Source organism: Citrus sinensis, chromosome 3 (genome assembly GCF_022201045.2).
Source record: "Citrus sinensis cultivar Valencia sweet orange chromosome 3, DVS_A1.0, whole genome shotgun sequence".
In the NCBI taxonomy this organism is placed as follows: domain Eukaryota; kingdom Viridiplantae; phylum Streptophyta; class Magnoliopsida; order Sapindales; family Rutaceae; genus Citrus; species Citrus sinensis.
Window position 1 is genome coordinate 17,135,554 of NC_068558.1, and position 72,089 is coordinate 17,207,642.

General features: G+C 34.0%; 1 protein-coding gene and 1 long non-coding RNA gene across 5 annotated transcripts; both read right to left on the reverse strand.

The window, feature by feature from the left end:
• Positions 1 to 9,823: 9,823 nt before the first annotated feature.
• Positions 9,824 to 12,990, reverse strand: LOC127901080 (uncharacterized). Its single transcript, XR_008053127.1, has 4 exons — positions 12,147 to 12,990; positions 11,889 to 11,949; positions 10,585 to 10,962; positions 9,824 to 10,469 (listed from the first exon to the last, which is right to left on the reverse strand). It is a non-coding gene; the product is annotated as an uncharacterized LOC127901080 (long non-coding RNA).
• Positions 12,991 to 30,261: 17,271 nt separating this feature from the next.
• Positions 30,262 to 56,874, reverse strand: LOC102609835 (receptor-like protein kinase FERONIA). 4 transcript variants are annotated; one of them, XM_052437355.1, is made up of 2 exons: positions 56,582 to 56,874; positions 30,262 to 32,843 (listed from the first exon to the last, which is right to left on the reverse strand). In XM_052437355.1, the coding sequence occupies exons 1-2, from the start codon at positions 56,872 to 56,874 to the stop codon at positions 30,437 to 30,439; spliced, it is 2,700 nt and encodes an 899-aa protein (XP_052293315.1). In that variant the 3' UTR covers positions 30,262 to 30,436. The 4 variants fall into 4 exon arrangements, with proteins under 4 accessions (XP_052293315.1, XP_052293316.1, XP_052293317.1 ...); XM_052437356.1 differs by having other exon boundaries at positions 30,262 to 32,609; positions 56,357 to 56,874; XM_052437357.1 differs by having other exon boundaries at positions 30,262 to 32,122; positions 55,879 to 56,874.
• Positions 56,875 to 72,089: the final 15,215 nt, after the last annotated feature.

Below are 72,089 nucleotides of genomic sequence, written 5' to 3' on the forward strand. Positions count from 1 at the left end.
TTAAGAGATTTAATATAGGACAAACATATAGTGTGACATGAATGAATTTTAAAAGGGATATTATCATTTTACCACTAAAGTTATTCTAATATATCATGTCAGTACCATACTTTACTGAAAAGTGTATTTTACCACTAAATGTTTGCGTTGTTATCAATTTACCACCTTTCCGTTAGAAAAACGTTAATGTTTAACAGAAAATGAGTTAAAAGTTGATTTTACTCCCAAGAGAATAAAAGATAATTTGAGAAAAAAGAAACAATGAATAAAAATAAGATTTAGAAAACAACTAAAAATAGTAATTAATAAAAAATAATGAATAACATGCAGAATTACGATAAACGGCAAAGAACAATTAATGAAAATTTAAGTTTCAAAATTAATATTATAACCTATGAAATTCAAGTATTAATCACAACTAAAAAATAATAACAATTTAAAATAATAATAACAATTAATAAGATTTAAAAAACAATTGAAAATTCTAATTAATAAAAATAATGAAGAATATGCAAAATTACAACAAATGACCAAAAAAATATTAAAAAATTTTGCTTTAAAATTATTATTATAATCTATGAAATTCAAGTATTAATTACAACTAAAAACAATAACAGTTTAATTAAAGAACAAAATTAATGAGAGAGAGGGGTCGATTTAGGGTTATCAATTTCCTAATTATTTCCCTTGAATTTTTTACTTTGTTTTATTGTTTATTTTTCACTTATAATGGAGTGTTTTGGCTTCAATAGGAAATATCTTTGATACTCTTATGACATTAGCAAAACATCAGTAAATTTTTAACTTTTATAACAGAAGGGTGGTAAATTGATAACAACGCAAACGTTTGGTGGTAAAATGCACCTTTCGACAAACTGTGGTATTGACATGATATGTCATAATAACTTTGGTGGTAAAATGATAATATCTCATTTTAAAATCTCTCCACATAGATATCCCTTAGGCAAAAGGCTCTATAAAAAGTGTCGATTTACGAGTTCACCGCAAATAGAGAAATAGGCAATACTTTTGAGTAATAATTAAAAAAACCATTTAAACCTAATTTAATGTAAAAGTACAAAATTTATTAGATAATTTGACACTTACCTTCCCTGAGCATCTTTATTAAAAGCATATTGAATAAGCTTCAAATGATTAAGAGTAACATGATCGTTCACCTGAAACGGAATTGCTTTGTACTTGAGATTTGCTTCCCGTGACACCTGATCGTAGGGTTAAAGTTGATATTGGCCTAGCCTACGATTCCTAATTCCTCTCATTGGCAGTACACTGACACTAGTAGATGTATGAGGTTCTTGTCTAAGGTCAACTAATTCATCTATATCCTATATAAAATTAATTTGAAATTAAAATCATTCATTATTGAATATGATTATGGAAATGAAGTTTACAAAATGAGATTTCTCTTACCTCATCTTGGAGAACAGGTGGTGGAATGGGGATATAACTTCCTACAAACTAGGAAGGTTCTTAAAGAATTTCACCTACTACCTCGCTTGTCCTAGTCCGGGCCATCAGTTATCGAGGTTTAATATGCACTCCACAAAGTCCTCGTTACTGGTCATAGGCATTTAGTTTTTCCCATCTGTGGTTGGTTGGGTTTTCCAATTGGACATGTAGGTTTTAAACTTTTGAAGGTCGGAGATGGCGATGGAACAAATGGTTATTTTTATGGTGCCCTAACATGATAGTTTGATTTCAATTCCTCCTCCAAAGACGTATTAACCTTTTTTATTCTCATATTAAATTATTTTATTTTGTGTTCAATTCTTTAGACTGACCTTGTAAGACCCTAAAGGCCATTTCCAGATTTACAACACTTAGCCTAGTATGTTTAGAATGAAAGATATGACTGCGGAGTTTAAAAAAATTTGCTTCTAAGACTTAAAATAATTTAGAACAATAATTATACATACCGACAATAGAAACACATGTAATTTGTTCTTAAAATTGTGAATACATGCATGAAAAAGACGAAGAATAATACAAATCTCACTACTTGTGGTGTCCTCAAACTCTTTTTACCATTTCAAGAATTGGCGAATCTTTTCCTTTGTCCATGCACTAACAAGACATATTGTTCTATTGATAGAAAAAGGATTATCCAGAATAGCAGTGAAGTAGAACAAAAGTTCATAACAATATCAATATTATGTCATATTATTTTTTCATATTGGTTCAAAGCTTAATCAAGTTAACAAGTTAATCGAAAATAAAATGTCTGGTCTAGTACATTGTGCTAAATACATCAGAGTACTAATTGTATTTAGACATGATATTTCAAGACCAAGTATCTATTTATCATCCTCTTTAGGATCAAACATATCTTTTTTAGGTTAAAGAGACCGAACTATTATAGGGGCACTCGATGGGTAAGTTTTACTTATGTTAAAACGTTTCAAAATTTTCTTAGTATAAGTTGACTAATGGATAAAGATGTCATTAGGTATATGTTTGGTTTACAGCTCGAGACAATACTTAATTTTCCCTAAATATTTTATTATTTGGAGCTCTTCAAGAGTTCTTATTAAATTCAAATCAACAGCATAAATTGCGACAATAACATTATTAGATTTTGATTGCTTTATAAAATATATGGATTATTTTAATCCATATAAAAAATTTATAATTTTATTGAATATAAATTACGATGCGATGATTGACAAGATTTCGACATTTTAAATTCTTCAGGGATTTATGTATATATATATATCAATGTGAGGTGACCCGTATAAATAAGCTATCACTACATCCATGAGAAGTATATCAAAATTTTCTGATGCTGCCAAACAAATTAAAATTGAAACGTAATTTGCACACAATTGGAGAATATTTCTCATTATAATTAATACTAGGTGTCTGTGAGAAGACTTGTGCAACAAGTCGAGCTTTATATTTTATGGATTCGTCATTTTCATTATGTTTTTGTATAAGCACCCATTTGTACTCAATAGGTTTGACACACTCAGGTGTTTGGACTGTAGTTTTAACTAATTCACATTTGATTAAGGAAGTCAACTCTGTTTGGATTGCTTCTTTTTCACTTAGGCCAATTATACCTCAGTCTACATTCACCCATGATTTGCAGATGATGATTATTTACAATGTCAACAACTACTATAAATGTAAACACATTATTGATGATAATTTCTTTATTTTCAACCACTTTGAGGGTTGTGTCATATCTTGGGTATGTGCCTCTTTAAGAGGTCAGTTTGTTTGGTCTCATTGAGGATCAAATGCTTATTCAATATGTTACTTGAGTATAATTAACAAAAATGTCATTGTTTTTTCATTCAAGTGCCTTTTCAAAGCTTTATTGTTCATAAAGAGTTTGTTTATTGTTAGGGTTTCTAGTCTTTTTGTAGACCATTTGCTCTTCTGAAGTAATTTATTCTTTTAAATTTTTAGTATTATTTATAGCATAACCCTGTTTAATCATTTTTCTTTTTCACAAAACATTATCTTTTGAACCAATTGGTCTACCACAGTTCTGGTGTGCCATAGACAATTCTTCAGCTACACTTTTCATTAATTGTTCTTTAGGTACAATAACCTAACTATGTACATTAGCATCTCGTATATATGATCTAGTTACTTTTGCCGAATCTATAAATGCATCTAGTAATTGTTTTGCAATTTGCTGCAAATGAACTATCATATGTACTTCATTTTCATTTTGATATGTGCGTGGATATAAATGAGATAGATCGATTACTTTCCACTGAAGATCATGCCTAACCTAACATATCTTTTCTTTCTCCTAATAGAGGAAAATATGTCTCATCAAAATAACAATCCAAAAACTGTGTGGTAAATATATCACCTATCAATAGTTCAAGATATCTAATAATAGATGGTAAGTCAAATCCCACATAAATTTCTAATTGTCGTTGGAGTCCCATTTTAATGCGTTGTGGGGGCGCAATCGACACTTGTATTACACAAACAAAAGTGCATAAATGGGATATATTTTGTTGATGCCCCAATACCAATTGTATTAGGGAATATTTATGATAAGTACATGTCACAACATGCAAAATGACATGTCCCCATATCAAAATGGGTAATTGACTTTGTAATAATAAAGTTCTGGCAATTACTTGTAGACATTTGATGAGAGATTCTGCTAATTCATTTTAAGTATATACATGTGGTGCTGGGTGTTCTATATCAATCCTAATTGATCAAATGTTTTAGAAGTAAACTAACCAGTGTTATCCAAATATGGTTTTGATTATCCAATCAAGACCATATTTGGATAATCTGAAAATTGTGCATGTAACTTGAGTATCTATGCAAGTAATTTTGTAAATGCAATGTTATGTGTAGATAATAAACAAACGTGTGACCATTATACAAATGCATCAATTAAAATCATAAAATAACGAAATTGACCACTTGGTGGATGAATAGGTCCATAAATATCTACTTGAATCCTTTGTAAAAATGACGGAACGCGTAGATAATAAATGCACGTGTGACCATCATACAGATGCATCAATTAAAATCATAAAATAACGAAATGGACCACTTGGTGGATGGATAGGTTCATAGATATCTCCTTGAATCATTTGTAAAAATGATGTAGATTCAAAATTATTTTTCTTGGGTGGTGGTCTAATTATCAGTTTTTGCTGTGAACTACAGTACAACTATTCTCGTTGGACAATAAAATTTTCAAATCTTTAATGGTTGTTATTTTTAGTAGATTTTGGGCCAATGAATGAAAACCACAAAAGCAAGCTAAGAATAATAAATTTGTTTTTATCAGGAAGCGGGATGCCTCGCTTGTTTGGGGTGTATGGGCTTTTTCGGCTTCAGGTGCGAGGGGCTTTCAAAAGTCGCCTTAAACTTGCAAAACAGCAAAAAAAGAGGTTAGAGGTGGAGTCGGAGGTGGGCGGTGACCACACTCTGATGCTTAAGTCAGAGTTGCATTTTCTTAGGTTGGAGAGCTTGCAAGCTCTTAGTAATGGAGGTTAAAGGTTGAAGAAACCTTAGCTTTTGTGATGTGTGTTATCTTATTGGCGTTCCTTGCTGTTATGTCAGGAATATTCTTATTTTGGTACATATGGTGGCTTGGGTGTTTCAAAAATATGTGTGGAGAGCAAGTTTGAGGCGTATTCACGTTCTAGGCATAGTGCAGTGGTCCAGCGTACCTCTGTACCTCTGTTTTAAATTGGCTTGAATACAGCTTTAATGCTTTATTGGAGAGAAAATACCGAAGCAGTCATCTTCATTTTCATCACCAAGAGAAATAAAAGGTTCTTCATCTCCTGAAGTGCTTGAAGAGGAAGTTGCAGCAGATGTCTCTGACCTTGTGGCGAGAAGTTGATGCATGGCATTGAAGTATTCATCTTCAGTATTGGCGCTGGCAAGGAGAGACTGGGCTTTGGTTTTTTGGCTCAAGAAAGCTTGGTGGACTTTGGATTGTTTAATGGTTGGTTGAAGAAATCCTTTGGCAGAGAGCCAATTTCGGACCAAAATGTCAATCAATTTTGACTGTTCGTCAAATTTTGACCACCATTTTACTTTAAAGGTTCTTTGAAGGATAATTTGGGCATCTTGAGTGTGATAATTGAGGTTCCATATCCAAACCCAAGGAAGAAAGAAGTTTGTACAAAAACAGAAGAAAAACGAAAATCTTTTTTCTGATTCGGAGGGAGTATAATGGGCTTTGAACAAATTTAAACAGTGGGTGGCATTTGGTGTAAGGATATTAGGAGTTGGGCCAAAATGGTTCCACCATTGTTTAAACCAATTAGGAAGACTTTGTACGGTTATTTTGGAATTAAAGAAAAATAACCATGAATGAGATTTTTTAGGGTTTTGTAAGAAGAATGTGTTGTACCAGGCTTGTTGATAATTCCAGTAGGAGAAAGTCAAACAATGTGGTAAACGCATTTGAAAATTGGAGGGAAATCTTTTTTGATTATGGAGTAGATCACCCTATTGTTTTGGGCTTAAAACTTTTAAAATTGTAGTCGTTGAATAGGCCGGCTCAGAATGGGAGTCACTGAGAAAAAAATGTTTGAATTTAACGGATTCAGTGGCTTCCAAAATACTTTAGTAGTAAGGCTGGGGTTTTGTTAAATCCCATAGTTTAAAAAATCAGCCTTTAGGAAAAAACTTTGTAAGAGTTTGAAATGGATCAGAATGGTAAAACCCTTCTTCAATAGTTAAAATGTTTTGGGAATGGATTTTATCAAACCAAACCGAAGTTTTTTGTGTTGGTTGTGAAAGAACGATCTGAGACGACGAACTTTCACCAGAAACAACAACATTTTGGGAAAAGGATTTTGAAATTTCTTTTGGGCTTTCTTTTTCAGAAATGTCCTTTGAGGACATTTGACTTTGGGAGAAGCTGCTTTGTAGAGCGAGCATAAGCTCGGGTGATTTGGAAATGGATTTCATCCATTGATTTACTTGTTCTTGGTTAGAGAGGGCTTTAGATTTTGCTTCTTCATCTTCGATCATGTCAATCCAAGATTTGATTGGCATGGCAGATGATAGTAATTTGTCTTTAGGAGGAGAAGAGTTGGAGTCTTTAGGAGTGGCTTTAGGTTCGGAATCTTTAGCAATGCCTTTTCCTTTGTCTCTTCTTTTTGGCGGCATTATCTGTTTTGAAGAAATTCCCGAGTTAGAAAATCAAGAATATAATTTGTATCTCCTTTAATATATTCAATATCAAAATAAAAAACACTTAAAATGGCTTACCAACGTGCAAAAATTTGTTTTGATGCAATGTTTTGAACATCTTTTTCTAAAACATGTTTTGCAGCTTTGCAATCTATTCTAAGTAAAATTTTTTGATTTAATAAGTCACTTTGAAATTTAGATATGCACAAGACAATGGAAAGAATTTCTTTTTTTATGGTTGAATAATTCTTTTGACATTCATTCCAATGTGCAGAAACATATTGAACTATTTGCTCTTTATCATTATCTTTTTGCTTTAGTATGCCTCCATAACCTAAATCTGATGCATCAGTTTCAACTATCTTAGGTAATGCAGGGTTTGCAAGAAATAAACATGGAATGTTTTTGACAGAATGCTTTATTAATCTAACAACTTTTGTATGTTCATCTGTCCAAGGAGAATGATTCTTTTTTAACCTATTATGCAAAGGCTTAGACATCCTATTAATGTTAGGACAGAAATGAAGAATATAATTTAAAGTTCCAAGAAATCTTTGTAATTGGGTTTTGTCAAGAATTTTATCAGGAAATTTATCTGCAAACAAAAGAGATCGCTCAATTGGAGTGATAGTTCCTTTAGAAATATGATGACCAAGGAATCTGACTTTTGTTTGAAATAAAGTAACTTTAGAACTAGAAATTGCCAATCCAGCCTTTCTGGTGACAAGGTAGAAAGTCTTTAAATGTTTGAAATGTTGATAAATTGAGTTCGAAAAAATCAACACGTCATCAATATAAACAATGCAAAAATCAGAATAAGGATTATAAATATCATTCATAATTCTTTGAAATTCTGAGGGTGCATTCTTTAGACCAAAGGGCATAACAGTCCATTCATACTGTCCAAATGGAACAGTAAAAGTAGTTTTGTAACGGTCTTTTGGATGAATTTGAATTTGCCAAAAATCAGACTTCATGTCAAATTTTGAAAAGATAAGAGCAGAACATAATTGTTGAAGCAAATCCTTTTTATTAGGTATGTGATACCTAATCCATTTTAAAGCTTTATTTAAAAGTTTATAATTTATTACAAGTCTTGGTATGCCTCTTTCAATTTCAGAATTTTTATTCACGTAAAAAACAGCACAAGACCACGGGGATCTGGACTTTACAATGAGTCCCTTTGACTCTAAATCCTTTATTTCATTTTTACAATGTTGTTCCAATTTCATATTCCATGGGATTTAACAAAACCCCAGCCTTACTACCAAAGTATTTTGGAAGCCACTGAATCCGTTAAATTCAAACATTTTTTTCTCAGTGACTCCCATTCTGAGTCGGCCTATTCAACGGCTACAATTTTAAAAGTTTTGAGCCCAAAATAATGGGGTGATCTACTCCATAATCAAAAAAGATTTCCCTCCAATTTTCAAATGCGTTTACCACATTGTTTGACTTTCTCCTACTGGGATTATCAACAAGCCTGGTACAACACATTCTTCTTACAAAACCCTAAAAAATCTCATTCATGATTATTTTTCTTTAATTCTAAAATAACCGTACAAAGCTTTCCTAATTGGTTTAAACAATGGTGAAACCATTTTGGCCTAACTCCTGATATCCTTACACCAAATGCCACCCACTGTTTAAATTTGTTCAAAACCCATTATACTCCCTCTGAATTAGAAAAAAGGTTTTCGTCTTTCTTCTGTTTTTGTACAAACTTCTTTCTTCCTTGGATTTGGATGTGGAACCTCAATTACCACACTCAAGATGCCCAAATTATCCTTCAAAGAACCTTTAAAGTAAAATGGTGGTCAAAATTTGACGAACAGTCAAAATTGACTGACATTTTGGTCCGAAATTGGCTCTCTGCCAAAGGATTTCTTCAACCAACCATTAAACAATCCAAAGCCCACCAAACTTTCTTGAGCCAAAAAACCAAAGCCCAGTCTCTCCTTGCCAGCGCCAAGACTGAAGATGAATACTTCAATGTCATGCATCAACTTCTCGCCACAAGGTCAGAGACATCTGCTGCAACTTCCTCTTCAAGCACTTCAGGAGATGAAGAACCTTTTATTTCTCTTGGTGATGAAAATGAAGATGACTGCTTCGGTATTTTCTCTCCAATAAAGCATTAAAGCTGTATTAAAGCCAATTTAAAACTTTACTTATTTGTATCTATGTACAAGTTTTGTACTTAAAAAAAAAGAAGGGATATTTATTTCCCATGTTCTTCTTCGAGTGGTCCTCTGGACACAAGTGAGAGCGCACATGTCTCTTCACCCGGGGTGTATTCTGTATTCTGTATTTTGTATTTTGTATAATGCTACAGCTCTGCTACAGTACAGAGTTCCAAAGATTACTGTGCACTCAAAACTCCGCTACAGTGAACAGTACAGAGTTCCAAAGATTACTATGCACTCAAAGCTCCGCTACAGTGAACAGTTTAAAAATCTTTTGTATTTAAACCGAGAGGAAGACTTAGACTCCTTAGGTTTTTCATTTTGAAAGTTTAGAACTTCTCTCTCTTCTTCTCTTCCTTCTCTCTAGAATTCTCTGTCCTCTCTCTCTCTCTCGAGATTAAAGAAAATCTTCTGTATTGAAGGAATTTTTCCTAAGTTCTTTGTTTTCAGACTATTTTTCGATTTTCCATTTATAAAGCTGTCAAATCAAAAGAAATAAATGTAAAGCATTTAAATTTTTCTGCAATTAAATTTCATGTACATTTAAATTTCCGTACTTTAAATTTCTGCAATTTACTTTTCTGTAATTTAATTTTATGTACATTTAAATTCTAGCAATTTATTTATTTTTAAAGCATACTCTGCAGACTGATCTCTATCAGATCTGCCATATAAATTGTACATTCCTCTGAGGTAAAGAGACCAGATCTCGATCCTCAGTTGTAAATATTCTCTTCTCCCTCCATTCATTCAGAGCACCATTTCTGGAAACCAGATCTGGTACTGTGTATGCACCCAAGCCTTTAGATGTATGATTGTTGCTAGGCTTGCTAAAGAATCTAATAAATATATGGTAAAGTGATTATAAAAATTGACTAACCGCGTTTAAAGAATTTAATTATTATCTGATAAAACAAAATTGATTTGGTATATCAACTGGAATACTTGAGGATGCGGGCTACTGGTCCAAAGCGCTATTAAAAATCTGCTCTAAAATAACTGAGCAGGAGCGATTCCTCAGATAACAACGCTAAGTACCATATCAAGTTTAAAACTTGCCAACCGCGATCCAATTTGTTTTATACAAAGCAATCAATAAAAAATTATCTTCGAAAACACATCCATCCTTCGATCTTATTTCCTTCTGGTATCATATATATATATACACTTCAACTCGTACAACATGAAGATTTTCTTCTCTTTTTTTTTTTATCCTGACTCTTTCTTTTTTTTGTGGCGATTACAGTCGTATCCTCTTAAATCATATTCCTTGGCGACTGAGACTTGCTGACTTGTCCACTCGTTTCTCTACTTGAGGTACCATCAACACCGGGTCTACACTCCAAACTTCCATAATGATGTGAGTAAAAGCTTTGTCGACCATCTCCTTCTGGTGAGATAATAACTTATCATGCATAGCCTCGACCTCATTCAAAGTCCTTGGATATGCGAATGTTTTTTCGAGTTAGGTCGTCCAACACCCCTTCAAGCCCTAATCTCCTCAGCAAGCTTTTTCTCCAAAGACTGGCTGAGTTTGAGCTCCCCCTTTAATTTCTCAACCTCTGCCTTTGCAGTCGAAATACCGCTAAAGTCTCAAAAACCATGGCTCAAGTAGGAGGCCACCTACAACAAAAAGAAAAGAAAGGGATGACATACAAAAAAAAAAAGATAAAGTGAAGAAAAAGGGGGGGGAGAGAGAGAGATAAAGACAAAAGGAAAAAGAGTGGGAAGCACTCACATCATGAACAGCCTTGAGCGCCCGACTGTAGCGCTCATTCAGATATAATTTATCCGCTTCAGCGGCCATATTTGTCTAAATGCACTCGGAGGTATGGAGAAAATTGTCAGTCAGATAAGATATCTTCTTGTTGGCCACTGAGTCAAGCTCTCCCTCTATGAGGTCTCCTAAGATCGTGAACAAGGAGCCAAGTTTTCTCTTACGAGTAGCTGGGGTACCTCGGGAACTGCTGAAAGAAGAATCATGCAACTTGCCCTTAGTGCTTGGAACGGCTGGAGGTCGGGTACCGTTTGTTGAGGTACCTAGGGTACTAGAGAAGCTACCACTCATATAGTTCAAAAAAGTATCGAAGTCCTCAGTGAACGAGTTAATACTTGTCTGACATCAGGCAAACAAAACAAAAAAAATGAGAAAGACAGGCTAGTAAAATGAAAATTACAATCATGACGGGCAAAAAGACATATTAAGAATTATAAGATATGGCAATTGAAAATATTTGCAGATGATGAGGGTACCCCACAAGACTAATGAAGGCAGGGTACCCCAACAACACCATGCAGCTGTACGTGTGTCGCCCCCCGAAGAAGATGAAAGACTCTTATCAATCAAGCCAGCTCTCACCAACCAGATCGTGCTTAAAACATCACTCACTTTTGTTATATCATCAGACTTAGAGTATTTGGGACGCTCACCTTTACGGGGTACCCTAAGGCAGACAGAGGAAGGTATGTTATATTTAACTCTAATCCTCTCTAGATCCTCAGGGGTAGCTTGTCTACCCCTTAGTGAATAAGGCCTATGAGATCTAGAGGGAGAGGCAGGGAGAGGTTTCAGAATATTGATAGGAGTGGGCGATTTGGTTCTGGAATCTTTGGCTCGGGTCTTTCTACGAGTTGGTTTGATTGGTTACTTTCCCTTAGGTTTAGATCTACTGGTGGGATTGGTTCGGGAAAACCTGGGACTATTTCTAGGGGACCCATCATCATCACTGATTGGCATAAAAGGGGTTGACTCAGAAGGTGGGGTATCCCCACCCAAATCTCTGACTACATTACGACCTTTTATCCCAACTCTTTTCTTCCCCATCTTGTTTTCCTAAAAATACAACACACAAATTAAAAAAGGAAATCTCAATATCAAAACATACAAGCCCCACAACTCCATACCCCATTCATCAAACGCAAACACCAACATCCACCAATCAAAGCACAGAGAAAAAATAATATTTTGCATGAAATCTAGAAAAATGCCATAATAATATTTTCCCAAAATAAAGGAGCCAAAAAATATATCAAAATTTATACCTGAACTTCGCCAAGTCAGCAAGTCTTAGTCGCCAAGAATTATGATTTAGGGAGGCTGTGACTGTAATCGCCCAAAAAAATAAAGAAAAGAGTCAGGATCCAAAAAAAAAAAATGAAGGAAATCCTCATATTGTACGAGTTAAAGTATATATATATATATACATATATAGTAATAATAATTATTATATTAATAATGTGTAAAAAAAAGCCACTGGAAAAAATAAAGAAAAAGGAAAAATAGAGGGAAAGATGGCTCACAAGACGACGCTGCCACGCCGTCCAGATCCCACCCAAGACCCGCTGTGATGGCCACCAAAAGTCGCAGGAATGGGAACTGACTGAGAAGAAAAAAGAAATAAAAAGAGAAAAAGAATAGAAAAAGGAAAAAGGAGAAAAGAAAGGGGAAGTAAAAAGAAAAAGGAGAAAAAGAAAAAGAAAGGAAAAAAGAAAAGGGAGAAAAGGAAAAAGAAAGGAAAAAGAATGGGGAGAAAAGGAAAAAGAGAAAGGAAGAATGAAGGTGGGCCGAGAGAAGGAAAAGAAAAAGAAGAAAAAGAGAAGAAAATAGAAGATGAAAGTCGAATGAGTAGAAAATAAAATTAAGGGAAAGCCAAAGAAGAAAAAGAAAGATAAAGAGGTGTTATAGAATGATTAATGGAGAGCGAGGAAAAAAGTTTTTAAAGATTTCAAAATGAAAGAGAAAATAAAGCAAAAAGTAAAAACATGCAAAAGGAAGATTGTCAGAAAATTTGACGTGAAGTCCGCAATTGAAAAGATGGGACTTGTTTCAAAATTCAAAAGCTTGAGTAAGAGATAGCATTAATGTCACACGGTGGATGTTGGTGTTTGCTTTTGATAGATGGGATTTAAGGCGACTTTTGAAAGTCCCTCGCACTTGGAGTCAAACATCCCACCATATCCACCACCATCTTAATCGTCCTCCACTCCACAAGAGGGCAAAACAGCCCATACACTCCGAACGAGCGAGGCACCCCGCTTCTCAATAAAAGCAAATTTATTATTCTTAGTTTGGTTTTGTGGTTTTCATTTATTGACCAAAAATCTGCTAAAAATAGTTGTCCATGAGAGTTTTCATAATTTTATGCTTCACTGTTGATATAGGGTGTAAAGACAGTTATGCCAAAATATAAAAGATTTTTGATCATATAACTTATTTTTTATGATTGTGTAACTTTTCATTGATTTTACTGTCGTATAATATAAGACAGATAAGAAAGCTGAAAGCTTTTTTAATATTTGTTTCTTTTCAGACATGTTAGAAGTAATGTATAGATATTTTACATTATTCTCATTCATTATCTTTATATGAAAATTATTGAGACAAATGTCTTTAAAACAAAGCGAATTTCTTTTTTATTTGACTGAATACAAAGCATTTTAAGTATCTAATTTCTATATTTTGGTAATATGATTATTGCTATTCTAATACCTTCAATAAGATCTACTAGACTTGATATTATATTTGCATTTGCTTTAGTTAAATTTAAATTTGAAAAATATCTCTAGTTTCAAGAATCGTATGTGTAGTTGCATCATTAGCCAAATATATTTCTCCTTCAAATATTTTATTGAAATTTATATCTTTAAAAAATGAAAAGGAAATACATATCAGATAACATGAAATAGAAGTTGAATTTTAATTATGATGAATATTTCCATCACTGGTCAAGTGATAAACATTAAGGTGTGTAACATCCACTGAATTCGAATCATCAACATAATTTCTTTCAACATCCTTTCCTTTTCATTATAGGGATTCTTAAAACATATCCACATGATGATGTGGAGTACGACATTGTCTCCAAAGATGACCACACATTTCATATCTATCACAAGTGTCTTATTGATTATTATATTGGACATATGTTTCCTCTTCATTTTTTTTTATGGTTTTTATAACCACCACGAGGTTGATAATAATGATTTTTGTTATGACCTCGACCTCGATAATAGCCACGACCACGGCCACGACTATGTCTACCACTGTGGTTATGCCTATGATGCTCATTTTTATAATTATCATCACAATCATATGGGACAGCATTTGCTTTAAAAGTTGTTTGTGTACTAGTAGGATGGACTTGATAATTTTTCGTTAATAATTATTCTTTTCTACTATAAGAAGACATGCAATTAAGTAAAAAATATTTTTTATACTGACGTGCTCTATATTGTTGTTGTAGAACCATATTGGAAGCATGGAATGTTGTAACTGTTTTTTTCCAACATATCCTAATCAATAATGTTTTCTCCACATAGTTTTAATTGTGAAGTAATTTTGTACAGTACATAATTATATTCATGTAATGACTTTAAAGTCTCGTAGCTTGAGGGCATTCTATTCACTACAAGCATTTGAGATAATTACTGACCTTAAATGATGTTATTTTTCGTACAAATTACTCCAGAGGACATATGAGTCCTTTATAGTGAAATATTATGTTTTCAATGCTTGGTGGAGATGGTGACAGAGAAAAATCATGGCCTTAAGTCAATCCTAAAGAGATGAGTTATTATTATTTTTTGTTGTGTCACTAAGGCTCATAACATCAAGGTGAATTTCAAAATCCAGAATTAAGGATAAATAATTTTCGTAACATATATCCAAGTTGTTAAATTTTAATTTTGTCAAGTAAAATATTATTACAAACAAATAAACAAAGATTAGCATAATGAATATTAATAAGAGTGTAAATAATTAGCCTTATTTGTAAGAGTGATTTTAAATAAATTTGGGGAAAATAAAGAGTAAGGGGATAGAATACTTCCTGTAGCAGAGTGAGATTATGCTAATAACGTGTTATAAATTTAAATGCAAAATCCTTTTCAATTGGTGCATCCCTCGGTATGGAATCAGCAATGAATTAAAACAATAAAATTTTTAGCAAAAGCAAGCATGAGGCAATTGATAAGTTTTTTTTTAGGAGAGAAATGAAATTGTAATATTATTAGCGGATGAAGAGCAATATATAGGCAATAATGGGAGGAGCACTTACATTTCTTAATAATATAAGAACATTAGTGGGGAGAGCACTTCTATTTGTTAATAATAGAAGAATGTAAATGGGTGGAGCACTTCCATTTGGTGGAATTCACATCGACAATCGGCAATTTACAAAATTGTCATAAATTTGAATGCAAAAACCTTTTCAATTGGTTCACCGCTCGGCACATATGTGGAATTGTCAATGAATTAAAACAATAAAAATTTCAACAGAAGCAAGGTTGAAGCAATTGATAAATTCTTTTTTCAAGAGAGAAATGAAATTTTTTTTAATTCATTAGTGATTCTAGGTGTTCCATAGGGTTTTGCCTTTGAATTTATACACGTTTTCGGCATAATCTTGCTCTGGGATAGGAAGTATTCTATCCCCCCCACTCTTTGTTTTCCATAGATTTAGTTTTACTCTTATAAGTAAGGGTAATTATTTATACTCTTATGAATATTTATTATATTAATCTTTGTTTATTTGTTTGTGATAATGTTTGACTTGATAAAATTGGATTTTAGTGCCTTGGATATAGAAAATTATTAATCTTGAATGCTGAAATTCATCTTGATGCTAGAGGCCTTGGTGACACAATAAATAATAATAATAATTCATCCTTTCAAGATCGAGTTAAGGTCATCATTTTTCTACGTCACCATCTCTACCAATTATTGAAAATAGAATATCTCATTATAAAATACTCATGTCTTATGGAGTAATTTAAAAGAAAGATAATTTACAGCCAGTAATCTTCCAAATGCTTGTAGTGAATAGAATGACCTCAGGTTACAAGTTAAGTTAGTACATGAATATAATTCAAAATTGTATAAAATTAATTTATAGTTAAAACTGTGTGAAGAAAATATTGTTGATGAGAAAATATTGGAAAAAATATTTACAATATTTCACACTTCCAATATGGTTCTACAAAAACAATATAGAATCTGTTAGTATACAAAATATTTTAACTTAATTGTATGCCTTCTTGTAATAGAAAAGAATAATGAATTATTAATGAAAAATCATCAAGTCCATTCTATTGGTACAAAACTAGTTTTTGAAGCAAAAGTGAATCCAAGGGGAATGTTGTAAATCTTGAATTGTGAATGTGGATTCCACCAAAAGGAAGTGTTTCCCCTATTGATGTTCTTCTATTATTAACAGATGGAAGTGCTCTCCCTATTAATGTTCCTATATTATTAAGATATGTAAGTGTTTCTCCCATTGATGTCTATATATAGTTCTTCCTCTACTAATAACGTTTTAATTTCATTTTTTTTTCTTGGAAACAAACTTATCAATTGCCTCAAGCGTGTTTCTGTTGAAATTTTATGTTGTTTTAATTCATTGTTGATTCCACATGTGTACCAAGGGTTGTACGATTTGAAAAGGTTTTTGCATTCAAATTTATAACACATTATTAGAACGACTGATGAATATATGATCACTTAATATTTGAGTCTATTAAAATTACTTCTTAATATTTAACATCAGTCATGTATTAATATAATAAAACATAAAAATTACTTCTTAATATTTAACATCAATCATGTATTAATTAGATAAAACAATTAAAATGATTTATGCTAATACATAATATGTGAGAAATAAATCTAACACATAATTAATAACCAAATTGGCAACGTACATGTATTTGCTCATAGTCGTTCATCTAGTCAATCTAATGCATTTTCGTTCTGCCTTTCACGAAACTTTATTATTTAATATTTTAGAATTCACATACAAAAGTTTCTTCTAGTTAAAGGAGTTGAAATAACATTGCCTTGTAACACCTTCAAAATCTTTCTTCGCAACAAGGTACACAATACTGGGTTTTATTTATTAACTAGAAAATAGAATCGCGCTTCACGCGGCTTTGAAAAAAGAATTTAGTATTATCCTTTTTTCTTACTTTACACTTGATGAAACTAATAAAAAAATATGAATTGATTTTTTTTAAGATAAGGCAGCCTTATAAAAAATTAAAAAAAAAGTTATTAGCCAGCAATACAAATAAAGAAACAACACAAGATAAAGAATAAAATGAGAGAATATATTATAGAGTGATTTTATTTGTTCCAATTGTGTGTGTACAAAATAAAAAGACGAGCTCTCCTTTTATAGTTACATAATCACTCCATGAAATTAATGAAAAATTATGGATCATAATTTCTTGTGAGACAGTAGGAGTTATAGGGAAGCTAAAGGTTGCTAATGGGAGATAATGAGGAGACTACGAGATATATGTTATGAACATCTATATTTATTTTAATAAATTCATAACACTCCCCCTTGGATGTTCATTACAAAGAATATAACTCATTAAAATCTTTACATAATTGTTATTGTGTAATAACAATCAAATTAATTATGAGAAGATGAAAAGTGAAATTTAAAAGAAAATTTCTCTATTTATTAGATAATAGAGAATATACAAAGATGATAAATGGTGATGTCACATCACCTCTTCAAGTCCCAGCTTTATATATATATATATATATATATATATATATATATATATATATATTATTATTATTCTCGAGTACATTTAGGCATTTTGGGTCCTTGTGTTTGTGACTATTTGTGCTTTTAAATTGATGCAATGTAAGATTTGTAATGATTTGGATTTGCATTAGGAGGTCATATGCATTTCATGGGATTCAATTTCATGGCAAGAAACAATCCTATGAGCTGATTATATATTTGTTGTTTACAAAATTACAAGGCATGAAGGTTTAGTTAAAGTATTTTAAGTAATTTTAGGGTATATACTGGAGTAGTAGTAAGCACATTTGACCAAAAGTGAATTATGTGCAAAGAGTATCTAAAAGCACTATCTCTAATGGTTAATTTACCATCAAGTGACACTTGTTTTGAATTTTTTTTAAAAAGGCGAAACATATTTTAAAAATAATCGATCAGGTGATAATTTATTAACTTTTATTATTAACTTCAACGAAAGTAGTCAATTAATTGCGAAATGATATTTATTAAAGTTAAATCTAATTCTAATTAACAAAGATTTTTTTTTGGTTAAATCAAACTATTTTTTTTATAAAAAAAAATTTCTTGTTGAATCAATCTGCTACTTTGACTCCACGAATTCACAGCTGCTATTGTGTTATGGCTGTAGAGAAGATAAAGCTTAGAAAAGACAAAGAAAAAAAGGAGAAACAAAAAAGAAAACGAACTATCGAACATGAAGAAAGAAGAAAAAGAGGGTAAAAATGAACTGAAGAAGATGAAGAAAAAAGGAGAAAAAGAATTAGAGAAGACAAAGGAAAGAGAGAAAGCGAAATGAAAAAAATAAATAAAATAAATAATTTTTTTTTCAATTTTACCCTTGGTCTATTAAAATTAATGGTAAAGTTAACGTATTATTACCTGATTAAGTATTTGTAGAACATATATCATCTTTATGAAAAATATCAAAATAAGTGTCACCTCAAGGCAATTATCCCCTTTTTTCATAACATGAAAGTTCTTACCGTACAACTAAAGGGTTGATATTGAAGAATTGATAAAAAATCAATTTTTGTATTAATTGCCTCTCCTTCTAACCATAATTAATGTCTATGAAAAGTCATCCCAAAAAAGAGAACGAATTAACTTGTGTGGACAAGCTAAAGCTACAATGTAGGGCATTGAGGCCCGAAATTTTTCCAATTTAAAAATGCAGCCGTTGGATTCAACTAAAATAAATCCAATAATTGAAAATTAAAAGAAAAAAAAAATGGGTAACCTTGTTAAACTAGTCTCAAGCATTTGAAATACCTAATTTTCTCTCTCACCCATAAAAATTGCATCTCTGGCCTCCCTCTCTCAAATCACTAATTTCTCTCTAATTTCTATCTTGGATTTGTTTACTAATCATATGAAATTGAAGCCATCATCTCGCTCACGGTGGAGAACAAGCTAAAGCCATCAATCCGTTGCTATCATCTTGAGCCGTTGAAGTTGAAAACATCTCCCTCTCATTCTCTTTCATTTTTAAGTTAAGGACAAGGTGAGGAAGAACTTTCTCTGTTGGATTTGTGTCATTGGTTTTCGTGGTGACTACTGAAAATGATATGTGAAACAATGGTGAATCAACAGTACAGGTGCAAAATCACAATGTTTTGCCTATTGAAATTTTGCGTTTTAATCGTTTAAGTCCAGAGCAAGTTTGGTTTTATACTTTTGTTGTCGATAAGTTCTCACATGTGACACACGTGAGTCATTTATTCTGACCATAAAAAAACTTTTGTCAAGTTTGTTAGGAAGAGTGGGAAATACATAAGAGGTAATACAAATAATTAATATTTGTATAAAATGTGTAATTAAATTTAATATGACCACTACTTGTATCATAGTTTTTTTTTTTTATACAATGGGGTTCTCAAAAAGAGCTAAGAAAGGACTAAATAGGGAAAACCACCCTATACATATCATGAAACCATAAAGGAAGAGAGCCGACCAAATTTTTCATAAAGTTAGCTGCAAAGTTTGCTTCTCGATAAATATGGATGATGGTAATATTCCAATTATGCTTGAACTCTTAGATGGATCGAATGAGAGGAGAAAATTTGTTCACCAAATCTAAACACTTAGTAATCATTTGAGTCATGTATAAACTATCTACTTCAACTTGCAGCCAAAGAATTTTGAATTGCCAAACAATGTTCAAGCCTTGATAGAGACCCAAACTATCCATACCTCTTAGTTGCACCATCCGTATTAAGCTTACACCAAGGCTAAATGGGAGGAGTCCAGCCAATCCATCTCCCAGTCTTCATAAACCCATGTTTAGAGGCAAATTGTTAATCTGTTGAATTTCCTTAGCCCTCGTAGTGACATTATTAACCAAAACTCCATTATTTCAAGTCACATGACTAAAACAAAATTGGTTCGCTAAAACCAGAGTCTCCAAATTACTACATTAAAGAAACACCTTCAGTATAAAACTTATCAATCAACTAAAAACTCTTCAGGTTTTGATTCATCCAATCTCGAAGATTAAGGTTATACAATTCATGGCGATGCGACACAGGAATGATTTGATATGGGCCTTGCCAGCTCCAAGCAAGGTTCCAAATCTGATCTTCTATATTATTTTCATAAGGGTTGTTAGCATGTCATGTGGATTTGATTGTAAAAATGCCTTTATCAGAAAAAGCCCAAAAGACTTGATCGTTACCTCTTTGATCCAAAAAAGGAGGGAAAGCATTTATTCTGATGATGATGTGATTAGGGAGAAGGTGCTTGAAATGGTCTAATCACTAGTTCCCATTACAATCAGTAAAGTTAGTAGTAACATTCTTAAGGATATTGTCAGGAACAATACCAATTGCATGAAAGAACAATGGTTTATCTTTTGTAACCCAACGATCCCACCAAAACTAATCCCTTCTACCACCTCCTATATTCCAGGAAACACCTAACAATATAACTTTCCCAACATTTCCTATACCTTTTCACAAGTGAAACCCATTTCATGTACATAAACTTGAAGGAAAATTATAGGAATCCACGCCATATTTAATTATCAATACTTGGGCACAAAGGCTCGAAAGAGAAGAAATAATGCCCTATCCCATCTTCATCAGCTAAGCTCGGTTCATCATACCAAGATTTTGAAGCCCAAACCACTACACAATTTTACCTAGCAAATTTTATCCCAATTAACCAGAGTCATTTTTGTTGATCTGTTACATCGCTTCAAATGAACTTTTTACAAGCATGCTTAACTTTTGACTTAACTCTTGGAAGGAGAATCGTCGTTTGCATGGCATAAATGGAGATTGCTTGAAGGAATGACTGAGAAGTGTAGTTCTTCCAACCAGGGAAAGATGAAAGGTCATCCAACTAAACATACTTTTTTCTACCTTGTCGATGATCTCTTGATAAGTACGCTTGGAGACTCGAGAGTGAAGGAGGGGCATACCAAGGTATTTACCAAGATTATTAGTGATAGAGTAACCGAGAACTCTTCTAATATTATTCTCCTCCTTAGCATTAATATTCTTTTATAAGAATACTTTGGTCTTGGTTCTATTAACCCTAGCCTTGGAACTTCTACAGAAAGTATCAAGGGCCGAATTGATTACTCTCGTCTACTCACAAGACGCCTTAGGTAGAAGCAAAAGATTATTAGTAAAAAAAGATTGGTGAGGGGGGTTCCATTACAAGTCAAGCAAATAGGTTTCTATTCCCCTGTGTCCACTGTATTACAAATACCGTGACCTAGCCTCTTAATACATCAAACAAAAATGTACGGCAAGAGGCGTCCCCTAACGAATTCCTTGAGAAGGAACAAATTCATTCGTCTGCTCTACATTTCAAAGCACGATCATTTTCAAAGTTGTTATGCATTCCATAATAATTTGTGCAAGATCTACTGGATGATTATTTCTCTCCGTGTTGCATGAATGAAACTTCAACTAAAACTGTCATAGACTTTCTCCAAGTCAACTTTAACCTGCCATGTTCCCCGTCTACCAGTTTTCCTCTGCATATAATGAATAATCTCCTGAGCTACAATAATATTTTCAATAATATGTCGGTTTGGTACAAAACTAGTTTGATGGGGCCAATGGGCTAAGGAATAATAGTTTTCAACCAATTTGCTACAATCTTAGTCACGGTTTTGTAAGCCACAGTACATAGGCTTATGGGACGATACATCCTAAGATTAATAGGATTATCGTTCTTGGAATCAGAACTAGCAAAGTTGAGTTAATCTCTTTCACGAAGCAACAAAAAGAGGGATCAACAATACTCCACTGAGATTGGTAAAAAATGGTATAAAGGCCATCAACTCCTGGAGCTTTTAACGGCTTCATGCTGAAAATAGAATTCTTGATTTTGGTATCATCAACAAGCCCTTGAAGAGTGTGAATCACAATCTCATCAATAATCGAAAAACATCCCATAAGAGGGTAAGTGTCTCTACTATCTTCACAAGTGTATAAAGATAAAAAGAAATGAACAACATGTTATTTAATTGTCTCATTATCAAATAATCACTATGCAGATTCATTTTGTATTATTGCAATACAATTTCTTTGTCTTCTAGCAATATTGTTTTGGTAGGACTAAGTAGTGTTTCGATCCCCGTGTAATAGCCAATCCTTGTGAGACTTCTTAAGCCACAAATTTATTCTTGAGACAAAACTTCTTCAAGCTCTTTTTTCAATTAAATCTTAAGATGAATAAGGCTCTCAGAATAGTGGTCTTCGAGCACTTTTTAGATAACCCCCCTTTGAATATAGAAAGCACCAGAGTTCCATGTATCAGCAACGAGATCAGTGAACTTATTATTGGTAAGCCACGTTGCAAGAAAACAAAAGGGCCTCTTACCTGACTTATTCTTCTCCTTCCTATTGAAATGAACTAACACATGTTTGTGATCAAAAGTAACTTTCGAGAGGTGCAACACTGTATTATTAGAAAAATTATCAAACCATTCCTCATTAGACACCGCCCTGTCTAGGCATTTAAAAAGAAACTTCGAGACTAGGTAAACCTTGGTTCATTAAAAGTAAAATCATAAATCTTTTTAGAATGAAACTAGTTGTGAAACAAACCACAAAATCTACTAGTATTTACAAAACCACTTTTCTTCTCTTAAGCATACAAGATAGAATTAAAATCACCACCCATTACCCAAGGGCCTTGAACCACGTTAGCAAAATTATCCAAATGTTCCCAAAGGTGCTTCCTAGTGATGGCCAATGGGCTGAACGACACGGGCATGGCATGTGTTCGCACAACACGGCACAACACTAGCACATTTTGGTGGGGCACACAACACGATACGACACGCATGTGGGCTGGGCCGCGCCTAGAATTTTAGGCACGCGGACCTTCAAAGCACGACATGCTTAAAGATGGGCTAAGCATGACACGATGAAAAAGACTGCAATAAGCACGTTTTATTTTTTAATGAAAGTAAACTTAAGATTTTATGATTTTACAAATAACTTGAAATTGAATTTTTTAAATTTATTTAATTCTTAGTTAAAAATATTGTAATTGATTTATATTTATAATTTATTAAATAAATAATTGATATCATGATTTTATAAATATGCATTAATATTATTGTGAATTATGATCTATGACTCTATAGAAGTTCAAGTTAATAATTAAATTAACCCTTAAGAAAAATTTATTGTTATTATTATTGTTGTTGTTGTTGCTGTTGTTAAGTATTAAAAAAAATTCTAATACTATAACGTCAAACATAGTAATTAATATTACATTCTCTTACTATTATTAGTTTATTATTATTAAATATGGACTTGAGTTTTGAATTTTGATTTTATTAAATGTGAAGAAAGGTATAAACCTAAAAAAATATATATAGACTTGAAAAAAGTACACCAATAGCTTGGCATGCACTCTTAAAAAATTTTTTCAAAAAAAAAATCTTATTGGGCTTTTCTTTTCAAGCACGACACGACACCAGCACGAGCATGCATGGACCTTACTTTGATGGGCCAGGTCGGCACGACACAACCCATTGGCCATCTCTAGTGCTTCCTGATAATGGGATAAGACTAGCGTAGATAGCAGTTATCCATGACACAAAGTTGTTATTCTTAAAAACTTTGAAGTGAATAAATTGTCTATGATTGGTAACAATTTTTATATTGAAAAAGTCCTTTCATAGGATCCAAATCCCCTTAGAGAAACCAGTAGCTTCAACTCTAGGGGATTTATCAAAGCTAATTCTTTTAATGAAATCATCTGCTTTATACCCACTGATTCCAGGCTCTAGTAGAACAACCATGACCGGCTTATAATTCTTGATAAGAGAACCAAAAAAGCGATAGAAGACTAACAATATCGCTCCCTTGACATTCCAAAACATAATTGATAAAGACATATAGATATGTACGATAAAAGTAAGAAACACCTTATAATTTCGGCCCTGAGGCCTTGATCTCCAAGTCCATAGCTGATTCATCCACAAGAGATATATCTCCATCAGAAGAACCAGACTCATCATTATCACTTTCTCCCATATAATCGTTATCCTTCCCATCATCATCCATGTCGCTAGTGATAATTAAGTGCCAGTATTAGAGGGATCATCGGCTAGTTTAGATGACTTATCATACTGCACACTAGTTAAATTGTCCTTAGCTTGGTCACTGGAAGAGGAAGCAGCAGAATTGTTATTGGTAGAGGCAACAATGGTGAAAGAGATAGCAGAGTGATGTGAAGGATTGAGGCTGGTTAGGACGATGGTGGGTACAGACTGGCTAGTCTAGTTTACATGGATGTTTGTTTTGTTATGTAAGGTGGGTGGGAGTTGTATGGGAGTAGCGTAAATAGCATCCGGTTGTTGGCAGTGTTGGGACCATAAATAAAAAAATCCGCACGTATGACAATGTTTAGGTTGGGGGTGGGATTCTTTTCAAGGTTCATTCTTTTTCAGGCTGGGTGAACTAAAGAATTTTACAACTTGTATTATAGTTTTTCAAAATAAATGTACATAAGTTATAACATTATTTACTTATTATATGACTGATATAATACTTTTAATGAATTCTAAAATTTCTCGAGCTTAACTTTTGGCATAACATCAAGGATAGATTTATGAAGTTAGAAAGAGAACCAGAAAGGGGTTTCTTCTTATAAATTATTCTTTCTAAAGTTTATAACAATAAAGAAATCGACGTGTTTTTAGTTGGAACTAAGCAACTAGGAGGCTGAACGATCAAAACCTGTGTGCACTTATCTTTTTATCTTAATCTGTTTCTTTGATTCTTATTACTCTTACTTCGATTCTTGTGAGCATCATCTTGGTCCTGGGGTGTTTAGTTTGTATTGTAAAAACATTATTCAAACCCAACATCAAAGAGAAAGGCCTTTTTTTTTGGGTTGTTGTTCCCTGATTTTTTTAAAATAAAAACAAAAGGCCCTTTTGATGCTTCAAACGCTAGGCCAAGTTCTATTAATTGTGGCGCTGCTGGGTGACCGAGGCTTCCTAGACAAACATAGACTAGAGAACCGATGTCTTGTAAATCAAGCCACTATAAACATTTGGTCCTGTGCACCAAATTTTATCCCCTCATACGTTTCGAAATTCTTTGCATAGGCTTTTCCAATTCCTCAAATGTTTTCACCTAACCCTAATATCTTTGTGAAATTCTTTCGTATCTCTAATGATCCCACATTGACAGCACTAGGTAGCTGAGCTAGATGTGGGAATTAACATAAAGTGGCCTTGTGCCAGACGTAAGAGCAGACAAATTGATGCAGAAGGTTTACAGAGGCCATATGGAAGCAGAGTTTCGTTTCTGCAAAGGAGAAGCTAATACGTCTTTAAGAATTTCAGGTTGAGTGTCTATCCTTTGTTACATACGACGTCATGAGGAAAAGTTCCTTATAACTCAGACTAATTGTCCTTTATTTTTTCTTCGTTGGTCTACTGCTCTAAATTGCTTGATACAGGTACGACTGAAGCGCTGTTGATAACTTATTTTGCAGAACATAATATATTGAATAATCTTTGGATTAATGCAAAAGAATTAGTTTTCTATCATACTGCTTTAAGCTGGACGCTATTTTAGAACATACGAAATAAATGACATGTTATATTTTGCCATTACATGATAGTTAAAGGAATTTCCTTTTTGAAAAAAAAAATCCCGGTGTAACTATACATTGCCAATAAGAACTGAAAATATTTTGGCTACAATTGTGATGACTCTGGAATCAGCGCTACAAATTCTTCGAAGTTGTAAAATATTCTTTGTATTATTATTAATCTAGCGCTAGACATGGTAGAATATTAAGTACATTCGACAAAACACTTATTAATAAAAGTCGATCACAAGTTAAAATTTGCAGTATGAGAATTATTGTAAATCAAGTATTTAATTATCAATAACAATTGATCCACCATTATAATTACAATTAAAATGATAATTACAATCACAATTAAAATAACGTTTACAATTACGATTATGATCACAATTACAACTGCAATTGTAATTCGTAATTATAATTATAACATTATATAGAAACTGCAGCTGTAATAATTATTGTAATTATAATTAGGAATACAATTGTCAATTTAATTACAATTCCAATTACAATATTTGTAATTGTAATTATTTTTGTAATTGTTATTTTATTTGTAATTGTCATTGTAAGAGTTGTTGTAATTAAAAATGTAATTGGTGAGCGTCATCTAGTTGAGATATTAAAATCTTTTGTATCGGAATTTCGAAACAAGAGGCCTGAGTTTGAATCGTGCTCACATGGGGTGAGAGGGGATTGGTTTGCCATTAGTTGAGATGTAAAATCTCTTGTGTTGAAAATAAAAGGATTGGAGGTTTGAATTTCGTTCACATGAATGGAGAGGAGATTGGGTTGTCATTAGGCTAAATAATAAAAAAATTATAACTGAAATTATTGTTGTTGTAATTAAATTATTATTTGCTACAAAATGACTATTAGCAAGTGATATAAGGTAGCTCACATTGTAAGAAAAAAATAAATCAGTTAGATTCCAAAAAAATATTAGAGGGTTACAAATGGTCCTACTTAAAATTTAGATTCTTTAAATAATGTATGATGAAGTATTGTGAAAGCTGCTTAACCAAAGCTTTTAACCAACACTCTCCAAATTATCCTCGATTAGAATGAACAAGATGCTTAAGAGATTATCTGAATTGCTAATAAAGAATCTATGTATGAACAAGATGATGACTAATTCAAAAAAGATCAAAGAATTAACCAACAAATCAAAGAATCATAAAACAAAGCTATTAACGTGGTTCAGTCAATTTGCATTGACCTACATCCACGAGGGAACAAGAACACCTCTCTCAAACAAGCTATAGCTCTCTCTCATGCTCTCGAGTTCTCTATCTCTCACACCGGAATTAGCTGTGTAAATAGTCTTAACGAACCCAGAAAACTTTTCCAGAAACGCACGTGTTTACCATGTGAATTAACGGCCTCATAACAACTTTTCCAAGTCACGTGCGTTGCACATGCTTCATTAAACTAAAAACGGCAAAGCTTCTTGTCGTTTAAACTAGCAAACTTAATGCACATCAAAACATAGATCTTGCATGTCGTTTTGCCTTAGTCATGGACATACCAAAAACGCAAATTACCTCTGTCGTTTTGATCTCTTTAATTTGCTTCATGGACATACCAACATATGACCTTTATGATAGAACCTTTCTAAACTATTTGAGCTTACTAATAAACCACTTATATGTCATAAGTTTATAATAACAAATTGATATATTATATATTATTAATTATAAATTACAACAATATGTGATAATAAAGATAAAATATAAATATGAGGCTTGGAAAGGTATAGTGTTCTTAAAAAAGATTCGCTACCTTCTCAGCGGTGCTTAGATTATATTGGTGCATGACTGCTTGACTTCTAGGATCATCGAATTTATATAATCTTAATAGTACAATCTTACAATTTTAGCAAACTTCAATTAAGTGTTTGAATTTTAGCACAAGCGCTAGAGAGAATTTGTTTTAGAGGGAGGAAAAATCACTTTGACTAAAGCATTAGAGAATGGAGGTCTCTCCAGAGATTTATAAGAGATGGGGTTTCCTCCAAAGCCCACAATAAGCGCTATGACTCACTTCTGGTTCCATCAGAAACTCTTCTGAGCCTGCAATTACGATGTTCATCATGTCAATGTTGTCTTTCAAAGACAGAGAGGCTGCTACTATCCACGTACTATTAATTATTTATAGGAAAATTATCATTGAATCACCTGTTTTTTGCCTTATATTCATCCAACCACCACAAAATTTTAACATATTTTTTACACCATATTATTTTTTAAATTTGTATCAATTAACCACTTTTGCACTGACACTGTTAAATAATTTAAACGAAATGATAATTTTACCCCTAAATAAATTAAAAGACCATTTTTATTTTATAAAACTTTGAAAATAAAAAATTATAATTATAAAAATACCCCTAAATTTAATAAAAATAAATCCCAAAATTAGAATTTTTATTTTTTTAAAAAAATATTTTAATAAAAAATTATAATTACAAAATTTTGGGATTTAATAAAAATTTCCTAAATTATTAAAATTTTGGGATTTATTTTTAAATAAATAAATTCAGTTATTTTTATTTAAATATTACAACATTATATTTTTTTAATAAGAATAATTATTAAAATTTTACAAAATCTACATTTAGTAAAAATCAACTGACCACCTCTATTTAGGATTTATTTTTTATAAAATTTAGGGGTATTTTTATAATTATAATTTTTTTATTTTTTAAATTTTTATAAAATAAAATGATCTTTTAATTTATTTAGGGGTAAAATTATCATTTTATTTAAATTATTTAACGGTGTTAGTACAAAAGTGGCTAATTGATAGAAATTTAAAAAGAAAAGTGGTGTAAAAAATATATTAAAATTTTGTGATGATTGAATAAACATAAGACAAAAGAGAGATGGTACAATAATAATTTTCCTTATTTATAAGCTGCTGAATAATAAAATTACTATTAGTGCTGAAGAGAAACCGACGAAGACAAAATGGTTGGTTCGTGGTCATGATCAATGGATTACGAAAGCATTTGTTTTCAACAGTAGACTTTTTTTTGTTCTTTATAGAGCTAATTATACTATAAGCTTTCCAATTCGACTAGAATTGGCTTAGCAAGCCTGTTTTAAAAAGTTTAATTTTAAGAGTCACAGACAAAATAATTTTGTAACGATTTCCAATTTTGTTCTTATCTTCATTGATTGTACTTTGAATGGAAATTCTTTCACACGTTCTCGCCTTTATTGTTTGTTTTGTCTCCATCCATGGATTTTCCTCCTTGGAAATGAATGATAACCAATATCCGGTGGCCCTTCAGATTTACAAAAAGACTTGCATATGCAATTGCTACGAATTAATTAATCGTTATATCTTCTTTTTTTATTTTAATTAAATGGTTTCATCACACAGCATTTAACTGAATTTAAGATTCTTCAATGGCCTAAAATAATTACATTTGTTTTTAAAACGATAATTCGAGTTGTACCCAATTATGATCTAGATGATTGTTGTAGAATCAGACAGAAAAGCTCTCATCATGATTAATTCTCTCCAAGGAAAAAAATTTAAAGAATATATAATTTAAAGTAAAACCCAACTAGATATCGAGAGACAAATTAATCTAAACAATATATGTATTCACCTCGTCACAAAACTAATTAATTAAAACTATCCTGTAATGTATGGAATATGGTCACCTATGGTATGCTACTCCCTCAATAGGACGCATAACTATCTAATAAGGTTATTTTGTTAATGGATGATAAGGTATGTACCATAACAGATCTATCTGTTATATATATATATATATATATATTATTAGTGCTTTTTCATTTGAAATGAATTTAGATCTATCGAAAGAAGATGTAAGCATTTAAAAACCAAAAATTAATTACTTAATTAATTTTTTTGAAAGTACTGTTCACTGTTACTCTTCTCGTTTATTGTTCATTCGCATAAAAAATATTAATTTTCCAAAAACACAATAAAATGAAGAAAATAAATGACACGGAGATTTTTACGTAGTTCAAATTAATCAATCCTACATCCACAAGGCCACGTCCAGATGAAAAGTAATTTATTAAGTTGAGATGTTACAACTTATGGATTTACCAAACTTAAGACTTTCACTTACAGTTTATCACTATACAGTTTACTCAACCGTAGAATAAATTTGTTTTTCTTGAATAATTGCTACCTCTCTTGATCCACGATCCTCAAGGCACTTCGCAAAGTGATCAATAGCAATTCTTCAATTCTTCAATGTCTAGTGATCCAAGATCCACATATCCTCTCCACAGAGATGAAAAGAAGATAAAAAAACAAATCAACACAACATTATATACCAAATCCGGATTCTCTAGGGAGGAGACAAAATTTTGCTTCTCTGCTTTATGCTCTGTGTTATGCGATCCAACTTTAATAGTGAAATACCTCTCTTTATATAGGCATTAGAGTTTCACCAAAATAGCAAATCTTAAAAGACTTGGATTCTTTCCAAATAAGAGTTTCTTTCCTCTTATAATTCCCATGAATCTGAATAGAATTAAATCTGATCTTCTTGCCTTACTTGTCTCCTAATAAATATCTAGAACATTTAATGACTTCCTATTTGAACAAATTTCTTGCTCTAAATAGATCTCATGCGCCAATTATAGATCCCACCATTAATTGACTTGTTAATAAAATTAGGAAACAAATATTTCTAATAAATTGGAATCTCACTAAATTAGGGAATTAATAAATTAATCCCTATTACAAGATATGCAATAAATAAACTTCCAATTTAACTAGACTTGTCATAAAATACCAACTTTATAAATAATGGACTTAACATCATTGATAAAAAGGGTAAGAATAGTATAACAAAGAATTAAACTCAGACACATTCTCAATTCAACTCAATTACAAACAAGATGCAAAAAAAGAAAAATCTAAGCTAGCACTTAAGGAGGCTAATATGATTTAGCAATATCTGATCATCATGTATCATCTCCCTTTCGGATTCAGGATCTCAGAGAACACAGCTCCAGTATACTTATCAGAACTTCCAGTAGAAAGACTTTGATCATCAGTAGCAGTAATAGTTGATATGGTAACCGTACTAATGGTTTTTGAATCTGAAAGTACATGTTCACCAACACCAGAGAACATGGAACCACTACCATCGGTTTCGTAGTTGTCCAAAATTTTTTCTTCCTCCTGATTCTCATCAATCTCCTTTGCAATTGCAATACTACTTTCCTGCAGCTGCAATGCGAACTCAAGTCCCCAAACCACATCGCTCATCGAGGGCCGTCTGATTCCTTCATCAATCAAGCAGCTCATCGCTACCTCAGCAAATTTGTTCAAACACTCTGGCTTTATCTTACCCTTCAAGAATGGATCAACAATCTGGTCAATTGTTCCATTTTGATAACATTGTTGCGCCCAAACGGCTAAACTCACTTGTTTCTTATCTGCTGTCCGAAGAATAGGTGGCCGAGCACACAATACTTCGAACAACACAACACCGAATGAGTAGACGTCAGATTTTTCAGTAAGCTGCTGAAGTCGGTAGTACTCAGGATCTAAGTATCCGACACTGCCCTTAACAACCGTACTCACATGAGTTTTGGACACCGAAGTTGGTCCAAATTTGGAGAGTCCGAAATCAGACACCTTGGCCACCCATTTCTCGTCCAACAAGATGTTGGTTGTCTTCACATCACGATGAATGATAACAGCATGGTTTGCCCCAGTATGCAAATAGTGAAGCCCACGAGCTGCACCAATGCAGATTTCAAGCCTTTGATTCCATGGAAGAGAGGGATTGTCGCTATGGTAGAGATGATCACGTAGAGTCCCACGAGCCATGAAATCGTATACAAGGATCATCTCCCTGCCATCGTTGCAATAGCCGATGAGAGAGACTAAGTGAAGATGCCGGAGCTGCGAGAGCATTCCTATCTCAGTTTGGAATTCCAGGGCGCCCTGTTGCGACTCTGGTTCCAGTCGTTTGATGGCGACAGGGGTAGTGCTGCCATTGATGAAGCCTTTGTAGACATTACCAAACCCTCCAACTCCAATCACGAGATCATTGTCGAAGTTGTTTGTAGCCGCTTGGATTTCAGATAGTGAAAATTGGGTACAAAGATCGGAAGGAAGGAATGAGCCGCGTGATGACTTGGTTGCCTTGATAGTCTTAGAAGAAAAAAAAGTCCCCAAAAGTGAAGTACCTGTACCGGAACCCGAGTCCTTGACTTTTCTTCCTCTCCAGAAAATTAACAACAATAGAAGAGATAGCACACCAAAGCCTGATATAACACCAGCAACGATCCCGATTACATTACTCTTCTTATTCGATTTTGTTGTTGGAGACACATCTAAATTAGGTGGGATCGTCCGACGTTCAGGATTAGGTCCGGCGAGATTCCCATTGTTGTCCACTTTAAAGATTTCAAGGCCGTTCAAGATAGCATCAGAGTATTTGGTCCTCCATCTGGGGGCAGGGTGCAGTTGAATAGAAAGATTCTGCTTAATATTTTCTTCATTTGGTTTTGGTCCTATCGTCACAGCATAATCTCTATATACGGCAACACTATTCGCACCAGTCCAGGCTATCACATCTGCTTGAACTTCAGCAGTTAAATTAGCAATGAAGATCTGGAACACCCTATCGCCCTCTTCAGTTACCTCTATCTGAAACTCACAAAAATGAAGCCTCAGAAAATATGTAAAGCCAGAATCCACTTCGAACTCCCAAGTGAGATTATACTTCTCGTTGATTTCCCTGTCCTGCCCCATCGTCCTGGCGGTTTTGTAGACCAGATCTGGAGCAGAGTAATTACGTTTCCAAGTGAGATGAATACTCTGTTTAACGGGAAGAGCACTTGGTCTGGCATCTGTCAAGTAGAGGTCGTCCATATACCAAGTTCGGTACATGCCGCCGGTGTCGTATGACGGTTCGATATGTTTCCCGCCGACGTTTATCCTGTATAAAGTCGCCAGAGCATTTCTGTTTAAGATACTGTATGGGTTGGCCTGGCCAACAAACCTGAACCCCCCGCCGGGATCGCCGGGATCATCGGCCGCGGTGTAATAGAAATTGAGGGGCATGGATACAATCTCAATTCCATTGATAAAAGCATATGAATCGTTGTAATCCGGACTTGGAGTGAAGGTTATGTTCAATAGCCTCTGATCGTCTTCGATGTTAATGCAGAATTCTTTGAAAAAGGGACTGCGGTCGTTGCCATATGCTGCTGCTGCAAGTGAAGCGCTAAAGTTTCTTAACAGAGTGAAAGAAGCTGCTTTAACAGAGAAGAAAGCTGCAGAGGTGTTGAACTCCGGTTTTGAACTTGGATAGAAATGTAGGCGGATGAACTTTTGACCGGCGGTGACGTTGAATATGTAGGTGAATTGCGAATGAGAAACGCGTGATTTAGAATATGGGACTTGCTTATTTTCAGTGACGGTTGTTGATTTGGGAGCGGATGCGTCTTCATGTGGGGAGTATTGAGAGTTAACATCTCCAACCCAAGTCTGGCCGGGAGTACTTGTGTTGCCCAACCAGCCACAAGCAAGAAATATGTTGCTTTCTACGAGAGGGTAATTAGAGTCACCGGTGACGACATCAGATAGATGATGGCAGGAGAAGAAGAAAAAGAAGAAGAAGAAGAAGAAGTGGAAGATTTTTCTGTATGTCTCCATTAATTTTTTGACAATTAATTAATAGGCAGGCTGCAGCTATAGCTTTGATTCTTCAGATAGCTAGACATTTAAAGTTAGCAAATTTTGTAGCAGTATGTCCGTCTCTGTCAGTTGGGGGCCACAGGCGCCATGGCGTTTCGGACATGACAATCAAAATGATGGAAAAATTAAGTCTTCGTCAACTTCTTAGTCTTTGCCCTTTGGCATCAGTCCAATCTACTATCACCCGTAAGGCACTTTCCATGGCTACTATTAATAGACTTGTTTTGAAATATCAACTTATATACAAACATACTCTGAAACTTCGTAGTAACCACAAATCAATCAATTGGATTCCACAATTAAATATACACTTAACAAATCTAGATTGGACTTGAACGTTAAATTAGTGTTCGGTCACTAAATTAAAAAATTATTTGTCCATAATTGGTTATTTTAGAAATACAACATGTTTAGCAGTTTATCGAAAGGTTGAACTAAATATATTAATGGTGCGTTTACTAATCAGTTATTAGAATATGCTAGAATCGAAATGAGCTGACTTTGAAATGGGCTAAAATCGAAATCAGGAATGAGAGTTTACTAATCAGTTATCGGAATAGGCTATAATCGAAATGAGCTTAAATTGAAATGGGTTAAAATCGGAATCAGGAATGAGAATTAAAATAAGTTATTTACTTCAGTTGTAGGAATTGGAATCGGAATGGAAATAAGATTTATTTTCATAGATGTGTTTATTTTGTCTTGAAATTGGAATGAACTATCATAATTTACTAAAATGCCATTTGTTAATTATTGTCAATTGACGAGGACAATAATAATAATAATAATAATAATAATAATAATATTATTATTATTATTATTATTGTAGTAGTAGTAATTATTATAATCATAATAATAATTATTATAAATTATATTATAATAATATTTTAGTAAATAATAATTATTATTATTATTATAATTAACAAAGGGCATATAATTCAGCTATGCCTAAGCAATGTCTCTCAATAATGTAGTGTCTAGTGTTTTAGATTAAACCTGAACCGTCTCATAACTAGGACAAGGATCTTCTCTCTTTCTCTCTCTCTCTCTCTCTCTCTCTTGTTTTTTTAGTTTATAGCCTCTCCTAGTTTAATGAATGGCTAAGAATGAGTTTAGAATTTAGATGTTGACAATCAAGTCAACTTTTTTCACTTTATTTATAATTAAGCCAACTCTTTTCATTAAATTTAAAAACACTAGAAAAGGCTAGGAGAAAAAAAAATATTAGAAAAAGAACCTAATCCCATAAGTTAAACTCAAACCATGCAGTACTTAGTTTTAAGGAGTGTAAATTTGAATTTTAATGTTCACAAACTTAAAAACCACGCAGCACTAGTGCAAAGCATGGTAAATGATAGCGCTCACTAAGCTTGAAAAACCCAATAAATCGTAAAAAAGAGCATATTGAGCACTAGGGATTGGAGCTTTTGGTGACTTGGCTCAAATGAAGCCAATTCTTTGTAAATGGAGAAATTATATATGTACAAGTTATAATAAGATTCAATTATATCAAAGCAGATTAGATAGGATAAGTTTGGAATATTTATAATTACAATTGACCTATATCTAGTAAGAGTGCAGATCATAATTATGAAACTCTACGACAAATGTACATATCTATTGAAATAGGGATCTAGATGGATTAAACATGCATCTCCTACTCCTCTCCTATAAAGAGGTTTTAATACATTTACAATCGGAGGCAACATGCCCGCTGCTAGAGTTATCACACCGGTATCGTCAGATTAGTAATTTTGTTTATGATTTTATCTAATAGCAATTTGTCGTTTTGTTTTTGGTTACAAATGGGCTCTTAAATAGTGCTAAATAGTAACTAGGTGGGGGTATGAAACCCCATACATATCATGCGTGAGAAAAGGAAGAACACCAACTTAAGGATAGTTGAGAATGTAAAGCCCCAAGGGGAGAGATAGGGCGTAGCTTGCAATAAAATCTGCCATAAAATTTACTTCGGGATAAACATGGATAACGGTGATATGCTAGTCATATCGCAGGAGATCCTTTATAGATCGAACTAACGGGATGTATTCATTAGGGGATCACAAATGATTACCAACCAGTTGAGTCACAGATAAGCTATCCAATTCCACATTCAACCAGCAAATACCTTTTTGCCAAACAACAAACAAATCTTGAAACAACCCCAAGAGTTCCGCAACAATAACAAAACTAGAACAAATATTTATGCAAAAGCCAACCAATCAAATATTTACGAAAAAGTCCTTCTATAGGATCCAAATCCCCCTAGAGAAACCAGTAGCTTCAACTCGAGGGGATTTATCAAAGCCAATTCTTTTAATGAAATCATTTACTTTATACCCACTGATTCTAGGCTCTAGTAAAACAACCATGACTGGCTTATAATTCTTGATAAGAGAACCAAAAGAGCGACAGAAGACTAGCGATGTCGCTCCCTGGACATTCCAAAACATGATTGATAAAGACATAAAGATATGTACGATAAAAGGAAGAAACACCTCACATTTTCAGCCTTGAGGCCTTGATCTCCAAGTCCATAGCTGATTCATTCACAAGACATATATCTCTATTAGAAGAACTAGACTCGTTATTAAAATTCTAATTATGCAACCCAAGAGGAGGGAGAATTGAGATTATAAAAATTATTCAATTTTAGAACAAAATTCAATGCAAATCTAAAATTAATTTAAAGCAATAATAAATAAATCAATCACAATATAAAAAGATAAGGGAAGAGAGATTCAAACACGGAGATTTTTACGTGGTTCGGCCAACTTGACCTACGTCCACGCCTCCAAGCTTTCCGGGCTTGAGGATTTCACTAAGTAAGCCTCCAATGCTTCAAATGCTTACACTTGACTTCAAAGGTGTCAATAAACCTTTACAACAAGAGATTATCCCCAATCTCTTAACCCAAGTGTATCCCAACACTTACAATCACTCAAAACAAAAATTATAAATTTTGTTCTTCACTCACACAATACTTAAGATTACAAATCAATGCTCAATATGTGAATAAATGAAGCAAGAATGAGTTTAAAGCTCTATGAAGGTTGTATTCTCGATTATAAGCTCAATGATAGTGTTGTGATCAACCTTTGTTTAAATTTGAATGAGCTTATTTATAGTTGGAGCTGAAAAATAGCCGTTACAGACGGTTTGCTCGTAAACAGATCGCCGTTAACCGTTAACAGTTAACCGTTTGTTCTGATCAAAGTTACCGTTGAGCCAAATTTCAAATTAACGGTTGACTATTTGTCATTACTCTTTTGCCGTTAAATTCCAAAGACCTGCAAAACAAACTCCAGCTATCCGTTCTTTACTAAAGAAAAACCAATACTACTCATGGCTTCCGGACTAATCCGTCTTGTTCCTTATATACAACATCCCGTAGAGGCACTTGAAAGTACCGCAGTATCTTAGAAATGATACTGCCATAAGGAAGCAAACGGTGGTTAACCGCAGGAGTAGTCAGCATATGGTGCATAATAATATACCCAAGGTTAATAGGATGCCCTGTAAGGGGACTGTCTCATAGCCCAACATCCAACCGTGTGACCTCATCCGAATGACCCTTCCTAGGTGTAATGATGTGCTGTAAAATAATATGAAGGATACGAACTTGGAAAGGTAACAATTGAGACCGAAAAGGTGAATTGCAAATGTCATTAATCAAGTCTCGACGACAAAAAATATTTCGGACACTGAGATGATGAGCGAAACTACTAAATGAGAGGGCTTCCCTGGATGTATAAATCATATGGCCATCATTAGAAATTCCTAGAATATTGTTCAAGAGCTCAACATCAAATTCACTAGGGACACCCCCAACATGAGTAACAATCTTATCTAACCGAGTTTCTGAAAGTTCCATATTTGAATAGAAAACTCGAATTAGATTAGGAAACACTTTGTCATCAAAATCTATAGAGGACTCCCAAGGACGTAGCATATTTCTAACACTTCTACTACAAACAACTAACTCTTTAAAATCTTCAATATCCACATAAAAAGGGTCAAGTACCTGTCGGCCCATGAAATGATCCTCGAAACGCTTGGCTAACGCATTTGTAGGAAAGTGAATTCTTTCGAATTGAGAGGGCTCTCGTGGAGGTATAGGAGTCCTAGGAGGAACTACTTTCCTTCTCCGAGTTCTCTGAGATGACTTAGCTATGGTGAAAGACAGAGAAAATGAGGGAATTTGAGAAAAGTGGGTTTAGAAGAAAATGAACCGACTATTGGGTCAAGAGTGAGTAGAGGATGTAATTTTGAGGCTCAATGTGGTCGAAAAAAGACAAGAATTAGGTCAAAAATGATGAAACTCGATCGGCTGTCCTTAGGGTTTTGATTTGGGATTTTTGAATTTTGAGCTCAATTTGAAGAATTGAATCTGTGAAAGCGATCTAATGATGATGGGAAATGGTTTTATCGATGTGATTTGGCAAGAAAATGAAGAAAAAATGGAGGATTAAAGACAGAGAGAGCTTCAGCTGTGCGTTAATGGCTGAAATGGTAAGAGGGAAAATGAAGAGGAAGAAAAAACCCTTGGAATAGTTTTATATTTCACAAAAATGGCGAGCCGTTTTCTATAAACGGTGAGGGAGTAAGTTCCAGAGAGCACTCAAAAGGGAACGGTTAAAAGTTAGTTGTTAACTATGAAAGGGTACTAGGATATAATGGCTGTCAATTACTCCATTACCGTTTGATACAAACAGTAAACCGTTTAAAACCAAAGAGCTCACTGGAATTTACCCTTTACCGTTTATTGTGAAACAATTATCCGTTTATTTTGTGTATAATTTCACACATTTGATTTAATATTTGGCCAACAAATAATACATTGTAAGATCATTTGATTGATTCAAAAATGTTTTAAAAGCCATTTTTAATGCATGATTCATGAACTAACATGTATTTAAATAATCAATTCATATAAACATTCAAAAATTTAAATGTAAACACATCACGCATATATCATACTTAAGCATTTCATAAATGTCATAAAATCATAAAATCATTAATTAATAAATTCAATAACATGAATAGAGATGTTAATGTGAAAATTTCATCATCCCAAGTTCATGCCGAATTTTCAAAAATTATTCTTCACCAAGAGATTTTGTAAAATTATCGGCAAGTTATTTTTTCGTAAAAATAAACTTTAATGCAATATCTTCCTTTTGAATATGATCTCTCAAGAAATGATGTCTAATTTCTATATTCTTAGTTCTAGAGTGTTGAATGAGATTCTTTGAAAGATTTATAGCACTAATATTATTACACTTACTGGGAATTTGTTCAAGGTTAATGCCATAGTCTCTAAGTGTTTATTTTATCCAAAGAGCTTGTGCACAACAACTCCCTGCAGCTATATATCCAGTCTCGGTAGTTGAAAGTGCAACAGAATTTTGTTTCTGGCTAAACTATGAAACAAGTGAGTGACCTAGTAGATGGCAAGTTCCACTATTGCTTTTCCTATCAACTTTATAACCGGTAAAATCAGCATCCGAATAGCATGTTAAGTCTATATGAGTTCCTCTAGGATACCAAAGGCCAAAATCTATGGTTCCACTCAAATAACGAAAAATTCTTTTTACAGCAAGCAAATGAGATTCCTTGGGACATGATTAAAATCTTGCACACAAACATACACTAAACATGATATCGGGTCTACTTGCGGTTAAGTAAAGTAAAGATCCGATTATACCTCGATACGTTTTGATATCCACTTCTTTGTCTTTTTCATCTTTGTCAAGCTTAGTTGTTGTGCTCATTGGAGTGCTTTTGGTCTTTGAGTCATCAATGTCAAATCGCTTGAGTAGATCTTTCACATACTTGGTTTGATTTATGAAAATTCCTTCTTTATTTTGTTTTATTTGCAGCCCAATGAAATACTTCAACTCTCCCATCATATTCATTTCAAATTCTTTACTCATACAAGATGAAAATTCTTTACACAACATAATATTATCAACTCATTTCAAATTCTTTACTCATTAGTAGAACCAAATATAATATTATCAACATAAATTTGAACAACAAGTATATCTTAGTTCTTATGCTTAACAAAGAGAGTGGTATCCGTTTTACCCATCGAGAAAACGTTATCTAGCAAGAAATTTCTAAACCTATCATACCATGCTTTAGGTACTTGCTTTAATCCATACAATGCTTTTGATAACTTATAAATATGATTTGGAAATTTTTCATTTTTAAAACCAGGGGGTTGTTTCACATACACTTCTTCCATAATATACCCATTTAAGAAAGCACTTTTGACATCCATTTGAAATAAAATAAAATATTTATAACATACAAATGCTAATAGCATCCTAATAGATTCTAGTCTAGCTACGGGTGCAAATGCTTCATTAAAAGCAATTCCTTCTTCTTGGTTGTATCCTTGAGCCACTAATTTAGTTTTATTCCTTACAACTACACCAGATTCATCCATCTTATTTCTAAATACCCAATTAGTACCTATGACGGATTGATGTTCCGGTTTAGGAACTAATTCCTATACATTGTTTCTCTCAAATTGATTCAACTTCTCTTGCATTGCCATAATCCAAGATTCATCATTTTCCGCATCCGTAAAGGATTTCGGTTCAATTTGAGAAATAAATGTAGCATGCTCACAAGTATTTTTGAATGATGATCTAGTGGTAACATCTTTTGAAGGATCTCCTAAAATTAAATCCTTAGGATGAGAAGTAACATACCTCCACTCCTTGGGGAGTGTTTGAGAAATACCTTCTTGTTCCTCCATATTTGTTTGCTCTTCTTGTCTATCCTCTCGATTTCAGGGTGTGCATCATTTTGGCTATCCCTTGATGAATCTTCTTGTAGATTTTCATCTGCATCATCATCAACAACAACTTTCTCCGAAGAAGAAGGGTTAGACTCATCAAATGTAACATGCATAGACTCTTCCACAACCATTGTTCTTTTATTATACGCTCTATAAGCTTTACTTGTATTTGAATAACCAAGAAAGATGCCAACATCAGATTTTGGATCAAATTTACTAAGATTTTCTTTTGTGTTTAAAATGAAACATTCGCATCCTAAAACTTTGAAATAATCAATGTTGTGTTTTCTATCTTTCCAAAGTTTATAGGGAGTTTTATTGAGATGAGGTCTAATTAACACCCAATTTAAAACATAACAACCGGTGTTGACAGCTTCGGCCCAAAAATATTTTGGTAAAGTATTTTCATTTAACATGGCCCTAGCTATTTCTTGAATAGACCTATTCTTTTTCTTAACAATTCTATTTTGTTGTGGAGTCCTAGGTGGTGAATATTAATGCTCAATGCCAAAATAATTACAAAAATTCTCAAATGCATGATTTTCAAATTCTCCACTATGATCACTTCTAATACACGTAATAGAATAATCTTTTTCATTTTGAACCTTTTTACAGAAAACTCTAAATGCTTCAAAGGCATCATCCTCATTAGCTAAGAACAATACCCATATATATCTAGAATAATCATTCACAATCACAAATGCATAATATTTGCCATTTAAACTAGCATATCTAGAAGGTCCAAATAAATCTATGTGAAGAAGTTGAAGTGGTTTTGAAGTAGAAATATGATTTTTGTTTTTTAAAGAAGTTTTGATTTGTTTTCCAAATTGACAAGCTCCACAAATTCTATCTTTTTGAAAACCGATTTTTGGAAGACTTTTAACTAAATCATTTTTAAAAATTTTTGAAATCAAATCCATACTTGCATGTCCTAGTCTTCTATGCCATAGCCAATCATCATCATGCAATGTCGAAAAGCATTTATCATGAGTAGATGCACACTATATCAATTGTGTAAACATTACCATATTTATTTTCTACAAATAAAATCTTGCCATCGCATATAACACATTTAGATTTATCAAAAACAACTTTATAACCTTTGTCACACAATTGACTAATACTAATCAAGTTGTGTTTCAAGTTTTCAACCAAACAAATGTTTTTAATAAGAATTGAGGAAACTTTACCGACATCACCAATTTCGAGAATTTTTTCCTTTTGAATTGTCTTAAAAGGAAACATCTCCACTGTTTTCGATTTTGGTGAAACTTGAAAACCATGCGCTGTTTCCAGTCGTACACCTTGAACAACCATTGTCCAAGTACCATTTATTTTTCTTCTTCTTCAAACCCTGCAGAGAAAATCTCAAGTCTTAGGTACCCAAACTTTTGGGTCCTTAAGTGTTAGCTATGGTTCTTTTTGGAACCCAAATACATTTCATACCATAATATTCATTTCTTTTCACATGACATCTACTTTTCATAAGACCATCTTGATTACAATAATGACAGACAACTTTATTGTTAATAGATGTACTCTTTACAAAAGTAGTGTTTATAATGCTTTTGTTTCAAATTTGGCTTATAACCTAGTCCTCCTTTATCAAACACATTTTTTTTAGTTAAGCATGTTATCCAACATCTTTTGCCCATTTGTAAATTTTCAAACAATTTCATTTAACTCTTTGCTCTTCTTCTTAAGTATTTCATTTTCAATTTTCAAGTCATCTATATGTGATTCTAAATGCTCATGTGAAGTGATAGGTTTCTCATTTGATAATACAACTCTATCATGCAATGTTTTATTCTCTAATTTTAGGCATGTAACTTTTGCACTTAGAAATTCATTTTCATTTTTGAACTCTACCATTTTCTTTTTAAGACATACATTTGTTTTTGCCAATTTTCATCCACTCATCATGCAACTCTTTAAAAGCATCATATAATTCATCATAAGTAGGATCATTTACCTAATTGAGATCATCATTATCTCTCATTGCCATGAGTGCAAGGTTTGACACTTCTTACGAATCTTCTTCATCACTTGATTCTTCATCGCTATCATTCCAAGTAGCAACTATGGCTTTCTTCTTGAGTTTATTGAGAAGTGAACATTTTGATCTTATATGACCAGACTTTTTGCATTCATAGTGTTGTGCAAATTTTAATGTGCTCGCAAGCGCACGAATCAATTGTAGTATAGATCAATGGTGACGAGTGTCGATCCCATGAGGAGGTGGATTTTAATTATATGTAGAATTAATTTTGTAAATGGGTGGTTGAAATTGTGGTGGAAGTGATTTAAATTATCCTACAATTGGAATTGAGATGGCGATAATAAATTCTAAAATTGGAATTGAAATGGCGAGAATAAATTGAAGCGAAATCTATTGAAATGACGTACTTGGGTATCTGGATCCGTATCAACATGCATCATGGGCTAAATAATCCTTATTAATGCCAATTAAATCATGAGGGGGGAATCCACACCTCATTAACCACGCTCTAATCAATATGGTGCTAAAGGCTTATCGTGCCAAATAATAATAACCTTGTACTAGAGGGCCGGTGAAACCAAGGCGATACTAGACAAGATTAGTATTATTTGTCGACGAGAAGTCAAAACATCCACAAAAACTAGAGGGGAAGAGAAAATAAATTTACCAAATAAAGCCCATGACACATGTTGAGACTTCACCTTCAACCCAAGCTTGAAAGAAAATTAGCTACTCATAATTGAACTAGGGGCAAAATGGAAATTTATTAAAATACATAGAAAATACAAGATGGAGAAGGAATTACAGAAAATGGATCCCAAAAATGGATTCAGAGATATCAAATTAGGGGGGGAGGCCCCCTTTTTATAGATACATGGAGTAAATCATGGCCATCGGATTAAAAACAGTTTGGACGCTTAGGATTGCGCCACGTCATCAGTCAACAGTACGCGGTTTGACCACGCGGATGAAGAGTAACACGGTTTGACCCGGATGAACAGTAACGCAGTTTGGTTGAAAATAATCCTGTGTGATGCATGTACCGTACGCGAGATTTTTCGTCCACTGATATGCTGCCACGTCACCATAAACAGTACATAAGAATTTTAGCCCAACAGGATCGTGACACCTCATCAGTCAATGCCACATCATCGATCCGTCTATGTGAACAGTGTCGTGAACAGTAACGTAGACAATACCATACACGTGAATAGTACCGTACATGTGAATAGTGCCAATTTTCCTTTTATGCTCCTCCTAAGGTTTTCGACCGTCCTGAGTTTAAAAGTGATGTCCGTTTTGCCGTCTGATCTTTCTTTTATTGTGAAATGACTATAATGCCCCTAAAATACATAAAATACTTAATTAAAATAAAACACATGTAATTAAATCACAAGAAGGTTAAATACATAAAAGTAAAGGTTGTTAGTAAGACTTGAAATGTAAAATGACGGTTTTCTCCTTTATAAATATGCATTTTCTAACACTCAACACATAGCATATGATTACCTCTTTCTTCTCCTTTTGATTCTTGAAGTTTCTAAATTTTCTTCGCTCACCAATTTTCTTGAAAAATTTTCTGAACCTCTTTGCTAGTATGGCCAACTCCTCATCATCTGGTTCACTCTCCCCATCACTCTCATATTTTGAAGCTTTGAGAGCAATGCATTTCTTCTTCTCCTCATGCCCTTTCTCTGCTGCTAAGTCTTCTTCATATGAAATAAGAGAGCCAATTAAATCATTAAGGGGTAAAGTATTTAAATTTTTGGCCTCTTCAATAGCAATTCTCTTAGGTTACGTTTGACACCCTGGATTGGATTGGACTAATTATTAGGATTGGATTAAATTAAGTTGGATTGGATTAAGCTGGATTATATTATGTGTTGTATTATGTTTGGTACAATATCGGATTGGACAATGTTAAATCATATTTAAATACAAAAAAATATTTATGAATATTTAAGAGTAATAATTAAAATTAATTTAAAAGTAATTAACAAGAGCATTAAATATGTAGTAAATTAGTTATTGGGTAGTCATAATTATAATAAACAAATATAAATTAATAAAACTATTTAATTATTTAATTAATTTTTATTAGATATTTTAGATATATTTTATTTTATCAAAAAGTTAGCAAATAATGTATATATAAAATCAATTATTTACTTGTATTATTAATTTTCATGATTATTTTTAATACTACATTGGTGATTATTAAATTTAATACAATCAATTATTATAACGAATTATTAAATAGTTAATTTTATTGGAGTAAAAGTACCAATTTAATTAGACTATAAAACAAAATAAAAAATAAATTCAAGTAAATCATGAATAAAATAAATAAATAAATTTTAGGTTTAATTAATTAAATTTTAGGTACCAAGTAAAAAATAGTGCTATTTATGAAAGAAATATGAATAAATCTTTTTCTCTTATCCTAATCCCATCTAAACCCACTTATAAATTGGGATTGTTAATCCCATGATTTAAGGACTAAATTTAAATTTAGTCCTTCCTAATCCAATCCAAGCAAATAGCCAAATATGGGATAAAATATTTAATCCCAAAATTAATCCAATCCCATGCTTAATCCTAACTCCCAAACATGACCTTAGGTCTCAATTCCTTTGGAAGTGACCTAATGATTTTTTTTTTTACTTTCTCACTAGTTGAGAAAGTTTTTCCTAGAGCTCATAGGGTGTTCACTATGTCCGTAAATCTAGTATACATAGAATACACACTTTCATTTTATTTCATTTGGAACAATTCATATTGTCGACGGTTAAGTCCTAACAAGAGAACCAAGCTCTGATACCAAATGAAATTCTAGTTATGCAACTCAAGAGGGGTGGTGAATTGGGATTCTAAAAATTATTCAATTCTAGAACAAAACTCAATGCAAATCTAAAACTAATTTAAAGAAATAACAAATAAATCAATCACAATATAAAAAGATAAGGGAAGAGAGATTCAAACACGAAAATTTTTATGTGGTTCGGCTAACCTCGCCTACGTCCACGCCTCCAAGCTTTCCGGGCTTGAGAATTTCACTAAGCAAGCCACCAAGGCTTCAAATGCTTACACTTGACTTCAAATGTGTCAATAAACCTTTACAACAAGAGATTATCCTCAATCTCTTAACCTAAGTATATCCCAACACTTACAATAACTCAAAAAAAATTATAAATATTGTTCTTCACTCACACAATACTTAAGATGGTTCACTATTTCAAATAAAATGGTTCACCGTTTATTTCCAGATTCACAGTTTTACCCAAAACATTGCAGAGAATCATTTTTCAATTGAAATTTGACAATTATTCATCTTTTATGAATATAATTGGAATGATTATATAGCTTTTGTTTATTAATGAATGGCTCCAACATTTTAATCAAAGTCATTTAAAGTTTGTTATTATCAAAGTCAATATTATGAACATATACATCTTAACAGTTGTCACTTTCTCCCATATAATCGTTATCCTTCCCATCATCATCCATTTCGCTAGTGATAGTTAAAGTACCAGTATCAGAGGGATCACCAGCTAGTTTAGATGACTTATCATGCCGCACACTAGTTAAATTGTCCTTAGCTTGGCCACTGGAGGAGGAAGTAGCGGAATTGTTATTGGTAGAGGCAACAATGGTGAAAAGAGATAGTAGAGTGGTATAAAGGATTGAGACTGTTTGGGACGACAGTGGGTACATGGTGGCTAGTCTGGTTTACATAGATGTTTGTTTTGCAATGTAAGTTGTATGGGAGTTGTACGAGAGTAGCGTCAATAGCATCCGGTTGGTTGGCAATGTTAGGGCCATGAATAAAAAAATCCGCACATATGACAATGCTTAGGTTGGAGGTGGAATTTTGATTTTTCTTTTTAATATGTTGATTTCTAAGGAAAAGTAGAATAGTGGTACTGTTGGAGGTTGGCACATTACAATTCATGGTAATTGGATACGACTTATTAATGCCATGATTTGGGTCTTCTTAATTGATGCTGGCAAGAATACCAAATCGTGATTCCTTGCCAAAAGATCCCCAGTGACCACGCTCAGAATCACGACCAAGTTCTCTTGCCTTATCAATATGGGGTTTCCCTTTCTTGGAAACCACCATCCATGGCCTAAGTTTAGGGATACTCTGGTTATCATCACTGGTTTTATTGACCATCTGCTTGCCGGAGATGTTCACATGTTGATTTAGCTCCCCTGGGTTACCATTTTCCTCTATGTGATTAGGGCAAGACTCTTTATTATGGTAATATTTTTCACACCGGAAACAAATATTAAGAAGACTTTCATACTCCACCTTCTGAGTTTTTCCATCCAACAAAAACTATGAAACAAGAGGTTTTTTAAGATCAATTTCAACCACAAATACGAGCAAAATTTCCTCTTATTGCTGACTCGATATTATAATCAATTCTGATAAGTGATCCAATTATCTAGTTGAGTATATGATGAATTTTTTATGATAATAATGTAGAGCCATGCCCAACAGGCAGATCCAAGCTATAATCGAATCAGTTTCCTCCTTAGAACTATCAAAGTGAGGGGTTCATAGTTGCACCGTTAAATAGTGGCCTAAAATTGTCCAAGGACCAAGAGTCAAAGCAAACTCGGCATCACCGTTTGATTTAAAGCGGACAACATAAAAATTATTCTCAAGGTCAATGATAGAGAAACCAAGGGTCGAACTCCAAGTTGCTTCCAGGCGATTGCAGAGAGCTCAATACCCTATGTGACGTCACAATAGCTTGACAACAACCGTATGATGCGAAGGCTTGATAAGTTGGTCGTGAAGCTTTTGGGAGAAAGAGATGAAGTGTAAATTATCAGCACATTAAATTACCACATTGTGTTAATAAAAAATCAAGTCATCATCATGGCCAATTAGATCTGCTTCAACTTCCCTTGTGATTCCATGAGTATATCCTTAAAGGAGATATGCTCAGGGTTGTCTCTAACCTCACGTTGAGGCCTAAATTTTGCTTTTTTGGTAGATCGATCATCATTCATTGGGTGAACTAAAGATTTTTACTACTTGTATCATAGTTTTTCAAAATAAATGTACACATATTATAGCATCATTTTCTTATTATATATTGAAAAGTAGAATTCATTTATTCATTCTATTAAGCTGTAAATATATCTTTCTATATGTATTCCTAAATTACAGTATACTTTGATTGCATAGCTTAATTATAGGGATCCTAGCTTAACTATAGGAACTAATGGTTGTGTATAACAAGTCAGTCGTATGTGTATATATACTCAATTAAATGTCAATAAAATTAATTCTGCCCATTCTACTTTTCGCTCATATTTACATTCTATCAGAGCAAGGACTCGCTGCACTTTAATCTCTCGTGTAGCATATCTCTTTCAGCCATCATGGCCCTTGAGGATATTCCTAAAACTAACAGTTCTTATCCACAAAAATCAGAGATTTCTGCAGATTCCTACAAGGCAGATCTCTCCAATCCTTTCTTTACTCACCATTCGCCAAGCCTACTCTTCAATCTCCCAAAAAGAGAAACTGCGCCTCCTCAGTTCAGCGCATACAAGCATCGATTCAAGCAGCAGCGCTGCCGCCATGACTGTACGCAGCAAGTTGATTCCTTCGGCAATAGGAAGAACCGAACAAACTTGCTCTCATGGGTTCCCAGATTCTCACGATTGAACATACTCTCAGGCGTAATAATTTGCAGGACCTCAAGATGGAGATCAGCGTCGATCTGGCTCTGGGAGAGGTAGGCCTTTGTGTGACCACTGTGGAAATTTCAGCCACTGGATCCAGAAAAGCTATAAGCTGCATGGATACCCACCAGGCCATCTTAAAGCTAAAATTAACTCAGGCCGAAATTCAAATCGGCATAAAGGCATTTCTGTGGCTAATCAATTTGGAGAGGTGTCAAACACAAATGAAGGCTCACTTACAATATCCGATGTTCAACTCAAGCAACTTTTGTCACTCTTGAATAATCAAAATGAAGGTTCTCACTTCAAAGAAAATGGGGTAACAAACCCAGGTTTGTTTAAGATTGCTTCCCGAAATTGGATTATTGATAGCGGGGCGACATATCATATTACTTCATCATCTAATTTATTGCATAAAGATAACAACTGCTCGTTACCGTCCATGTTGTTGCCTAGTGGAGAATGAGCAAATATTGTTGCAAAAGGGTCTTTACCTCTCAATTACGTCTATTATCTGCATGATGTGTTATCTGTGCGTACATTTAATGTTGATTTGATGTTAGTTAGTCATTTGACAAGAGGTTTGAGTTGTTCAGTGACGTTTTTCCCTTCTTGGTATATTTTGCAGGATCTGATTATGAAGAGTACAATTGGTTTAGGTAAATAATGAGATGGGCTATATTTTTTGGTGGCATTAGCGACAAAGCAATCTGTGACAAAACCTTCGTCACCAAACAACCGACCAACCTGCAACCTCACTATCTCATCCACCGACCTCTAGCATAATCGCTTAGGCCATGTATCATATTCTCGTTTAAGTTTTATTGCCGCCAAGAAATTTTTGAATTTTTTTGTTAAGTCTAATAATCCATGCCCCATATGTCCGTTGGCTAAGCAAAGTCGTTTTCCTTTCAATAACAATGTTATTTCTTCTACAAAATCTTATTGACACCCTTCCCTTACCGAAGCTTGTTATTTCCTCACTATTGTTGATGATTATACTCGTTCTACAAGGATTTTTTTTATGCGACACAAAAATGAAGCACAATCTCTTTTAAAAAGCTTCTTTAGCTATGTTTCCACTCAATTTAACCGTCACATTAAAACATTTCGAAGTGACAATGATGGAGAATTTATCTCACTTCGATCTTTCTTTCAAGATCATGGTGTTGTTTTCCAAACTTCATGCATTTACACGCCTCAACAAAACGAGGTTGTGGAACGCAAACATCATCATATCTTACAAGTAGCCCGAGCATTAAAGTTCCAAGCACAACTACTAACCCAATTTTGAGCTGAATGTGCACTCACTTTTGTACACATCATCAATAGGTTACCTTTACCTGTTATTTCTTTCAAAATTCCTTGCGAACTTCTCTATTCAAAACTGTCTTCCTTTCCCATCTCCGTGTTTTTGAGTCTTTGGCCTATGCCACTAATGTTCACACTTCTCACAAATTCGACTCTCGTGCTCATATTTGCATACGAAATTAATTCTGCCCATTCTACTTTTCTCTCATATTTGCATAATATAGTTGATATAATACCTTTGATATATTTTAAAATTTCTCGAGCCTAGCTTTTGGCATAACTTCAAGGATAGATTTGTGAATTTAGAAAGAGAATTAGAAAGGGGTTTCTTCTTGTAAATTATTCTTTCCAAAGTTTTTAACAATAAAGAAATCAATTTATTTTTAGTTGGAATTAAGCAATTAGGAGGTTGAACGATCAAAACCTGTGTGTACTCATCTTTATATTTTGATCTGTTTCTTTTATTATTCTTGCTTCGATTCTTGTGAGCGTCATCTTGATCTTGGGGTGTTTAATTTGTATTGTAAAAATATATTCAAACCCAACATAAAAGAGAAAGGCCTTTTTTTTTTTTTTGGTTGTTATTCCCAACTTTGTTTATAATCAAAATAAAAAGTCCTTTTGATGCTTCAAACGCTAGGCCAAGTTCTATTAATTGTAGCATTGTTGGGTGACCGAGGCTTCTTAGACAAACATAAACTAGAGAACCGACGTCTTGTAAATCATGCCACTATAAACATTTGGTCTTGTGCACCAAATTTTATCCCCTCATACGTTTCGAAATTCTTTGCATAGGCTTTTCCAATTCCTCAAATGTTTTCACCTAACCCTAATGTCTTTGTGAAATTATTTCGTATCTCTAATGATCCCACATTGACAGCACTAGGTAGCTGAGCTAGATGTGGGAATTAACATAAAGTGGCCTTGTATCAGATGGCTTCCCCCCCTTAATAATCCCCCCGGATGGACATTAGTCCTGACTTTTTGAAAGGAACCCATCAATTGAACTTAATTGGAGTCTTTGGACTGACCAGATTCTGGTCTCCTCAAACTTATCTGCTTGAGGTTATTAGGTTACCTCTTGGTGGAGAAGGCCTGCTCAAGGTCACCAAAATCACCTTTTGGTCGAGGTGGTCTACTCATGGTATTAAGAATTAGCCCCTGGTCAAGGTGGTTTGTTCGAGGTCATCAAGGTTACCATCTGGTCACTGTAATATACTCAATGTCACTAAATAATATCTTAGTTGAGATCATCAAAATTACCACCTGATTGAGGTCGTCTGCTCGAAGTCACTAGAATTTTCTCTTAGTAGCCTATCAACTATTTGCTCACTCTTTACCTCGATGAGATCATGATCATCCTATTTTATTCCCCAAACAATTGTTGTTGTAATTAAATTACTATTTGCTACAAAATGACTATTAGCAAGTGATGTAAGGTAGCTCACATTGTAAGAAAAAATAAACCAGTTAGATTCTCGAGAAATATTAGAGGGTTACAAGTGGTCTTACTTAAAATTTAGATTCTTTAAATAATGTATGATGAAGTATTGTGAAAGCTGCTTAACCAAAGCTTTTAACCAACACTCTCCAAGATCCTCGATTAGAATCAACAAGATGCTTAAGAGATTATATGAATTGCTAATAAAGAATCTATGTATGAACAAGATGATGACTAATTCAAAAAAGATCAAAGAATTAGCCAACAAATCAAAGAATCATAAAACAAAGCTATTAACGTGGTTCATGCAATTTGCATTGACCTACATTCATGAGGGACCAAGAACACCTTTCTCAAACAAGCTATCTCTCTCTCTATCTCTCACACTGGAATTAGCCGTATAAATAGTTTTAATGAACCCAGAAACTTTTCCAGAAACGCACGTGTTTACCATGTGAATTAACGGCCTCATAACAACTTTTACAAGTCACGTGCGCTGCACATGCTTCATAAAACTAAAAATGGCAAAGCTTCTGGTCGTTTAAGCTAGCAAACTTAATACACATCAAAACATAGATCTTGCATGTCGTTTTGCCTTCGTCATGGACATACCAAAAACACAAATCACCTCTGTCGTTTTGATCTCTTTAATTTGCTTCATGAACATATGACCTTTATGATAAAACCTTTCTAAGCTATTTGAGCTTACTAATAAACAACTTATATGTCATATGTTTATAACAACAAATTGATATAGTATATATTATTAATTATAAATTACAATAATATGTGATAATAAATATAAAAATATAAATATGACGCTTGGAAAGGTACAATGTTTTTAAAAAAGATTCGCCACCTTTTCAGCGGTGCTTAGGTTTTATTGGTGCCTATCTTCTAGGATTATTGAATTTAGATAATCTCAATAGCACAATCTTACAATTTTAGTGAACTTCAAATAAGTATTCAATTAAGTGTTTGAATTTTATCACAAGTGCTACAGAGAATTTGTTTTAGAGGGAGGAGGAAAAATCACTTTGACTAAAGCATTACCGAAACAAGGTCTCTCCAGAGATTTATAAGAGATGTGGTTTCCTCCAGAGCCCGCAATAAGCACCTATGACACTTCCCGTTCCAGCAGAAACTCTTCTGAGCTCGCAATTATGATGTTCATCATGTCGATGTTGTCTTTCAAAGACAGAGAGGCTGTTGTTGCCGACGTACTATAAATTATTTTTATGCTGCTGAATAAGAAAATTACTACTAGTACTGAAGAGAAACCGACGAAGACAAAATTGTTGGCTCGTGGTCATGATCAATGGATTAAATGATTTCTTTCTTAATCCTATATTCCCATGTATGTAGGGATGGCAATTGTACCCGTAAACCCGCAAACCCGCCCAAACCCACCCGCCAAAACCCGTCCGTTGCGGGTAATTTTACCCGTTGCGGGCGGGTTTAGTATTATAAATTAAAACCCGCACATGGATGCGGGTGGGTTTGGTATTAACCTTATATCCGGTGGATACCCGCATGGATATCCACCAAACCCGCAATATTTTTTTCAAATATTTTTAATTTAATTTTAATCTAAAAATGCATAAAGAAAATAATGTATTTAATCAAATTACCAAATAGCCAAATGCTCAAAGTTGTGTATGTGTGTATGTGGTCCATCTCCTATTCTAAAGTCATAACCTAAAGAAAACTAAAGACATTTTCCTTCGAATTAGTATTTGAAAATATTAATCTTAATTATTATTATAGGCATTGTGTTGGATGGGTGCTTATGGTGGTGAATGAAATGAATATCTTCTCTTGGAGCTTGTTTTAAATGATAATATGAAATGTAATTATTATTTTTAGATATTAGTTTGTGTTTTTTAAATGGATTTGTGTAATTTATACTTAAATTTGAGAATTTGTGTTGAATTGATGTGGAAATTTTAATTTTTCATTTACATAGTTTAAATATAATATTGAATATGTTATATGGAATTTGAGGTTATTATTATAAATTTATATATTAAACATATGTGATTTTAAATACAGAAACTCGCAAAAAATCCGCCGGATACCATTGCGGGTTTGGTAATTATTAAAACCTGCTGCGGGTGGGTTTTTTTAAAAAAATTAAAACCCGCTGCAAGTTGCTGGTGCGTTAGGTAATTTAAATTTTATGCGGGTTTGGGTTTGGTAATGGCAAACCCGCTGCGGGTAGTGCCCATTGCCATCCCTACATGTATGTATGAGTCGTCAGTTTCTGTAGAAGTACTAAAAAAATAACTTGCGTTAGAAAAAAATAATAAATAAAGAGATAATTAATGGATAATAAATGAATGGCTTAAAATTGTTTTTGTCCTTCAATTGACTAGCATCATAGCCTTCATTTTCGGTCAATAACCTTTATCAATAGTATAGAGAGAAATTTTAAAATATCTTTGAAGTATCATGTCATATATATATATATATATATAAAAGTAGATAATATTATAATATGTGCGTATTTATTTTTAAAGAATTAATATATAATGATTAATTATATAAAATTTAATATATATATATATATTCTAAAAAATGCAAATTAACTGCCGACCCATTCGATCAATCAAGTTGTAACTAGTTAGCTACATAGCTAGTGACATATGGTGGACCTCTCGATTGTCGCTGTGATGGCCATGATCAGCACAATTCACGCATAATGTTGTGGTGGGACATAATAACTGACTTGCTCAAGTCGTCGCGGGTGGCGGCGTTCAACTTTTCAAAGTCTCGTGCAGAAAACATACGAAAGCATTTGTTTTCAACAGTAGACTTTTTTTTTGTTCTTTATAGAGCTAATTATACCATAAGCTTTCCAATTGGACTAGAATTGCTTAGCAAGCCTGTTTTAAAAAGTTCAATTTTAAGATTCACCGGAAAAATAATTTTGTAACGATTTCCAATTTTGTTCTTATCTTCATTGATTGTACTTTGAATGGAAATTCTTTCACACGTTCTCGCCTTTATTGTTTGTTTTGTCTCCATCCATGGATTTTCCTCCTTGGAAATGAATGATAACCAATATCCGGTGGCCCTTCAGATTTACAAAGACTTGCATATGCAATTGCTACGAATTAATTAATCGTTATATCTTCTTTTTTTATTTTAATTAAATGGTTTCATCACACAGCATTTAACTGAATTTAAGATTCTTCAATGGCCTAAAATAATTACATTTGTTTTTAAAACGATAATTCGAGTTGTACCCAATTATGATCTAGATGATTGTTGTAGAATCAGACAGAAAAGCTCTCATCATGATTAATTCTCTCCAAGGAAAAAAATTTAAAGAATATATAATTTAAAGTAAAACCCAACTAGATATCGAGAGACAAATTAATCTAAACAATATATGTATTCAGCTTGTCACAAAACTAATTAATTAAAACTATCCTGTAATGTATGGCATATGGTCACCTTTGGTATGCAACTCCCTCAGTAGGACGCATAGCTATCTAAAAAGGTTATTTTGTTAATGGATGATAAGGTCTGTACCATAACAGAGCTATCTGTTATATATATATTATTACTTTATTAGTGCCTTTTCATTGATAAAAAGGGTAAGAATAGTATAACAAAGGATTAAACTCAGACACATTCTGAAGTCAACTCAATTACAAACAAGATGCAAAAAAAGAAAAATCTAAGCTAGCACTTAAGGAGGCTAATATGATTTAGCAATATCTGATCATCATGTATCATCTCCCTTTTGGATTCAGGATCTCGGAGAACACAGCTCCAGTATACTTATTAGAACTTCCAGTAGAAAGACTTTGATCATCAGTAGCAGTAGTAGTTGATATGGTAACCGTACTAATGGTTTTTGAATCTGAAAGTACATGTTCACCAACACCAGAGAACATGGAACAACTACCATCGGTTTCGTAGTTGTCCAAAATTTTTTCTTCCTCCTGATTCTCATCAATCTCCTTTGCAATTGCAATACTACTTTCCTGCAGCTGCAATGCGAACTCAAGTCCCCAAACCACATCGCTCATCGAGGGCCGTCTGATTCCTTCATCAATCAAGCAGCTCATCGCTACCTCAGCAAATTTGTTCAAACACTCTGGCTTTATCTTACCCTTCAAGAATGGATCAACAATCTGGTCAATTGTTCCATTTTGATAACATTGTTGCCCCCAAACGGCTAAACTCATTTGTTTCTTATCTGCTGTCCGAAGAATAGGTGGCCGAGCACACAATACTTCGAACAACACAACACCGAATGAGTAGACGTCAGATTTTTCAGTAAGCTGCTGAAGTCGGTAGTACTCAGGATCTAAGTATCCGACACTGCCCTTAACAACCGTACTCACATGAGTTTTGGACACCGAAGTTGGTCCAAATTTGGAGAGTCCGAAATCAGAAACCTTGGCCACCCATTTCTCGTCTAACAAGATGTTGGTTGTCTTCACATCACGATGAATGATAACAGCATGGTTTGCCCCAGTATGCAAATAGTGAAGCCCACGAGCTGCACCAATGCAGATTTCAAGCCTTTGATTCCATGGAAGAGAGGGATTGTCGCTATGGTAGAGATGATCACGTAGAGTCCCACGAGCCATGAAATCGTATACAAGGATCATCTCCCTGCCATCGTTGCAATAGCCGATGAGAGAGACTAAGTGAAGATGCCGGAGCTGCGAGAGCATTCCTATCTCAGTTTGGAATTCCAGGGCGCCCTGTTGCGACTCTGGTTCCAGTCGTTTGATGGCAACAGGGGTAGTGCTGCCATTGATGAAGCCTTTGTAGACATTACCAAACCCTCCAACTCCAATTACGAGATCATTGTCGAAGTTGTTTGTAGCCGCTTGGATTTCAGATAGAGAAAATTGGGTGCAAAGATCGGAAGGAAGGAATGAGCCGCGTGATGACTTGGTTGCCTTGATAGTCTTAGAAGAAAAAAAAGTCCCCAAAAGTGAAGTACCTGTACCGGAACCCGAGTCCTTGACTTTTCTTCCTCTCCAGAAAATTAACAACAATAGAAGAGATAGCACACCAAAGCCTGATATAACACCAGCAACGATCCCGATTACATTACTCTTCTTATTCGATTTTGTTGTTGGAGGCACATCTAAATTAGGTGGGATCGTCCGACGTTCAGGATTAGGTCCGGCGAGATTCCCATTGTTGTCCACTTTAAAGATTTCAAGGCCGTTCAAGATAGCATCAGAGTATTTGGTCCTCCATCTGGGGGCAGGGTGCAGTTGAATAGAAAGATTCTGCTTCATATTTTCTTCATTTGGTTTTGATCCTATCATCACAGCATAATCTCTATATACGGGAACACCATTCGCACCACTCCAAGCTATCACATCTGCTTGAACTTCAGCAGTTAAATTAGCAATGAAGATCTGGAACATCCTATCGCCCTCTTGAGTTACCTCTATTTGAAACTCACAAAAATGAAGCCTCAGAAAATATGTAAAGCCGGAATCCACTTCGAACTCCCAAGTGAGATTATAATTCTCGTTGATTTCCCTGTCCTGCCCCATCGTCCTGGCGGTGGTGTAGACCACATCTGGAGCAGAGTGATTACTTTTCCAAGTGAGATGAATACTCAGGTTAACGGGAAGAGCACTTGGTCTGGCATCTGTCAAGTAGGGGTCGTCCATATACCAAGTTCGGTACATGCCGCCGGTGTCGTATGACGGTGAGATTTGTTGCCCGCCGACGTTTATCCGGTATAAATTCGCCAGAGCATTTCTGTTTAAGATACTGTATGTGATGTCCTGGCCAACAAACTTGAACCCCCCGCTGGGATCATCTGCCGCGGTGTAATAGAAATTGAGGGGCATGGATACAATCTCAATTCCATTGATAAAAGCATATGAATCATTGTAATCCGGACTTGGAGTGAAGGTTATGTTCAATAGCCTCTGATCGTCTTCGATGTTAATGCAGAATTCTTTGAAAAAGGGATGGCCGTTGCCATCTGCTGTAAGTGAAGCGCTAAAGTTTCTTAACAGAGTGAAAGAAGCTGCTTTAACAGAGAAGAAAGCTGCAGAGGGGTTGAACCCTGGTTTTGAAATTGGATTGAAATGCAGGCGGATGAACTTTTGACCGGCGGTGACGTTGAATATGTAGGTGAATTGCGAATGAGAAACGCGTGATTTTGAATATGGGACTTGCTTATTTTCAGTGACGGTTGTTGATTTGGGAGCGGATGCGTCTTCATGTGGGGAGTATTGAGAGTTAACATCTCCAACCCAAGTCTGGCCGGGAGTACTCGTGTTGCCCAACCAGCCACAAGCAAGAAATATGTTGCTTTCTACTAGAGGGTAATTAGAGTCACCGGTGACGACAACAGCTAGATGATGGCAGGAGAAGAAGAAAAAGAAGAAGAAGAAGAAGTGGAAGATTTTTCTGTATGTCTCCATTAATTTTTTGACAATTAATCAATAGGCAGGCTGCAGCTATAGCTTTGATTCTTCAGATAGCTAGACATTTAAAGTTAGCAAATTTTGTAGCAATATGTCCGTCTCTGTCAGTTGGGGGCCACAGGCGCCATGGCGTTTCGGATATGACAATCAAAATGATGGAACAATTAAGTCTTCGTCAACTTCTTAGTCTTTGCCCTTTGGTATCAGTCCATTCTACCATCACCCGTAAGGCACTTTCCATGGCTACTATTACTAGACTTGTTTTGAAATATCAACTTATATACAAACATACTCTGAAACTTCGTAGTAACCACAAATCAATCAATTGGATTCCATAATTAAATATACACTTAACAAATCTAGATTGGACTTGAATGTTAAATTAGTGTTCGGTCACTAAATTAAAAAAATCTTTGTCCATAATTGGTTATTTTAGAAATACAACATGTTTAGTAGTTTGTGGAAAGGTTGAACTAATTATATTAATGGTGTGTTTACTAATCAGTCATCGGAATAGACTGGAATTAGAATGAACTGGAATCGAAATCATGAATGAGAATTAAAATAAGTTATTTATTTGAGTTATAGGTATTGGAATCAAAATGGAAATGAGATTTATTTCCATTGATGTGTTTATTTTATCTTGAAATTGAAATAGACTATCATAATTTACTAAAATTTCCTTTGTTAATTATTGTCAATTGATGATGATAATAATAATAATAATGAAATAAATAAAATTATAGTAGTAGTAGTAACTTATTATAATTATTATAAATTATACTATAATAATATTTTAGTAAATAATAATAATTATAATAATAATAATTATTATTATAAGCTTTAAGTTGTAAAAATAGCCTATCCAATTTCTATTGTTTCTATTCTATTGTAAGAAAATATCTTGGGCATTACACTTTTCTATTTTTTTTTGGCTTATATCATTGATAAATTTAATTTAAATGGAGATAAACTTGAAAATTCTAATTAACTATAGAATAGATAAGCCTGATTTACAACTCACATGTTCTCTCCTCTTATTATGCTCTTCATTAATTTTTGTATGTTTTTGTGACTTTATTTATATTAGGGATGGCAATCTCCCCGTACCCATCCCCGATATTTTGTGTATGTCCCCATCCTCTCCCCGTCCCCGTCAGAATTATTTAAGAGAATCTCCATCCCCTCCCCGAATAATAACAGGGGATCCCCGATGGTCCCCGATCCCCGAATAACTAATACAATTTTTTTGTTTTCGATTTTGAGTTAATCATATTAAAATAAAAAATTCAAATAAAAGTAAAGTTCGAAATATATCTTACATTAATATCCATTACAAAAGTCACATACATTAAATTAGTAAGTAACGCAGCATGCAAGGGATACAAACTATCATGAATAAATTAATAGTCTAATACAAAATTGTAACAAATAAAATCTAATTTAGATTCAAAATTAACTTTTCAATGGTGGCGTGGGCACTTTATAAATGTGGACTATTTCCTTTACAACACAATAGTTAAGTCGAAACAAATCAAGAGCAAATATTATATTAGATTAGATATTAAAATTGTGATTTACTGTGGGCAATTATAACATCTAAAAATAAATAAAAAATAGATTTAAGTTTAAAATATTTAATGCATATTAAAATTAAAACAAAAGTTTTGGGCTAATAGAATCTGTCCGATCTTTTTAATGTCCTAAATAAAAATTTAGAACTTTAATTAGTTAATTATGCCTAAAAGTTAAATAATATAAATATTTTGATATTTTTTATTTTTACCAATACTTATAATTTTATAATTCAAATTTTATAATTTATTTACTAGTAATTTTAAAAAATAAAAATTAAATTAAAAATTAAAATGGGGAAATGGGTAGGGGATGGGGATTCCACCTCATCCCCGTCCCCGAATAAGAAATTAGGTAAAAAAATTTTCCCGTCCCTTCCCCGAATAAGAAATTGGGTATGAAATTATCCCATACCCTCCCCGAATGGGGAAAATTCCCGAGGGTATCCGTTCCCGTGGGGATTTTTGCCATCCCTAATTTATATATATAGTGGAGAATCCAAATAGTATGATTAAAATAAAAAATCGATTAGAAGACAGATTGGTTTCCAAGTAGGCCAGAACAGGGAAAAAAAAAAAAACTTACCGATCATTATTTTACAGGTGAGTTCATGAAGAAAATAATTAGGAGTTGCTTTCTATTGACCACGGGACTTGCACAGCTGCTTGACTTGTACAATTATTGTTGTTGAATTTGCACGACCATCGTTATCATGTTAGAATTAGATTGGATTATATTTGTTTGTGTCTTTTATTTTGTATAGTATAAGATTAAATTGGATTATAAAAGTAATATGTTATTGGATATTAAAATCACCTATATATTTATTTAAAAGTGAGACTACTTACATTTAAAAAATTACTCTGAACACATTAATTTTAATAAAAGTATGTATTTAAAAAATAAATTAAATGCCTTTATATAAAGAACATATATTGATTCATTCACCTGCTCCCTCCCACCCACCTTAATTAATTATCCAGGCAACACCTGTCTCTGTCCAACGAGTCACTTATTCCAGTTAAAGTGGTATCCTTTTCTTTTGTGAGACTAGAACCATGTACTTTAATGTTCACATCGATGTTGCCCATACGCCAAACATATCATCAAGCTAACTTAGCTAATTATTACTCGAAATCACTAATTACATGAGGATGGAAACCTTGTCCATTTACGTTAATCTTTGTCCCTTATTATTATTTAAACTCGGGTAACAATAATGTGAAGTGCATATTTAATTATGACCAATTTAGCTATGCCTAATGTCATGGTCCAAGCCTCCACATGGCTTGGCCCATGGATAATTCTAGAGTTATGGAGACTTGTGTAGAGCATGTAGATATTTTCTCGTAGTTAATGTGTTTAGGTGGTAGTTGTGATAACTCTAAACACTCTCTAGATATTTCCTTGTACTCTATAAATAGTAGAGTGCGAATTTGACGTCTAAGGCCGCACGACATAGCGTGGGAACAAACCGGGCCGCAACACTAAGCAATGTTTTTCAATAACGTAGTGTCTAGTGTCATAGATTAAACTCGAACCGTCTCATAATTTGGACAAGGATCTTCTCTCTCTCTCTCTCTCTCTTGTTTTTTCAGTCTTATAGCCTCTCCTAGTTTAATGAATGGCTAAGAATGAGTTTAAAATTTTGATGTTGACAATCAAGTCAACTTTTTTTTTTCACTTTATTTATAATTAAACCAACTCTTTTCATTAAATTTAAAAAAACTAGAAAAGGTTAGGAGAAAAAAATATTAAAAAAAATCCTAATCCCATAAGTTAAACTCAAACCAAGCAGTACTTAGTTTTAAGGAGTGTAAATTTGAGTTTTGAATTTTAATGTTCACAAACTTAAAAACCATGCAGCACTAGTGCAAAACATGGCAAATGATAGCGCTCACTAAGCTTGAAAAGCCCAATAAATCGTAAAAAAGAGCATATTGAGCACTAGGGATTGGAGCTTTTGGTGACTTGGCTCAAATGAAGCCAGTTCTTTGTAAATGGAGAAATTACATTTGTACAAGTTGTAATAAGACTCAATTATATCAAAGCAGATTAGATAGGATAAGTTTGGAATATTTATAATTACAATTGACCTATATCTAGTAAGAGTGCAGATCATAATTATGAAACTCTACGACAAATGTACATATCTATTGAAATAGGGATCTAGATGAATTAAACATGCATCTCCTACTCCTCTCCTATAAAGAGGTTTTAATACATTTACAACCGGAGGCAACATGCCCACTGCTAGAGTTATCTCACCGGTATTGTCAGATTAGCAATTTTGTTTATGATTTTATCTAATGGCAATTTGTCGTTTTGTTTTTTGTTACAAAGGGGCTCTTAAATAGTGCTAAATAGTAACTTGTTGGGGGTATGAAACCCCATACATATCATGCGTGAGAAAAGGAAGAACACCAACTGAAGGATAGTTGAGAATGTGAAGACCCAAGGGGAGAGATAGGGCATAGCTTGCAATGAAATCTGCCATAAAATTTACTTCGCGATAAACATGAATAACCGTGATATGCTAGTCTTGTCGCAGGAGATCCTTTATAGATCGAAATAATAGGATGCATTCATTAGGGGAACACAAACGATTACCAACCAGTTGAGTCACACATAAGCTATCCAATTCCACATTCAACCAGCAAATACCTTTTTGCCAAACGACAAACAAATCTTGAAACAACCCTAAGAGTTCCGCAACAATAACAAAACAAGAACAAATATTTATGCAAAAGCCAACCAATCAATTCCCATTATGATCACAGATAAGTCCACGGTGTTAGATTCCCCAATTCTCTTAGCTGCACCATTCGTATTAAGCTCGCACCAAGGCTAGATGGGGGGCTTCGCGATCCACTTCTCGGACCTTCTGATTCTCGTACACATGGGGAAGTTATTTACTTCATGAATTTCCGCTACTCTCACAATGATACCATTCATCATGTAATCACTATCCACAGAGAGGTCATTCAAAAAAAAAAAAAAAATGGTTCCTCTAGTACCAAAGCCTCCAGATTGCAACGCAAAGAAACATCTCGAGCTAACATCTTTCTTGAAAATCCAATTATTCTTTAAATTCTTACACATCTAATCACGAAGGTCTAAAGAATAAAAAGCTTGTCAATTACACGTAGGCATGACATGTGATTAACACTTAAAAGTGTACATGTAATAGGATAAAATTATTAATTTTTCACATAAAGTGTTGATTAATGCGTTCATTATTCTTAAATTATCTTAACACTCCACAAATATATTTTTGTATTAAATTAATTCGTAACATATTAATTTTTATCTTGTAAATATTTTTCAAAAATAAAGATGGAATTGGAATTGAAAGTGGGAATAAAGAAGAACTGCTGGAACACAATTAAGGAGATGTAATTAATATAATAAAAAATTAAAAAAATGAAAAAAAAGGGTGAGCAACCATTCTCGTGATGGTCAAGTGGCCATCTTGCCACCTGACCATCACACCTCTCAATGTATATATATATTATAAAAATAAAATAAAATAAAATAATAATAAAAAATAAAAAATAAAAAGAGGATGGATCCCTTGCCTATAATAGGCAAGGGGATGTAAGCGGGAGCTGAAGTCAAGAGAGAGCTGAGAGTGAAGCTAATGAAATCTTTCTTTCTTTGTTTTTTTGTTTTTTGGTGTAATCAATTTTTTTATAATATATTTCAAAAGTTTGTCAAATAAAAAAAGAGTGTTTTGTTTTCTTTTAATATAAGTAGCTAATTTTATTAAGTTAAGGTGAATGGTGAAGCTCAAGGTTTTAAATTATTGAGTTAATTACTTTTTCAATTAAGTCTTAAAGTTTGTTTTATTTATTTATATTTTTCTTCCTTACTAGTTTCTTTTATGCCATTTTAAATTATAAATACAAATCTTTTCAGATTTATGTGGTATTTTGACATATTGTTGACACTTCAATATAGTTGTGGCACATTAGTACTTAGTCCCATATTTATCACACTAATGGTTAGTTAAAAATTAAATGACATAATAATTAACTGGTAAAAGAAATGCAAAATATAAAATTTAAGAGATTGTTATAACCATAATTTGAAATCTGAGAGTGAATCCCATAACCTTAGTATATTTTTAGATTGAGTTAGATTAATTTCTTTTCCCACATTAAATTTTCTTAATTTAATAAATTGACCACTAGATTTTAAATTCTTTATTGTTCGACCCCGGATTCACCGAGTTATATTATAATTAGACACTTTTATACTTGTGAGTAATAAAATTTTTGAGTCGTGTCAACATAATTCCAAAACCTCTTAACGGCCATGCAGTCACATAACACCTGCAAAGTATTCTCCAGAATGGCTCCACAACAATCACATCCACTCCCTGCTGGAATATGCCTTCTTAGCAACTCAACATTAAAGCATAATTTAGAGGAAAATACGGATACAATGTGGGCCTTGCCAATTCCAAGCCAAACTCCAAATCTGATCTTCCTTATTATGGCCATGACTAGAGATGGCATGGTAGGCTGATTGAACAATGAAACTACCCTTCTTGGACTCTGCCCAGAAAACTTGATCTTCACCCATATGATCCATTGGTGGCTGAAATGAAGCAAATTTTAGAATAATATTATTAGGTAATAAATGCTCGAAAGTAGCCTACTTCTTGCTATCAGACTCATCTGCAAAATCTATAACAACATTACACAGGATATTTTCAGGAATATCACTTGACTATTTTTCTATCCCCTATACTCTATCGAGTCCTCATAAGAGTATCATTCCAAACCCTCCCAATTGATCGCCATAAGTGAGGACCATATCTCGTAGGCAATATATGAGGCAAATTAGACGAATCCAAACGATACTTAACGATTACATCCTGAGGCCACAGGCTAGCTAGAGAGCAATCAGACCCTACCCTACTTTCATCAAGAGCGCTCTATTCATCATATCTAAATTCTTGAGACCTAGCCCACTGCAAACTTTAGGCTGGTAACTTTCATCAAGTGATTAGGTTAAGCTTATTTTTATTGTTGGCACCACTCCAAATTTACAAACCTCATTAATTTTGGCTTTAATCTCTGAAGGTATATTTGATGTCTACATGGCATAGATGGGAATGGCTTGCAAAACGGATTCAGCAAGTGTAATTATACAAGCTAAAGGAAAGTAGGACGTATTCCAATCGGAAAGCCTTCCTTCGAATTTATCAATGATATCCTGATAGGTTCGCTTGGGCACTGAAAGTGTAAAAAGGGCATACCAGGATATTTCTCAAAATTGTCATTCATTAAACAAGAATATTAGTAATTTTTCTAGTTTCCTCTATAATAACATTCTTTGAGGAAAAAACTTGGGTTTTCGACTTATTAACTTTTACCCTAAAGCTTGTACAAAACATATCTGGAACAGAATTCATAACTCTCTCTTGGTCATAGAAGGCCTCTACTAAAATAAGAAGATCATCGGCAAAGAACAGGTGTATGAAGGGGATACCACTGCTAGCTGGATCCGCTTCCAATCCTCCGTTCTCAAAGCATTCCTAATTCTATGCCTCGGCCTCTCAATACATAAAACAAAAATGTAAAGAGAAATAGGGCCCCCCTGTTTAATTCTCCTAATCAGTTTAAAATTCTCTATAAACTCTCCTTCCCACAAAACATCCATGCACGCAGTGGTGATGCATTCCGTGATAACACAAATGAGATCAGTAGGAGTGCTAGTTTTCAAAAGCTTACCATAGATAAAGCTTCAACTTAACTAGTCATAAGCTTTTTAAAAATCAACTTTAATCACCATTTGTCTTTGTTTGCTAGATTTTTTCCTCATTGTATGTGTAACTTCATGAGCCACTAAAATGTTCTCAATTATATATTTGCCAGAGACAAAGCTAGTCTGATGAGGGCCAATATGCTAAGGCAGAATAGCTTGTAAACGATTAGTGTAATGGTTTTATAAGCCATTGCACACGAACTAATGGGGCAGTACATCTTCAATTTTATTGGGTTTTCATTTTTTGGTATATGAACTAGCAAAGTATTATTAATATCCTCAAGGATTTTATTGTTGCAGAATATATCCTTGATAAATAGGCAGAAAGAAGGCCCCACAATGTTCCTTTGAGTCTAATAAAATATTGCATGAAGACTATCGACCCAGCCCAGAGCTTTTAATGACTTCATGCTAAAAATAGTATTTTTTATCTCAACTTCATCGACAGGCCTCTGGAGTATGAAAATCATGGAGTTATCAATTGTATAGATTAAACTTATTAGGGGATAGACTAAGCCTATGAGGGGATAAGGCCGAACATTGGTATCTTCTCTAGAACAAAGCCTGGAGAAGAATTGCACAACATGCTTTTTCATCGCCTCATTACCAAAAAGCCACCATCTGAATCATCTTTGATCACTATAATCCGGTTCCTTCTTCGTCTAGTAAGAGTTTTCTGATGAAAGAAAGAAGTGTTGCAGCCTCCATATAAATCCAGTCCTTATGAGACTTTTGGTGTATGAATATTTCCTTTTAAGAGAGGGCTTCTTCAAGTTATTTCTTTAAATTCAATTCTAGACGGATAAGACTTTTAGAATAGTCATTGTCTAGCACTCTTTAAAAACCCCCAACCAAGCCAATAGTTTTCTTTTCTATTGAAAATATTGCCAAAAAAAGTCCCTATTCCAAATAGTGACGTTACTAGTAAACTTGTAAACCACCTTAGAGTAAGGCTTACTCGGGTTCCAGGCAGAGGCAACAAAATTAATGAAGTCAATATTGGTCAGCCAAGTTCCTTGAAATTGAAAAAGCTTATCACTGTTCCTCCTCTTTTCACTCCTTTCAAGCCTCACCAATATGAGAAATTTTAGAATACATCTGTTGTACCATGTCACTAATACAATAAGTAAATAATGTCATAACATGTGTGTATTTATTTTATAAACTATCATGCAAGTGGTGGTTGTATTAAACTTAATTACACATGTCATGCATGCATTAATTGGTTGTATACAACAAATGTATTCCAGAATTTCTCCACCAATATAGATCTTTGATAAGAATTTACTTTTGGAAGATGCAGGATAGTATTCTCTAAGAATTTTTGAAGTCAAGCGACATTGCACAATGCTCAATCAAGCCTTTTATACAAATTACCTCGAGCACAGGTAAATATCTTGGACCCTAAAAATAAAGATCATGTAAACTGTATGTATGATGGTGAAACGACCCGCCCCGAACCCCAAGGCGTGTCTATCTAATCTCATCAAAACTACATTGATAATAATGTAATTCATAAGAATACTGCCCAAAATTTGGCAAAGCCTCCTTTATAAATATAACACTCTTAATCCGCAAATATGTAAAACAAAGACTCCCAAAATAATTCAACATACAATCAACTCCAATGTCCATCATCCTCAACCAAAATACTTTTTACCCAAGATATCTCCAGAGTATCAAAAGCTTTGATTATAACTAATATTAACATATATTAGTTCATTCTTAATCTCAAAAGAATAATACAACAAAAATTATACAATCCCCCCCCCCCAAAAAAAGAAAGATGATCACGATATCTTAACAAAAATCATCTAAATCTTTTAACACCATCACATGATCAAAATTAAAAATATCTACCGTCGCTAGGTCGATTTGGTATACTTATAACCTCTTGCGGGGGGAAAAATATAATAAAACGGGATGAATATAACACTCAGTGAGCTCAGTGAGCGGATAGTAGTTTTTGAAAATAAATTTTACTTTAAAAGAAAATAATCATGTCATTTTTAAACACGATTTCATCAAACCATATACGAGAAAACATTAACAAATAATTTAACATCTAAATCAGATTACTAACGTTGAAGAGCATATATAATATCACACGTAATAACCATGGAAATCATATCACAATATCATATAAAATACACAAATCTGAAATCATCACTAAACAAGTACCCAAGGGAATAATCTAGTCGTATCCGGACCTCAACAGACGTGCAAAGACGTATTATCTAGCTACTTTCATGCCCTAAAGCTACCCGGATACACAGGAAAATGCCATCTCATATCTCGTCATATATCTGGTCATATATCTCATCATATATGTGCATGCATAATCTAGTGCCCAAAAGACAAAATCACATAAGCACATGGCCCAAAGCCTCTGTGTGTACACAGACAGGCCCCAAAGGCCTGTATCTCATTTGTATCATTTGTATCTGTATCATTGTTATCATCATACCACATGCATATGACCCCAAAAGGCAGAAGCGACCAAACACACGGCCCAAATCTTTTATGTGTGTTCAGATGGGCCCCAAAGGCCTCATCATATCTGTGTCACTGTAACCGGGGAAGGGTATTGTCTAATGATTTTGTAAACAACCTTTCATACATATATACATAAACATAGAATTATATTGTAATTCTCATTTCCTTTTCATTAACATACTTTAAATCTATTTTCTTTTCTTTAAAATACTATCATGCATTACAAAAAAATCGATAAGGAAACCGATAATCACACACTTTTTAATAATACAACAATATGTAAATAAAACTCATTTCTAAGAAAACTTTAAATCAGAGCATTAAACATTTATTCGTAAACATGCTTTACTATACTTTAAAATCATAATATTATGAAAATAGGTTTTGTATATTCCATTCATAGTGACAATGTTCAAACTCGGTTATCATCCATGCCCGCGAACTTGCTCTTGCTCGCAGATCCTCCAAATTGCCCTCACTAGTCAATGGTGACTAGAATTCAAGCAACGGTGACCAGGAAGCTCAGGTTAGAAACTTTTGGCTGAGCTGAGTTTAATGCTACCGGCGGTGAGCTCCCACGTGTGGCAACAGTGTCTGAATCTAGCTCCATAGCCATGAAACTCCAACGGCTAAACAATGGTAAATCGATCGTTTCAGGTGACAAGACCAATCAGACAATGATAAGGGCAAGCTAAGTAGCGAAACCCAACTAATGGTGTAGTATAAGTTCAGCAAAATTGATGGTGATGGTGATGGGTTGAGCCGCAGTTCTTTTGAGCTTAATCGCCAACGTTCTTGTCGTTTTCTGGCAACAATGATGGCTGGGATATGACTGGCATCTCACAAGCTTTTGATTGGTACCAAGCTTGGTTGGTGTGGTGGCTGGAATCACGAGATTCGACAGGGCCATGTTCGTGGGTCAAGTCAGCTTTTTGGGTGGGTTTGACAGCTTCTCTCACTCTCACATGTGGTATTTCTTTCTCTCTCTCCTCCAAATCTTTTATTATTTATTTTTTTCTTAACCGACTTTCTTTTTTTTCACATATGTTATAATCCTCCCCACTTATAGAAATTTTGTCCTCGAAATTTACGTACCTGATAAGAAAAGATGAGGATCCTGAACTCGCATTCCCAGGTAGTCTCTTCCTTTGTGTGATTCCTCCACAGTACTTTTACTAGAGGAATGGTCTTAGAACATAGAACTTGATGTTTTCCTTCTAGTATCTCCACTGGTTTCTCTTCATAAGTAAAGTCTTTTTTTAAGTGAATAGGTTGCTTCGATAACACATGGCTCAGGTCAATATGTACTTCTAGAGCATTGAGACATGAAACACATTGTGGATTCTGGATAACTCGAGTGGTATAGCCAATTGATAAGCTAACAGACCGATACACTCAATGATCTCATATGGCCTAATGTAATGAAGGCTTAGCTTCCCATATTTCCCAAATCGAAGTACTCTTTCTAAAGAGATATCCGTATAAAAACTCTATCACCAACTTCTAATTAAAGTGCTCGCCTACACTTGTCCGCATAACTTTTCTGTCTATCTTGGCCCATCTTTAATCTATCTCAGATTAATTGTTTCTTATAGTTAGTATCCTGAACTAATTCTGGACTAAACAACCTCCACTTGCCAACCTTATCCCAATATACTAGAGTTCTGCATTTTCTACCATACAAAGCCTTATATGGTGCCATCTCGATACTAGCTTGATAACTGTTATTGTAAGCAAACTCCATCAGAGGTAAACAATTGTCCCAATTACCTTTAAACTCCATAACACAAGCCGCAACATATCTTCTAGGTTTGAATAGTACGCTCTGACTAACTATTGGTCTGTGGATGAAAGGCTATACTAAAGTTTAATTTGATGCCTAAAACATTTTGTAAGCTGGTCTAGAACTTAGAAGTGAACCAAGAATCTGTTTATGAGACAATGGACACAGGTGCTCCATGAAGTCGAATTATTTCAGCCACATAAATACTTTCTAACTTGTTCATCAAATATGTGCTTTTAAATGGTAAGAAGTGAGCTGACTTTATATGTCGATCGACAACCACCCAAATACTATCATGTCCCTTCTGAGTACGTGGAAGTCTCTCTATAAGATCTATGTGATGTGCTCCCACTTCCACTTAGGAATAGGAAGCGATTGAGAATACCCTGCAGGCCTCTGGTGTTTAGCCTTAACCTACTAACAGACTGAACATCAAGAAACAAATTCTACTATCTCTCTCTTTATGCTCTACCACCAATAATAATCCCTTAAGGTGCGGTACATCTTTGTATTACAGGATGCATCACATAAGCTGAACAGTGAGCTTTTTCCATAATCGTTTCTTTCAGATCCTTAATATCAGATACACAGAGTTTACTACCTATGTCTAAAACTCCGTCATCTCTCACCGCAAAATTAGTTCATAAATCTTTTTGCACATCCTCTTTCAACTTCATTAACTGCGGGTCCTAAGCTTGCATCTGGTGGACTTTGTCAATCAATGTCAGTTTAACTTTAAAATGAGGTATATATGTCACTCGCAAGTGAGCTATAGAGCTAGAGGACTTCCTACTTAGTGCATCAGCTACCACATTTGTTTTATCTAAGTGATAATCAATAGTGCACTCGTAGTATTTAATTAACTCAATTCATCTCCTCTGTCTCAAGTTTAGCTCTTTTTGAGTAAACAAATACGTGAGATTCTTATGATTAGTGAAAATTAGACGCGTTGCCCCATATAGATAATGCCTCCATGTCTTAAGTGCAAACACCACTATTGCTAGCTCTAGGTCATGTGTTGGGTAGTTTTACTTAAGTTGTCTAGAAGCATAAGCCACCACTTTCTCATGTTGTATTAGCATACAACCCAATCCCTGCCTAGAGTAATTATTGTATACCATAAATCCTTCATTACTAGTTAGAAGTGTAAGAACCAGTGCTGAGGTAAAACGTGTCTTAGGTTCATGAAAACTCTTTTCATAGTCATCATCCCACTGGAACTCAGTATTTTTTTTGGTTAATCATGTCAGAGGAGAAGCAATCTTAGAGAATCCTTCCACAAATCTACGATAGTACTCGAGTAACCTTAAGAAACTTCTAACCTCTGTGACATTTGTAGGCCGTTCCCATTTCACAACTACTTTAATCTTTTGAGGATCAATATAAATGCCTTCAGCTGATTGTTGTGCAAATTTTAATGTACTCGCAAGCGCACGAATCTATTGTAATATAGACTAATGGTGACGAGTGTCGATCCCACGAGGAGGTGGATTTTAATTATATATAGAATTAATTTTGTAAATGGGTAGTTGGATTTATGGTGGAAATGATTTGGAATATGCTAATACTTAAATTAAAATGGCGAGAATAAATTCTAAAATTGGAATTGCAATGGAGAGAATAAATTGAAGGGAAAATCTATTAAATTGACGTACTTGGGTATCTGGATCCGTATCAACATGCATCATGGGCTAAATAATCCGTATTAATGCCAATTAAATCATGAGGGGGGAATCCACACCTCATGAACCACGCTCTAATCAATATGGTGCTAAGGGCTTATCGTGCCAAATAATAATAACCTTATACTAGAGAGCCGGTGTAACCAAGGCGGTATCTAGACAAGATTAGTATTATTTGTCGACGAGAAGTCAAAACATCCACAAAAATTAGAGGGGAAGAGAAAGTAAATTTACCAAATTAAGCCCATGACACATGTTGAGACTTCACCTTCAACCCAAGCTTGAAAGAAAATTAGCCACTCATAATTGAACTAGGGGCAAAATGGGAATTTATTAAAATACGAAGAAAATACAAGATGGAGAAGGAATTACAGAAAATGGATCCCAAAAATGGATTCAGAGATATCAAATTAGGGGGGGGGAGGCCCCCTTTTTATAGATACATGGAGTAAATCATGGCCATCGGATTAAAAACAGTTTGGACGCTCAGGATTGCGCCACGTCATCAGTCAACAGTCCACGGTTTGACCACGCGGATGAACAGTAACACGGTTTGACCCGACTTTGAACAGTAACGCGGTTTGACCCGGATGAACAGTAACGCGGTTTGGTTGAAAATAATCCTGTGTGATGCATGCACCGTACGCGAGATTTTTCGTCCACTGATATGCTGCCACGTCACCATCAACAGTACATAAGAATTTTGGTCCAACAGGATCGTGACACCTCATCAGTCAATGCCACATCATCGGTCAATGCCACGTCATCATCCGTCTATGTGAACAGTGTCGTGAACAGTAACGTATACAGTACCGTACACGTGAATAGTACCGTACATGTGAATAGTGCCATTTTTCCTTTTATGCTCCTCCTAAGGTTTTCGACCGTCCTGAGTTCAAAAGTGATGTCCGTTTTGCCGTCTGATCTCTCCTTTATTGTGAAATGACTATAATGCCCCTAAAATACATAAAATACTTAATTAAAATAAAACACATGTAATTAAATCACAAGAAGGTTAAATATATAAAAGTAAGGGTTGTTAGTAAGACTTAAAATGTAAAATGACGGTTTTCTCCTTTATAAATATGCATTTTCTAACACTCAACACTGATATCACATGGCCTAAAAATACTACTCTATCCAACTAGAACTCGCATTCGTTGAACTTGGCATATAACTGCTTTTGCCTTAAAGTTTGCAAAAAGTCCGCAAATGCTCTGCATGCTCTTCATTTCTTCAAGAATACACTAAGATATCATTAATGAATACAATCACAAACCGATCTAGGTACGGCTGAAATACCCTATTCATAAGATCCATAAAAGTTGCTGGAGCATTTGTCAACCCGAATGGTATCATTAAAAACTCATAGTGTCCATAACGGGCTCTACATGTTTTTTAGGAACATCGGCCTCTTTAATTCTAAGCTAATGATACCCCGAGCGCAAATCGATCTTAGAAAATACTTTCGCCTCCTAGAGTTGATCAAACAAGTCATCAATGCGCGGAAATGGATACTTGTTGCGTACTGTAACTTTTTTCAACTGCCTATAGTTGATACAGAGTCGAAGAGTCCCATCTCTTTTCTTAACAAACAAGACTGGAGCTCCCCACGGGGACAAACTATGTCTAATAAACCTTTTATCCACCAACTCTTGCAATTGAACCTTCAGTTTCTTCAATTCTATTGAAGCTATTCTGTACGGTGCATAGATATAAGAGATGTTCCAGGGAATAAATCAATAGAAAACTCAACCTCCCTGTTAGGTGGCATCTCCGAAAGTTCATTTCAAAATATATTTGGAAATTCTTTAATTACTGCAATATCCTCTAACCTCAATTCTAGAGCTTCTGTGTCTATCACATGAGCTAAATAAGTTGAGCACCCTTTTCTTAGCAGT

Coding starts and splice junctions, on each gene's coding strand:
- LOC102609835 (XM_052437355.1), bottom strand. CDS start 56,874: ATGGAGACATACAGAAAAATCTTCCACTTCTTCTTCTTCTTCTTTTTC. Junction 32,844..56,581: donor GTTTCTCATTCGCAATTCAC/CTACATATTCAA, acceptor TTCGCAATTCAC/CTACATATTCAACGTCACCG.